The sequence below is a fragment of the Salvia miltiorrhiza genome, chromosome 3 (assembly GCF_028751815.1).
Source record: "Salvia miltiorrhiza cultivar Shanhuang (shh) chromosome 3, IMPLAD_Smil_shh, whole genome shotgun sequence".
Lineage (NCBI taxonomy): Eukaryota > Viridiplantae > Streptophyta > Magnoliopsida > Lamiales > Lamiaceae > Salvia > Salvia miltiorrhiza.
Genome location: NC_080389.1, coordinates 59,145,767 through 59,215,851, shown reverse-complemented (window position 1 = coordinate 59,215,851; position 70,085 = coordinate 59,145,767). Strand labels below are relative to the sequence as shown.

Here is a 70,085-nt window from a genome sequence, read left to right as displayed (position 1 = left end):
GCCAGCCAATTCTCATTAACGAGAAAGCGATCAATCTTACTCTTGCACTTTCCATTTGGTTTGTACCAAGTAAACTTCCGGCCATGAGTTTTAATTTCCTCCAAATCGTTCTCCCGGATAAATTCTTCAAAACTTCTTGCATCAGTTGCTCCAAACGCCTCCCCACTGCCCACACGTTCATCCCTCCTCCTAACTGAGTTAAAGTCTCCCAAGATACAGACACTCCTATCCGTATTTTGTTCCACAATTGAGCTTAAGGCATCCCACAAGATCCGCTTATCCCCTGAGCCGACTGGTGCGTACACGTTGATGATGCAACATAAGATATCACCCTCCTTGTACCTACCATTCACCACCACCGCCCCCGGTAAATCCCACGTACTAGAGGCTTCGAAAACCTCCCTATTCCACAAGCAAACAATTCCTCCAGCCCTTCCCTCCGAATTCCTAATCGCTCTGTCTGTATAATTAGACCCCCACCAAGATTTACAGAACAAATCCCTGAACACCTCCATCTTTGTCTCCTGTAAGCAACAAAAATCGATCTTCTGCCCTTTCACCAAATCAGTAACATCTCTCTGCTTCGCAACACTCCCCAAGCCCCGAATGTTATAAGATAACAAATTCATTAAACATTCCTCAAAATACTCCCAGCATTTTCGCAAGAAAGAAAATTACCTTGCACCTCAATCTGTCGAGCAACATCTTCGTCTGGAATTCGACTTGAAAGCCCGATCTTCTTTCCAAAATCCCATATCTGCTGACCTGAAATTTGCTCTCCACCTGTCGTCTCCTGGCCTTCTTCGTTCTCCCCCTCTCTTTCCTGCTCTGCCACTTCCTCCCCCCTTCCATCAATTGGCTCTAAATCTGAAATGAAGTGTTTCCATTTCTCTTTCTCCCTGGCTCTATTCTTTTTCTTTTCTCTCACTTTTTTTCCTTTTGAATTTCGGTCCTCAAACCTTTTGCTTTGCTTTGAACGACTTCCTTCGTCGGAGCTGAAAATCGGAAGCTCGTTCTCTTCGATCCTTTGCCCTTCCTCTTTCCACTCCTTGTCCTCGACAATATTTTTGGCACCTTGACATTCGCTGTACACAACTGAATCAGCTTCTTCCCTTTCCGGAATATCGCTTATATTCTCTCCTTGCGCTTGGTTCGACATTAAGGTATGACCTCCCTCACAAACGCTTCTTCGTAGCCCATCAAGAGAAACACCAGTAAAGCCACCAGTTGGGCTTTTTTCCTGTACATTCTGAAAGTCGGCACAATTCTGTTTCTCAAAGATCTGATGTGGGCTTTGAAAAGCGTGGCAGTCCATCTGCCCATCCTTAACGAATGACTGAGTCTCACCTTCGGCCCCAACCAAATTCAAAAGCATTTTCGAGCCTCCCTCCACCGCCCCCTCATAATTAGTTTCCTCAACAAACGTGTCTGCAACGGTTTGGATCGAAGGTGACGAAACGTTGATTTCTTGTAGAACCGAAACGTCACCATCCCTTTCACCGCTCTCGTTCCGATCTCCGATGGTTGCAGCTGCCGGATCCATGGACTCCTCCCCGCTCGTCCATCCCGAATCCGACCCCGAATCCTCGAGCTCCGACTCACCGATCATAGAAGAGAAAGGGTTCTCGTGAATTTCCTCAATGCGGAACGTGAACCTTGCTCCATTAATACAACACTCCGTCACTTGATTAATGGATCTAAGGCCCGTGGAGATTTGAATCAAAACAACATCCAATTTTTCTTTTTCTTTCGTCTTCTCATGCATCTTCAACACCCGACCGAACTTTGCAGTTACCAACTCAAAGAAACGAGGATTCCATGCATGTAGTGGAATACCGGCCCACCTCGTCCACACAACTCGTTGTTGAAACACATCCACAACGTTCCATTTCCTCTTCCATTGAAACCAGAAGTCACTCCATTCATCCATCTCCGTTAAAACTTTTTCTGTTGGCGCGTCGCAGACACTCCGAATCAACACCAAATTTCCTCCCATCGTCGTCACTTTCAGTTTCCCAACACTTTCACTATTGATTTCTTCATTAATCTCTTCCCATAGGAACTCATCTTTGATGAAACCCGTGAAGGCTCCCTCTAGCCATCGTGTTTCCTCATCCGAAGATTTGAACTGAATCAAATCTGAAGGTCCTGACTCCCCTTCTTTGGATCCAGTGAGTACCTCCTTAAAAGAAACCCCCATCATCCTTTTTGCGGCATGCACAAGCTTTGTCTTTTCCGGCTTTCTACCAACGTCTGATTTGATTCCCTTCCCTTTACTTCCTTGGCCCTTCACTTCTCTCTCGAATCTCGGTTTGAACACCCTAATTTTATAGCTCCCAATCCACAACTTATTCAGCTGCTCCAGCAAACCGTTCCTATCTTCAACGTCTTCGAAGCGAACAATATAAAGGCTACAATAATAGGCAAACTGAGTTAAAGCATAATCATTTTCGATAGCGACATATGACCACATAAAACAATGTTTAAGAAGAATTTTTTTAAAAAATTAACAATTTTTTTCGATTTTTTAGAAACAATGTTAATGAAAATTAGGGCGTTTAATTGCACCGTTGTACAACGGCGTTGATACTAAAATAGTACAACAAAAAACTGAATATTTTAAAAGATATTTATTTAATTAGTCAATTTTTTTATCAATAAATAAAATTTATTCTAATTGATGCAAAATAATAATAATAATAATAATAATAATAATAATAATAATAATAATAATAATAATAATAATAATAATAATAATAATATTGTGCTAAAATAGCGCAACATTATATATAGCAATCTCTATTTTACCGTCTAGATTTAGCGCAGGCCAGGTTGGAGAACTTTTAATCTTTAAAGAAGCACTGAGCACAACAACAAATCTCTCATTAGAGATGGTGTAATATATATGTAATCATATATATGGAATTTACATAAAATTCTCTTTCACGTTTGTAATACCCTTCCAAACATACTCTTTACCCTCGTATTTGTCTATTAAATAATTAAAAGATCGATTGATATGAAATTAAAAGATCGATTGATATGAACTTTGCAATAGATAAATTGAAACGATCTCGTTTCCTATTAATTGAGGACGACGTCGTTTTGATGTTTTGGCCGGCGAATCCACGTGGACGTTCCGGCATCAACGTCATTTCTTAATTTGAGGAGTATTATTAATAGGACATTAATTATTAATGTACTTCATATCAAAATGATCTTTTGTATATATGCTTTAACTAACATATTAAATTAAAATTTGAAACTTCATTATTCATTTTAGGCTCATAAAAATATGCTGAAAATGAAATGTTATTGGGATCATTAAAAATAATTGGGGAATGTGAAAGTTAAAAAAAATTAATTACAGAAAAAAAGAGGAGAAGGAAAAGAAAAAGACAATCCATCATAGAAGTAGGTATGACAAGAAAGGGGACAAGGGCATCTCAGTCCCAACATGAAAGTCACAGACACATCAGTCAAACATTGGGATTCTTAATTTGCAAAAATCATCCTCTTTAACAAACTTTGCTAACTACTGCTACTATTCATTATTTAACTTTTATTGTGAAAACAATAAATTTATGAAATGGTAACGGGGCCATTCATAAATTAGATTAATAGAAAAAAATTAATTTATGTTTTAATAAAAAAATAAATTTAATTAATTTACTATATTATCTATATTGTATCCATTTTCTAAAAATTGAACAAAATTCGTCTAATTGTATTATTAATACATTTTACAAGAATAGTTTTATTAAGTTAAAGTATTTGAATTCTATACCAAGATTTCAAATTGACTGCTTCATCTGTTCACAATATCGTTGTCACTTTGTGGACGACACAAATTTAAAGAAAATAGTAATTAAATAGTTGATAATAGTGTGTATTGTTATGAGCGAAGTTTAGGTTTCACTATTGTTGTGAGTGGAGTTTGTGGATCCTACTACAATAAATATAAGTGACAAGGATATATATTATGGACTAACCAAAATAGCAAAATCGATACTGATAACGATATTGTGGACGAATGAAATATTATATATCTACAAAATTCATCTAATTGTATTATTTATAAATGTTACAAGAATTTTTTTTATGAAGTAAAGAATGAACATTTGCCATTTAAATTTCAATAATACTATTCTCTAGAAAAAATAAAAATCTATAATACTATTTGGACAAAATATGCCCGACAAAAAATAGTTACATACTTTTAAAATTGATTTATCTAAAAATTTGCGTTCAAAATAAAAAAGATTTAGTTAATTTTATTTTTTTCTCCGCATTTTGTATATTTTTTAATATTTTAATAATATTTTAAATTTCTACAAGTTACAATTAAATAATAAAAAATACAAAAACTTATTAAAAATACAATATAGAGAAAATAATAAAATTAAATAATTTTTTTTAAAAAATTCAACAAAAATTTTAAATAAATAATATTTTAAAAAATTTAATAATTTTTCATCCGTACATATTATGTTCAAATATCATTATTTTTAAAATATTTGAAAAATGCGGTGAATAAAGCAGCACGACAACTTAAAAGTAAGGAGTTGAAGACAAGGGCTTAAGATGATTTGACATCATGATGGAAAAGCGGTGCATGTCATTTGCTAATTAAGATAAAAAAAAATGAAAAACTTTAAATGTACAAACATTTTAATTCCTTTTTTTAACACCAAACATTTTAATTCCTGATTCAATTAATTCATGTGAGTTTGTTTTTTTTTTTTTTTTTTTTGATAAGAAAAGTAAATAAAATAAAACGAAAGAGGCACCAGAAGTGCCAAAACGATTACAATCACCTTAGAAGTCATTTAATAAAAATAACACTAGCTCCAATATTTCATTGGTTAATTCATTGGAAACTCCAATATCTATTAGTAATGTATGTTCCTACCACGTGGATAATTAAACTTATAAATTGATACTCATTCAGTCATTCTGATTATTAATTGTTTAATAATAACAAAAACGATTATACTCCAATCCAGTGTGATGTGAAGCATATGGAGTACGTAGTAGTTATGTACTATGCCAATATTTCTTTTTTTTGATCAGGACTATACCAATATTTCTTGATAAATTAGAGCATACCCCCTCTTTTATTTATTAATTAAGTGTCATATTTTAATACTCCATCTGTCTCACAAAAATATGAATATTTTGTCATTTTAGGGCGTCTCACAAAAATATGAATATTTATATTTTGGTACACTAACTCACCACAATCCATTTACTTTTCATCTCTATTTTTTCATAAAGTATGATCCATTTTCCACTCACAATAAACTTTTATTTAATATTTCTTCAAACTCGTGCCACTTACAAATGTTCATGTTTTTGTGAGATGGAAGGAGTATATTTTTTTATTTTCTAATAGTATTTTATTTCAAAATTTAAGAGTAGATCTAATTATTAGCTATAGTACGTGTTTTTCTATTTTATCCTTATCATTATTCAATGTTTGTTAGAATATAGTAATTAGTTGTACATATGCATTTATTATGATAATGAATAAGATTACAAATGTAAATTTCTTATTTTATTTATATATGTAATTTGATTAAAATTTTGTTTATTTGGAATCATCGTCACATTCAAAATTAACTTCATTAGTTATTCAGCTAAACTAGTATTCAACAATAATAATTAATTGTGAAACGCTAAGTTACGAAATTCAAACCAAACTTTAAAAGGAAACATGCGTACTATACACAAGCAAAATATCGCAAAATCGGTTTTTACCCTAAAAAATTCGAGCTCGAGCTCGAGCTCGGCTCATTAGATGTTCGTATACAGGATGTTCAAGCTCGAATTCTTCAAAAATTTAGAAAAAACTTCTTAATTAATATATTACTCGAGCTCGAGCTCGAACTCGTCTTATTTAAGGCTCGTGTACTAACTCACTTGAAAGTTCGTGAATAGGCTCACAAACCACTGGCCACCGGGTCCTCACTTAAGTGAAGTGACCCGGGTTCGATCCCTCTTGGGAGCGAATTGGAGATTGGAGATATAAGGTGGATTTTGGTGAATGGAGAGATAAGGTGGTTCTTGGAGTGGATGGGGGGAACTAATTACTAACATCTAACATGACTTTGCCGCTCACAAACAATGTTCGTGAACAATCGAATCCGAACATGTTTGCGTGCTTAACGAGTCGAGTGCTGTCATGCTTGAACTCGACTCGATAAAATTATTGAGCTCAAAATCAGACTCGAGCTCGGCTCATTTACTATCAAATTAAGCTCCAGATGAGCTTTTTTTTAGCCGAATCTCGAATAGCTTTGAGTAGCTTTGTTAATTTACAGCCCTAACTAAAATATCATTTGCAAAAATAAAAATAAAAAAATAACTGAACTTTTTAATATGTTAATTAAAACTTAAATTATCATAACTTGCTCATTTTAAATTCATTTTTCACATATCATATAGTATCAAATTAGAGGTTATTTTATGATCTCTTATTTAAGCTATATATAAGATATGTTATCCAAAACATAATTACATGAAAGTAGGTAATTTCTATTTATAAAATAAGAAAAAAGAAGAAATTTAAAATAACTAAATAATACTTTCGTAACAATTTCTACCATTTTGTATTTGGAATTGTGGCAGTTTTTCCTTTTTCTTTGAAATGTTGTCGATGGTGTTGCACATGTTTGTTGTATTTTTTAAATTTCAATTTTACCCTTCAAATTAAATTTATTTCCACACACTTCTTTGTTTAAATATATAAAGATAAATCAAATAACAATCATGTTATTACAAACTAGATTAAATTCCAAACAAAATACAATCAAACATTAAAATAAAATACAACCCACACGTCATTAGTGATATCTGAACCAATTACCTCTTAAAAAAGAGAGTTTTTGTTGCTTCAACTTAGCCGCTTCGACTAGGCCTCCTCAACCCTTTCAACGGTTCTAATTTGTTGGACTCGCTCGCTCCATTGGACACTCGCTCAATTCTTTTTCGATTCCATCACATTACGATCCAACAAACATAATCCATTGAAATGACAAATTCTAATGGATTCTGGTCCTATTCCAATGGATATATCTATTGTTGTATAAATATAATATAAGTGAGCGTTTACTTTTCATGATTCATATGATGCGTGTACTTTCAATCTCGCCGGCCATTTCAAAATTATATGAATCAATCGAAATTGGCTTAAATAGAAATTTCAAAGTTCCAATCAATCTGATTAAATACTAATAGATTAGCCTTATTATATTTATCCATCTAAATAATGTTCAAAAGTAAAATTCCCTAATGATTTTGACTAAAGACAAGTTCAAAATGACTTCGTTTTCAACTGATGATTCTGTCCACCACGTTTGACGACTAAACACTGCAAGTTCAAATGGACTTCTTTTATAAAACAACATCAACCCTGGTTAAATTTATAAACCACACATAAAAAGGAAAATAAAATAAAATTAAAACACAGGGCTGTGAGCATTGAGAATGTCCAGATAGAGGAAAGAAACACTCTAATAACATACTTATTTTGCACATAAGGCCACCACAAAAGTTAAAATTCTCCAGGGGATATATTGATGATCGCTACATGACATTTGAGAAACTATTACAAAGAAAAGACACCCCCATCCCCACCCCCACCCCCACCCCTACCCCTACCCCCACCCCCAAACCATTGATAAAAATTAGTAGTATGTTATTACATTCACAATAAAGTGAGGAAACAACACTTCTGTCCTACTCTGATGCACCCCATTACGATGCAGTATATTATCAGCTAAAAAGAACTATTTGCTCACATGGAAACCATCATAGTTTTCTGCATTCTCTAATTATACACATATATATACATACCTATGATTTAATTTTTTTCTTCCTGGGGTGGGTGGCCGGGGACTTTGAGTTACTCCTATAATTAACTGTCACTCATCTATATTTAAGTAATTTATTTAATGAGTTTAGAGTTGGAAACATCTGTTAACATCATTTTGTTTTAATAAGATGCATGTGTACCCTAGTTAGCTAGCTAGTACTAGCTAGCTCTCTCTCTGTCTCTCTCGTACACACATACACACACCAGCTAGAATAAAGTTTTGATTTAGGGAATTTCAAGAATATATTGTTTGGGTTATTTTTAAAGAATTGTTTAGGAATTTATCAAAAGAGGAAGAGCTACTACCCGCCCCCGCCCTCACTCAAATATGAGCCACGCTAATTTCTGAATCTCTGTCTTCTATTTTGTTTGACCAATAATCCACTATCAAATTATGCCTTAAGTTATGAATTAATATTCGTATATATCAAAATTGTTGGTTTAAACAGACATGTGCTTATATATTTACTTGGTCCTTTTTTTTTTAATTATAATAACAACATTTTTCGTTGTACACACGATTGAAAATAGACCCGTCTTTACTATTTCTCTCATTTTATAGTTTATACATAAATCTCTCGCTCTTAAATCTCGTAATTTCAAAATCTCTTAATTTATTTTATTTGTAATTATTTTTCATTTTATAATTTTCTAAGTATAAATTATAGTGATAAAAATACGAATGTCACTATTATATAGTGACCTCATAAATTTGTGACAACATAATTTGTCATGACTACATTATATTGTCACGATATACAATATTGTCACTATATATAGTGACAATACTAAGAATTATCACTATATATATAGCGATGAGTTATACTAAAAATGTTATCTTTCATAAAAAATAAGAATACTGCATAAATTAGTATACGGTGTTACATAAATTGCTTATAATGACTGCATAACGAAATTCAATTAATTGATAAATTTTTGCTTCCTCCAGTTCGACCAGGATTCGAATCCAAGTAAAAATTCGCCCCCACTAGATAAATATAAGCCATAGGATTTAAAAATCAAATGTTATTCTCATTTTTCATCATATTTCTCCATTCTCATTTGATCGTCTCCCAATATATATAGATACACTCTAATGAGATTGCTATTTTCGTGAGATCATGAGTACAATGAATAAGGCAGTATATTGATGAATAACAACATTAAAAAAATCCGCTCCCTCCAAAATTCGAACCCTGGTAAAAATGAATGCAAATCCTAGGTTCGAATCCTGAATGGAGCAATTTTTTATTTTATTTTTTGAGTGCATTAATTTTAACAGCGAATGCATTAATTTTTATGGTGGATGCATTAGATTTGATGGTTCTCACGTTCTCACAAATAATGTAGTTCTCTCTAGAACCACACCCTATATATATATATATATATATATATATATATATATATATATATATATATATATATATATATATAGATATAAGGTTTGGTTATGGTGAGATTGTTATTTTTTGTGAGATGTGAGACTAATGAATAAGCTAGTATATAGTGATGAATAAAGAATATATAGTGTTGAATAACGATATTTAAAAAATTAGTAAAATTTTCTCTCATTTCAGGATTCGAACTCAGGTAAAAAAAAAAAATTCTCCTCCAAGTAAATATCAGTCATATGATACATTAAATCAACACTTACAAATCAATCTAAGATCTCACCATATATGAGGGATCTCATTAGAACCATTCTCTATATACATTAAATTAATTTGTAGGTGTTAATTTAATGTATCATATGATTGATATTTATCTGAAGGGGTAAATTTTTTACCTGATCTCGAATCCTAGAGGGAGCGAAAATTTTACTAATTTTTAAATATCGTTATTCAACACTATATATTGTCTTATTCATCAATATATACTGACTTATTCATTAGTCTCATATATATCTCATAAAAAATAACAATTTCACTAAAACCTAACCACGCACACAACATATTATATATCCTATCAATATTATATATATAATATTAGTGATAAAAATAAGATCATCATTTAGTGACAATAAATTTTGACAACAATAAAATATGTTATGTCATTGTTACATTATTTTGTAATGATATATCCTATCAATACTATATGCATATTTAGAGTGACAAAACTAAGATATTCATTGATATATAATAACAAAAATTGTTGACAATAATAAAATTTATTACCAATGCATTATTTTGTGACCAATGTTTAAATTGTCATTAAACACCTATATTGACATAAATACAATCATTATTTATATTGTGACCACTAAAACCTGTTATTTTTTGTAGTGTTACGACTTTCTTTGTATTTTATATACCACATGGTATTTTGTTTGGAAGCAATATATATCATACTATATTCTATATAATTCCAGTTATATTTTGTACTTTGAAAATTCCCACATGTCGGTAATTTATCACATTGTTGAGTAGCAGAAAACCATAAATCTGATCACGCGACTGATACAGTTTTTCATTCTTTATGATGTAAATATGGCACAGTATAAGTACAACTACTTATTTCAATTTTGACTGTTTGATGGGACATAATTAATTCTTACTGTCTTCATCTATAAACATACCTGTGATTCCAGATGAATCGCGTGCATTTCATCTCGAATTTAAGAACTTCTTGTTTTAGAATTAGGTAAAATTAAATTAAAAAAATTGGGAATATGTCAATTTCATTCATATTTTTATTCCAAGGAATGGAGTAAAGAACATATATATATATGATTTAATTTTATGATTCAAACTCCACCATTTCCCTCTTCCATGTTAAAAGAAAATGTCTTAACAAAATCATTAACTATATCTTGACGTTTATAATTGTTATTTAATGCTGACACACAAACAAAAGCCCTTAATTATTTTGTATAAATTTTTTAATTCCTTTAATTATGAGTTTGTACTAGGCCATTCGCAATTACTATTCAGATTTGAATTTATAACTTCACAACCATGCATAAAATAATCTAATATTAATTCTACTTTTTTTTTGATCGGACAAAGTCATGTTAGATGTTAGTAATTAGTTCCCCATCCACTCCAAGAACCACCTTATCTCTCCATTCACCAAAATTCACCTTATATCTCCAATCTCCAATTCGCTCCCAAGAGGGATCGAACCCGGGTCACTTAACTTAAGTGAGGACCCGGTGGCCAGTGGGCTAAGCCCCCTGGTTCTAATATTAATTCTACTAATAAATAGGTCACCCGGAATGAGAAATTTCTCGGTGAGGATAAATTAATGTGGTTGTTCAAAGGAATGTCTAAAATCTTGGACATGAAAAAACACATCCCATCACTTTCATTATTTTAAGTCATGTAACTTTGTATTATTAGAGACGAAAATATAACATTCAACATGTAATTAAATTGAACTAGGTGCCTAAAATACAACAAAAGAAACGAGTTTATAGCTATATATGCCATCTTTTTATCAAATTAAATTACCAAAATTAAAAGGTACTATAAATTATTTATTTAGTAAATTGTTTTTTTTTTTTTGGTGACAAAGGTAACCCGACATCCAAATGAAATAGAAGCAAAAACGACAGAAAGAAAAGGGTTGCGAATTCTTGAATGTCTGGAATTGGGCATGGACGCATATATAGAAAAAGGGCTGCTTAAAAAAATAAAAAGGTAAAATAAAAATGCATAAAAGTGGAAAATGGTAAGCAAAGAGGCAGAAAGAGAAGGAAGACATTATTTTAAGTCATGTAACTTTGTATTATTAGAGACGAAAATATAACATTCAACATGTAATTAAATTGAACTAGGTGCCTAAAATACAACAAAAGAAACGAGTTTATAGCTATATATGCCATCTTTTTATCAAATTAAATTACCAAAATTTAAAAGGTACTATAAATTATTTATTTAGTAAATTGTTTGTTTTGGTGACAAAGGTAAACCGACATCCAAATGAAATAGAAGCAAAAACGACAGAAAGAAAAGGGTTGCGAATTCTTGAATGTCTGGAATTGGGCATGGACGCATATATAGAAAAAGGGCTGCTTAAAAAAATAAAAAGGTAAAATAAAAATGCATAAAAGTGGAAAATGGTAAGCAAAGAGGCAGAAAGAGAAGGAAGACATTATTAAAAATGGAAACAGTTGTTTTATCGTGTAGAGTGTTGGAAGCAACAAGTGTGGGAATCCTTCTGTCAGGTGGTGAGAGAGAGAGAGAGAGATTCATATACAATATGGTGGGTTTTTTTATCCCTCTAATTACACTCTATAATGGGTGTGTTGTGTGTGATTATAAATGTATCGTATTATGAATTACTGTATATACCATGTTATAAATTAATTAAATAATTACATTGGTATAAATTAGATCAAATATATACAATTTACACAATGTTTAAGTCAATAACTTATTACTCCATATTAGGTGAGAATTATGGGAAAGTGAGTTAATTTTCATGCTTCTTTTCACGATTTCAATTGCTTCTATGCGCCTCGAACTACACACATGAAAATGCTTTCACGCACGTAGATGACAAGCATGAATGATGCTCTCTCTCTCTGGATGTGTATGATTTGGCATATGATGTGTGATATTTGAAATATAATTATTAAATGTTACAACGCCTCGAATTTATAATCAGAAGATGAAGCGTGAGAATATATATATATATATATGTGTGTGTGTGTGTGTGGTGAATATTAAGTAAGCATGCTTTGATTAATTAGGTTGGTTAATTTGTCTTGATTCAACAATATTGTTGGTGTCTAATCATAATTAAACTAGTATATTTAATTAGTAGCTCTCATAGTCAGGTTTTTTTGCTTTGTCCTGGAGTGCATCGAGTAATCGATCAATTTATTTTTAGTTTCATTTTTATTTTTTTAATGGAGGAACTCTAATTTTTTTTTTTTTGGTAAGATAATATGCTATATTTAATATTTTAATATATGAGTGTGTGTTATATGTTTACTGTGGAGACTGGTGAGACCATCATTATTGATACGCATGTGTATGAATGTATGAATATGATTATAAGCGTATAGTACTGAAATTTGAATGAAGAAATTCAGAGGTGAAGTTAAATAGAATTAAATATCTACAAAAAATAAAATATTAAGTTTACATATATAGTTAATGTGAAAAATCAAAATATTTTCGTATCCGAAATTTGAAACACACAAGGAAAAATAAAAGGGGAAATATGAAGCTTGAAGTAGGTATATATATATAATTGGTACAGATCTAAATCTTTGATCTTGATCTTATTCTTTTTTATTGGTGAAGTCACGAACAAAAACACATATTTCGGTTTCACAAGTGATGTATACATACGTAAAGTGCATGGTATATACACTATCAATAGCTCCAAATATTATTTTATTTTTTTGACTTGGGGCCTTGGGAGAGTTGGGGAGAGACTCGAGAGAGAGCAGTGGAGTTTGAATTCGGGACCTCACTGTTCACACACAAGAGGTCGCACCGCTTAATCCCCTTGGGGAGAAATATTATTTTATCAGTACAATTAAAATGCTACTCATAATTTAATGTATAAGTACTTTTTATACAACCTCTGTGTTAAATAAGTTACAATTTTTTTTTTCCAAATTAATTCTACTATATTGATTACATATAAAGATCCAAGGGCATGCTTTTGTTTATTGATTTATTAAAAGGCCTCTTGATATTTTTAGGTGATAAGGGAAGAAAAAGTTGTAGGTGCCTAGCTTGCGAGTTGGAACAACCACAAATTAAGTAATTGATGGACACTTTGATACAAAATATATCTATCATTATTGCCTTCTTTGTTTCAAACAATTTAATAAAAAAAGTGATCGATATATTCCCAAAATACTTGACATTCCCCTAAAAGTTTGAAACAATTAGTGAAAGGGCATTTTTTTTTTTCTTTTTACCTTATTCGACTAGAATTATATGTTGTAACGAATTATTAACTAGCATGTGCTTAGTATATAGGATAACATTTTGCTAGCTAGCTATAGCAAAATGTGAAATTATGAATTCAAATTTCACAACCGACTTCCCATATTTTTGGGATGTGGAGTATATCTTCTGGCAATTGAAAAAATAAATTTAATATTTATATAACGATAAATTCGAATTTAAGACTTTTAGTTTCATATACTATTAATTATTTTGTCATTAGATCAATAGACAAATATGGACTATATATATCTTACCTATAGGTCTACTCACAGCGCCAGGTATGAATAATAATTTTTTAGGTAATTTTTCTTTCGCATCAAAAAATATTTTTATCCTAATTATCAAAATTCTTGCATACAAAATGATCATATTAGAGAGATTAAGCCCAATATAAAATCATGACTGACCCAATGGATGAAATGTGAGGTTTGTTTATTGGGCTTATCATTTGAGATTTAAGCAAATTTTAGACATAAATTTTCTTCCCAATTTTGTCACTTCGCCCTTTTTAGTTTGGGACACTAACATTTATGCATCATGATATCTACGTTGCAAAGATGTCGATTGAGCCATAACCCGATATAACGGTAAAAATAAACAAGTAGATAAATAAATAGTCAATAATATTAACTCATAAATTAACGGGGTTAGGCTATTAGCCTGTTTAGCACATAAGACATAGTTAGGGCTCTAAATTATAATTATTTGTCTTCAAATATTTCGTGACCGTGGGTGACATAGGAATAAGACATGAAACACAATTTAATTAAAATAAAATATCTCGTGTGTGAATGAACGAGTACTTTTGAACCTCACAAGAAGTTAGAAGCCCAACTAGAAACGCTGTTGGATGTGGACTCTCAATTGGCGAAGGATGCTTCTTGACAGGGAGGTCGAGCAAACTCAATCTCTTCTTGGTCAGTTATCTGGTTTCTCTCCTTGTGTAGGTTTAGTGGATAAATGGTTTTGGAGAGCCCAAAAGAATGGAGTTTACACTGCAAACTCGGCCTATCAAGCAATTAGAGACCAATTTGAGGAAAGAAGAGTTGAGCCGGAAGAGATGAAACCTTTCAGTGATCTGTGGAATACAACAGCCCCACAGAAAGTTCGTGTGACAACTTGGCGTGTCTTGAGAAACCGACTTCCAACTTGTGACAATCTTATTAGAAGAAATGTTCAAGTGGGAGAGGTGGAAAAGAGCTGCGTTGCTTGTTTTTTCCCGCTGGAGTCGGCGATTCATCTGTTCCTCGACTGCCCGAAATCGGCAATGATTTGGGATCAGATTCTTAATTGGACGGGTTACAGCTGGGCTCGACCGCGGGGTATTCCCGAACATTTCTCTTCTTTTGTGTATTTGGCAAATGGCAAGAAGAGTACTCAGTTTCTTAAGGCATTGTGGATGTGCACTATTTGGGTGATCTGGAGAAAGAGGAATAAAAGCAGAAGCAGATTCGAAGACAAGGTGTGGGAGCTTAAGAGCATTATCATGGAGATTAAAACTAGAATGTGGAGTTGGAACAAGATTTTTGGTTTTTTTACGTGGGAGCCACCCATCCTGGAATGGTGTTCTTCACAGCTTTATAGCTTTATGTTGTAAGCTGTATTTGGTACCTCTGGTACCTTCTTCCTTCTTAATAAATTGTCTTTTTCTGATCAAAAAAAAAAAAAAAGAAACGCTGTAAACCCATTTCAACTTGGTTAATGGTAGTAAGCCCAAATAAAAATATATCAATTATAAAAAAAATGTATAAAATGTACCCATTTTAAGATTGAAATGACTAAACTACTCTTAACACAAAAAGAAAATACCAAACAAATCCCCTTCCTTGCTCACCATGCTCGACAGTTCAATGCTCGACGCTCGACGCCTTCGCCTTGCTCGACAGTTCTTAGTTGCTCGATGCTCGAGGTGTAGAGAAATAGTTCAATTTGAACTATTGCTCGCCTTGCTCGACAGTTCAACGCTTGACGCCTTCGCCTCGCTCGACAATTCTTAGTTGCTCGACGCTCGATGCTTCAGTGTCGAGCAATGTGCGAATTAAACATAAGAGTAAAAATATCCTAAATGGACATATTTTATTATTTTGAAAAAAGTGGGTATATTTTATGTTTCATCTTTCAAAAATAGTACTCCTATATCCCATTTTGCATCTTTCAACTTTTCTTAAACTCTAGTCATGCTCATTCATCCTAAAACCAAAACAACCCACATTCATATTATCAAGAAATTAAATGTCAAGTGTGCTTGTGTTGGCCTAGGAGTAAATGATTAATGTCCAAGGCTTGAGGTCCTGAGTTCGAATTCATTGTCGTACTATCTTAAAATTTCTTGTAATTTATCAAAAAAAAAAAAAAAAAAACTCAAACGCTATAAATTAAATTTTCTCCTAAAACCCACCCACCAAGCGCCCACGTACAAAAATTTTGTGACCATATCGGCTTCACAAGAAAATTAGATTTTCCTATAAAACTTTGAATCCTTAGATCATCCAAAACCCAGTTAACATCTCCACGTAGCAATTCCTGATAAATTCGGTTTGAAGCAAAGAAGAGAAGAAATGATGAAATTGAGAAAGTGTTGGTGGTGATGATAAGATAGATGTGTTCAAATTTGTACACAAATGAGCATAGTGAAACAAGATTCGACATTTTAGGAAAGAGGAATGAGAACGTCGCCGATGTTGTTGTGCCACGGGTCAGCCAAATGCTTCGCCAAATTCTCCAACGGCCCTGTTCCCGGGTATGCTGATTGCTGCACGCAGAATCCCACAAACGCCAACATCGCAAGACGACCTTCACACAACACCAACACACTTAATTAATCAAATTCAACAACATTCTCTATCTACTTAATTTCATTTTCACAAAATCAATTAATATGTATTTACATATTCATACCATTCTTGATCTCCTTGACCTTGTACTCTTCAAACTTTTTCGGGTCCTTGGAGTAGCCGAGCGGGTCGAATGCCCCGCCCGGGTACTTCTTCTTTTCCGGGTCCTTCTCCATGCTCCTTTGGTGCTCTACAAAGGCTATGGCTAAGAACTCGATCACCAAGATGGTGGGTAGGGTGCCCCACGGAACCGGGTTGCCCAAATAAGTCGCCTGCCCGCCCGGGATCGCGGCCCATTCCTGGGCCTTGACCCAGTTGCCCAAGCCCAGAGCCTCGGGCACCAGGATTCCGGGCTGTGTTATAAACTATTAGTATTGTAACAATTGGTCTATCTACTAATAATTGAAATGAAATTGTGACATAGTATAACTTACGACAGCTAGCATAGCCCATCTGCAGTGGTAGATCTCCGACTCCTTAAATCTCTCTAGGTTTTCCGGGACTGCCCCTAGCCCAAGTGGGTCGAATCCGAAATCTCTGCACCCCAAACAATTATATCTCAATTGTTCAGTTTTAAATAATTTGATAAAATACGAAATTGAAATAATAATACTCCATCCGTCCCTCAATTATACGACTCTTTTACTATTTTAGTCTGTACTCCAATTTCATACTTCAAACAACCTCATAAAATATTAAACATTTACTCAATTTTCATAAAGGTGAGACCTTTATTTCGCTCATAACATACTCAGCTATTTTATTAAAATTCATATCATTCTTAAAGGAGCATGAAATTATGGATGGAGGAAATACTAAAAGAGAGAGATGTAATTACCCTGGAGCGGAGCCATCGAGGTAGGGTGGGCGGGGCTCGCCCGGCATCCACTCGGCGGACATGGTGAACCTGGAGGTGGTGGCATTAGTGCCGAAGGTGACGGAGGAGGCGAATTTCGACTTGGAGGAGGAGAGGACGGAGGGGCAGACGGCAGCGGCTGCGACACCGCAGCTCATGATGGTGTTGGCTGCCATTCTTGATGGGGGGATGAGAAGTGAGATTGGCTCGGCAATGGAGAGAATTGTTGGAGGAAGCTCACTAAGTAGATGGTGATGGAGGATATAGGCAAATCCAAATGCTGATTGTTATTGGCTGAGGGTTCTGCTACCTCTCATGCTATTGGTCCACGTGTATCATCCAATCACATGTTGATGTGGATATTGTGAATGTCTTTCCATGGTCGAGGTTTAACACGGAGTCTCAAAAATCAGACAATATCTTCAATGGATTTATTCATTATTATCTACTTTCCAAATATTCACATTTTGGGCTTGGAATATAACTGCTTCTATTTATTTAAAAAAGAAAAGATGATTTTTTATTTTTGAAAAGTAGAAAATATGATTTTTGATAAGTGAATTCTGGCATCATCAATCTACACAACACAAACATTTTAGATGCAGGAACAAGATATTGATGGTCACAAAAAATATGATTCCACGCTAGAATACCCATTTCCTTCTGTCTAAAACAGAGAAATAAATTTATTTACGTCATATAGATATTTGTTAAATTAGTCAAAACTTATTACTATGCTCATCACAACTGATTCCAGACTCCCAGAATTTTGAATAACCAATTAGGTTTGTGATGATAGATCTCTCTCTCTCTCTCTCTCTCTTACACACACACACAACATGATGACAATAAACTTGTAGATTGGCTCCAAAAGGAATGAAACAGAATATTCAATCAACATATCTGACTATGTTATGATCAAGAACACCAAACCCGAGTGAGAAGGAAGTGTAGAGAAATCCAGCAAATGTGAGGTCTTCAATCTAAAGCAGCAAAGAGCAGCGACGAATTCGTTCCACCAAAGCCAAAAGAGTTTGACATGGCCGCTCTGATGCGCATCATCTTTGAAGCACTCAAAGGCATAAAATCACCATTAAAAATGGGATCTGGTTTAGTGAGGTTAAGGGTTAAGGGTGCAATCCCCTGCAACGAAAGCACGTATTAGCAAATCAAACTCGTAAACTATAAATTACGTACACTGTCAGTTTGCGTAATCTGTTGCAGCGTGGTGTATAACCGTAAAACTCAACAACCTAGACATCTCATATTAACAATTTTCACGCGTATAACTCAATCACCAGCAGTGTTGTAGACCTTATTATACACGACATGCATTCTCATACACGCAACACGTAAATACTTCTAAACATTCTCCAGTTATGAAAATCTTACATCGTATGCTAAAACTCATTCACCTTCCTCTTCAGCAAGTTTCAGGACTAGATTATATATATAGTTAAAGACATTATAAAGTTGCAAGATTAACATAGATTTTCTTACATGGTGAATGGATAATATGGAGAATATTGCTTCAACAGCTCCTGCTGCTCCAAGGAGGTGACCCGTGGCACCCTGACATCCAATCACGCGTAAAATAGAGATTCAGTTTCATCAATACCTAAAATGTATTCAGAATTGAATGGTTTCTTTTGCTGCAAAGTCGAGATCCTGACGAAACATTAAAGTCATGCCACTCCAAAATTATTCACAAATATGTATCCATAGACAAACTGAAGCTCAAAATTTAGTGGCAGATGTCCACTTAATCTTGCTTGCAATGCAACCAAGACAAGCCATTGAGTCATGAACTGGGTTACCTTTGTGGAGGAAAAAGCCAAATTCCCTGATGCTGCATGACTGCAAAATAATGACTGAATCGCCTTGGCTTCCACCGCATCACCTGCACATTTCAATAAGTTAGCCTGAGTTTATCTCACCATCAAGAAGTCATATACTGATTTACGTACCCAGAGGAGTCGATGTTGCGTGTGCATTGATGTAATCCACCTGGTTAGGGTACAGACCAGACTGCCAACCACAGAAAGGACAAGGAACATATATCAATGACCTAATAATGATTGTAACTTGGTTTGCTTTCTTGATTCATAAGTATGAACAAGAACATAATTTAAACAGAGAGTTACATTTGTGGCTAAGTCGAATTAATATGTAATGATACTTGCCTTTTGCATTACATTATTTTACTAGAAGGTGATGAATACTGAACTGAACAATCAAGTTATCTAAAAAATGACACTTCAAAAGTGTTATGACGAAAGGAGAGAAAATTCAGAAAAGACATTGTAGATGTTTTTATAATGATCAGGAAATATGAATCTAATACCTGCTTTAAAGCACGTGACATGGCCAAAACTGCTCCTCTTCCATCACCGTGTGGTTGGGTGATATGATATGCGTCACCTTAAGAGGGGGAAATATCAAATTGTCCATGAAATGCCTAATGCAGAGTAGAATGTCAAGAAAATCTGAAAGTTGAAGAAATCACCTGACATCCCATAACCACGGACTTCCGCATACACTTTTGCTCCTCGTTTCCTAGCATGCTCGAGTTCCTTTTACAAATAAAGGATGCGATAAAAGGTTTCAAATCTCTCCTTAAGAAAGAAATAGAAATTTTGCTTGGCGTACTAGAAATACCACTCACCTCAAGAACGAGGATGCCAGAACCTTCACCTATTCTGTTATAAGCAGTTAATTAGATGCTAGATGTGAAGCAACTCCAAAAAATAAAAAATACGCATCAGAACAATTAACAATAGAAGCCGTTACTTACACAAATCCATCACGGCCACAATCAAAAGGTCTTGAGGCTTCTTTAGGTTCATAGTTATACTTGGTTGTCAGTGCCCTTGACCTGTCATATAGCAAAATTTGTTGGTTCCATTACTAACTTAATTTTAAACTCTCCCCAAAATTTCACCATGGGACTAGAGAACTTCAGTGGACTTTCTTTTACATTTGTTTATGCAAAAGGTAGTTTTATTTTTCTGCACCCAAAGAAAATTCATGAAGTTCATCTACGTTTCTGTATAGCATCTACATGCAACTAGCACATTTAAGCATCGAAAACAATGACAAAAAAGTATTAAAATGTTGAACATATTAGCATCGAGTTCCCAAGATTTTAAAGTAAAGGCCCTATTAGCCTCAACTTTTAAAAAAGCTACATATGCACTCTTCTAAACATGACGCCACTAAATAGGAAAACAGCTTTTGATTCTTAATTTTTTAAAGCAAGTTACCTAGCCTTGTATTAAGCCTCAGTGAGATGCAAGACAACTTTGAGGATGAATGGCGTAAAACACTGGTAAATTGTTACCTACAGAATCCTGCTATAGACAAAGCATCAATGCTTGCCTCAGTCCCTCCAGCAACCATAACATCAGCATCACCAAATTGAATCATTCTGGTAGCATCTCCAATAGAATGTGCCCCAGTAGCACAAGCTGTCACTGCAGCATGGTTTGGTCCCTAGATTCAAGATCAAAACTAGGATATACAAAACTAGATCTTGTATCATGAAAAATGGTTCAACCACAAAGTCATTGTGTGTAACTAGCAGCCAGGAATTATATAACAATTTCATTTTTATTGCTCAACATTTATTTGACGAACAAGCAACTTAGTTTTACTATCAAAACATAATACTAACTTTTTGTTCCCTTTAATTCATCTATACATGCTGTTTTGCAAGGTCTATCTTCAGTTATTACAGCTTTTGTAGCAACAAGTTTGCTTCTTTGAACGACAAAGTTGGGGTAAATGATTCAAACATAAATATGCAGCAGTGTGAAATGACCCATTACACAGTCATCTCTATGGCAACCACATATATTTATATAAACATATATATCCCATATGAAAATGACTCCTCCCAAAATTATCATGTTACTAGGTAAACAGGAATGCAGCATACCTGAAATCCATACTTCATGCTCACGTGGCCAGAAGCCATGTTTATTAGTATCCTTGGGATGAAAAATGGACTAAGTCGGCGCAGTTTCTGCACTCAGAAAAAGAAATTCGAAAAAAACCAATTATTTTAATATATATAAGTACCGGAAATCTGTTTAAAAATCCAAAACAGAATGACAAAATGCTGGATGATCATGCATGATTCCATTTCATGGTTCCTAACGGGGATACTTTTGAACTTTCAACAATTGGAAGAATTTTACCACAAATCAGCAAACAAAAATAGCATACAGAGCAAGCAGCCAAATAACCTTCTCACAAATCATTCTTGAAGCATCCAATATGTCACTAATGCTACCAGTTCCTGCACCTATGGAGACTCCCTGACAATCTTAAAGTTAGAAATGGGAAGTCACAAGTAGAACTCAAACACACAATCCTACATAAATAAAGGAGCATAGTACCGTGCTTTCCTTCTCATCTTGCTGAGTGGGGATATAATTTGCATCTCTTAGAGCCTCATCGGCAGCACATAATGCGTAGCCAATAAATCTGGCAATCGACCTATGATCCTGGGGTGATTAAAAAATAAAATTTCATAACTTGTCATGCTAGCTCATGAAACAAATGCAATGTGAAGGCAGCCCAAACGTGATTGCTATTTCTCATCACACACAACTATTTTCTCTAAAATAAACTAAAAACGTATGTCTTGATAGTTCATAATTGATGCTTATATGGAGGATTGATAAGTTTTAAAAATGACAAAATAAACCAACAAGTTTTACCTTAGAGTTAAGCCATAACTCCTCATTAAATTCACCTGGGTTGGACCCACAGCGTACAACTCCAGCAACTTTTGATGTCAAATGATCAAAGGTTTGCTGCTGTGTCTCCGTATCAAATCCATTCATCTTCAGATCTTCAATAGTTACTGCCCTAATTCCGCAATCCCCATCCATTAAACGCTTCCAGGTGGTTTCCACACCACAGCCCAAAGGAGTTACCATACCTAAACCTATTTACAGTATGACCACAAAAATAAGTGATAGTGTACTTTAGCATTATTGTGGCATCAGAAAATTCAACAAGAACCCAGCTATCAACCAAAAAAATACTATCAAGGAGAGCACTAACAGTCATCTCATATACTCAAGTACATGAAGAAATCAGCATCAAATACAGATTCAAGCTCACATGATTTCATGAGTGTGCAAACAAGTATTCACAAAACAATTATGTTGTGTGCATGCACATAGTAGGACTAACCAAAATGGCACAAAGAACACCATCCATGGCAAACCATTCCCCACCATTTAAGTAATCGAAAGCACTACATCTAATTCCAAGCAAAAACTCCTCCCAATGCTGCCTAGCTCGCACACTATTCCCCTCCAAGATACAATTTTCAGTTCTAATTCCAGAATAGAAACTTGACAGATTTTGCTAGATAGCTAATTTATGGGAATTACCTGTCACAACAACTCGATGGGGCGCTGAAAGGGGTGGAGGGTCAAAGGGAACAGTAGAGAACAAACGGCTGACGTGAATGATTGATGTCAAGATTCTCTTATTGCGCTTAGCCATTGCCATTGCTGCTTCCAAATATTTTCTCGAAATCCAACTTATTCAACTTGCAGTGACGCCTTCATGGAAGAAAAAAAGTTATCAATGACAAACACATTGCGAATTACGTCGCAAAATCGTCTAATATCCCAGAATTGTATGCTTCATCTCTTTGGGAAATTCTATCAAACAGGTAATATGCTAACTTAAATTCACCGCATCTTTCTCCTTCCGAAAAAGAGACATTTTTATACTCGAAATTAGTAATATGTTTTATAATGTGAAAAATGCATTGAATTAAGAAGAGTGAGATTGTTACCTATTCTTTTATATGCAAATGGAGATTTTTTCTTATTTTTTTTTTATTTAAGAGTGAGATTGTTACCTATTCAGCCATAGCCCGCCTCAAGTTTTTATATAACTTTGATTATTTTCATACATAACCTTTTAAAATTTGGAATTGCATAATCACCCCAGCAAACTTCACGTTTGTTCTTTTTTTATATATTACTATTACTATATTACTACTATTATTTAAAAAATTGAGATAGACGTGACAGAAATTCATGTGAACACAATGAGGTGAAATAGGAATTCCGAAATCTAAATTCGGAAAACCACTTCTCCTTCCTTTCTCAGCATGGTTCATCGATTTCTTGCTTCAGAATTAAGAATTCCACACTAATAGAAAACATTCCAAATTCAGATCACTAATTCATAGCATCAAAAAATATACCTAAAATATATCATCAATAGACCTTCAAAAAATTTCTTTCACATCGAACCACAATTCGAAAATCAACCAGTTTTGAAACCCAAATTGAGCGCTTCACAGCTCTCAGGAGTAAGCAATCATTTCCAAATTTTTCTGAGTAAACGTAGATATATACATGCATTATACATATATATGCACGCGTTCATATCTCCATGATTAGCAAATGCATGCACCGTTAGATTTGAATTCGGTTTTGATTAAATTTATCTTTTTCCTGAATTAAAAATATTGATTTTTTTTTTGGTGAGCTTAAATAGGGGGAATGAACATGAACGCAGGATTCACGAAGCTGTGCAAGGGGCTGGCAGTGGTATTAATAGGCGGCCACTTTGTTGTGCAGATTCCCACTGCTGTTTCTTATCTTACTCTCATCCCTGCCAAGTACTCTAATTTTGCTCTTTGATCTTGCATATTTGTGATTATTGTTGATTTAATCTTTTGGGGCTGTATACATATGGTTTTGTGGTTGAGTAATGGTGTTTTTCTTGAATTTCTTTGAGCTTTTGTGGTGTGATTGGGTTTGCTTGGTTGCTTTTGTTTATGTTAATTTGAAAGTAGTTGCTTCAGCTTCAGCCACTCTCTATTATATTTCTCATCAAATAAATGGCAACTTTTTCTGGATATCCTAACTTTTCTTGGCATGAGATAGGGAAACATCATTGCTATTACTCAAGACAAGCATGAAACATATGTTTGCATATTTGTCCATAGGCCAAATCGCATATGTGATATGTAGCAATTGTTGGAGATGGGGGTTGATTTTCTTGGGGTGCCAATTAGGATGGACAGTAAATTGCACTAGATGGATATTTGGGGGATGATCGTATAAGGTCTGGTAGAAATATGGATTTTGATGGGATAGTTTCTCTAAAGGACTGGAATGATCGTGTCAATTCTACATTGGTTATGGTTACAGGAGAAGTATGCTGCATTGGGGTAAATCTTGAGCAATATTTTGATAATTTCAGGACAATTCAGTTGAATAATTTCCGAGAATGAAATCTCAATGTAGTGAATTTCAAACAATATAGATTGCTCCTGCTGTTTAAATCTTGTTATCGGGGAAAGGTTAAATTGTTAAGTATTGTTGTTTCCTGCAAGCTTCTTTAGTTGAATATGAAACACATTAATAAATGAAAAGCTCTCTTCTAAAAAAAAAAGCTCCGACACACTTGCTGCCCTTTTGATTTAATGTAGGACAATTCCTTTTGGTTGGAATCTCATTACAGCTGGATTTGTTGAACAAACAATCTACGGGGTATTTTAATTTATTATTTTTGCTCCTTTTTTTTGTATATATATTTACCTTCTTGTGGTTCCTTTTCTTCTCTTTTTTTTGCTCTAGTTTACTGCAAGATTGTTACTATTTTGCAGGTGGTGATCAGTATAGTTGGTCTTCTTTTTGTTGGGAGGATGCTTGAACCCATATGGGGGTCTAGGGAATTTTTGAAGTTCATCTTTGTAGTTGACCTCCTAACATCATTTTGCATTTTCACTGCTGCTATTTCCATGTACTACTTTACGAGGGAGGAAATATACCTGTAAGTGATGCATGAGCAACATTTCTCTAGAATGTATCATGGTCCATCTTTCATGATACTTCTTTTGCAGTTACAAACCTATTTCAGGATTCCAAGGGATCCTATCGGGGCTTTTAGTTGGCATCAAACAAATAATACCTGATCAAGAGTTGTCTTTCTTAAAGATAAAAGCAAAAGTATGAACTTTCCTCTTCAGTAGTTTTCTTTTGGCCGAATATTCGACTCCTGTGCATGTTTGAGTCTGTGTAATGTTCAAAGTCTAACGGGCCAAGCAGTACACATGTACTCTTTCTCATGGTTCATTAACTCTCCGCTCTTGCAGTGGCTTCCGACCTTGGTAATCTTGGTCTCTGTTGCTGTAAGCTTTTTAGTCACAGAAACAGCAGCATACCTTCCTATCTTGATATGTGGAACATACATGGGTTGGATTTACCTTAGATACTGGCAAAGAAAACCGGAGACGAACTTGAAAGGTGATCCGAGTGATGAATTTGCTTTCTCCACATTCTTCCCTGAAATTTTAAGGTAGTACTGAACTTCCCTTTGTATTTGTTAGTTTACAATTGGTTTCTGCATTTCAAACCTAATTGGATTTTCATGCAGATCGTTGATTGATCCTATTGCCACAATTTTTGAACGGATGCTTTGTGGAAGACGACCAGAACCCCCTCAAGTCACAAAGGACTATAATTTCGTAGACACCTCATTGCCTAGTCCAGAGTCTCTTGAAGCTTCTAGGAGAAGGTAATCCCACTCCTTGCTTGTTAGAAAATATACTCAATATTGACTTTGGGTGAGGAAGGTTATATATATTATTGGTGAACTGATGATCCCATTGTCATTTATAAGCATATTTGATGGGGTGACTGAGAACATTTATAAAATATATACTTGAGTTTCAAGAGGATGGATGCATTGTGTATTCTTTGCTTGTTTTTCACAATAGTCTCCTCTTACAAAGTGAGTGAGTTGCACTATGATTTGGTAGCTCAAAATCTTAATGTCGTGTTGTAGGCTTCCATGTCATAGTAGATTACCTTCATATAGGTCAATGACTGATTAGAGAAGGCGGTATGTTGAACTCGTTGTAGAATGTAGATATTAGGCTGCCTACAGAGATTCGTTTATAGGTTGTTACAGATTCTGTTTGATGTTGTTCTTGTCAAATTGCCTTGTGTTTTTTATGCTGTTCTTATCAAATTTCTAGGGAACGAGGCGCTCGGGCGCTTGAAGAAAGGTTGGCTGCTGAGAGACTGAAGGCAGAACAGACTAAAAGGGAGTTAGGAAATGTGTAGGAACTCATTTTCCAGTTTTTAATCTTGTTACAAGCTTCTTGTTAAATCATGCAAGGCAAATTTTTGCATTTGTTGATTATGATCCTCAAAATTTTGCATTTTATTAATTCATTTATACTCGTATCTTTTCTTCTGTGTTTGGAGATGGGTTTAAACCTCAATTATTAGAATAGTATTAAATCCATATTTTCATCACTCACTCGAGGTGGCACATTACAATAAGTTATTTGTCGGCAAGAATCTTTGTCGGAAAAGAGAAATCAGTAGAACTAGTGTCAACTTGTTGTTGGCTTTTGTAGCCCACCTGAGCCAGCTCCGGAGAAGGAGGGTTTTCCACATCCCTTTCTATCTCAGTAACCGAAGTTGAAGTTTCCGGCAATCGATCTTTGTTGTTTAAATCACGAACGTCGTGGCGGCTGGGGGAGGCCGATGCCCCCTCACCACCCCACCCCTCGTTGTCCATGCCGGATGACCTTTTGCGGCCATGCCGCAGATAGGCCGGCGACGTGCTACCGTGTGGCGTGGGGGGTTTGCTGGAGAATGTGGTGGTGATGGCGGACGGCCGCCCTTCACTCGCGTGCTTCTTGGCCGTCGCTTGCCAGCCGCGCAGCGCCAATGCCACGTCATCGCTGAAAATGACTGGCTTCATGTTTGATCCCATCTGAGTAACCAAGGCATAGAGAGGGAGTGTCACATAACTGCACAGAACCTGTATCACAATGCTGCCAAAACAAAACAGCATCGTTAGAAAATTTGTTTTTTTTTATTTATTTTTTCAAGTAGTTTCACACATTTTGCAGTGAGAAATTCATACAAACATATACCCCATCACGATTCTTATGATCATATCTTCAAGATTCTCATGGTAGCAAGATGGATATCCAAATTTAAGCTGCAAAAAAGAATAACCATGAGCACAACATTTTGTTGTGAATAAAATGTTGGAAGGTTAACATGATCATACCCAACTCCAAGCAAAGAAAGCAAGCTGAAAAGCATTCTGCAAAAGAACAAATGAAGAGATACATATGAAATGATAAGGTTGTGTGAATGATGAAGAAATGAAGAAGAGCAACATATATACCTCAAAGAGAACAAAGTGAATGAGGAAGAGGATGAAGGGAGGACGACGAAACCAGAAAAGATCGTCGTTGGGCTGGACTAGAGGACTACCCCTCACCACATCTCCTCTATCAAGAACCCTTATTCCCATTTTTGTGATGATCACTTGCAATTTTGCTCCTACTAAAAGTATTATCTGACAATTATAATCAACTTTGTATGTTAGATCAACTGTTTGAGGTGTCTTGATTTGGAATAGAATGTGATCATCTGTTTTTACTCACAATTAGAGGGATGAATGGCAGCCAAAAATCCGAGTACCACCCTGTTTGAGAATACATGAATAGCTCAATTAGTCTTAAAGTAGTCGAGCTTCGGATGAGATCCTCTGGTCCACAATTCTACGTCCCGTTTCATGGCCCACTGCCAAGATGTGTAAAAAGGGATAAAAGAAACTCACCATTGGTGTTGGTTAGGAGAAACAGAACAGCACAGAACCATAATGCAGGGCTGCATATCAAGAATCAGAGTGAGTTGCAAATTTGCAATGTCGCAAATATACCCAAAAAAAAAAAAGAAAGAGTAAAGAAAAATAAAAGGGAAGGGAGAGAGAGAATCATTAAAGGGTTTTTATTTTTTTATTTTGAGGTCAGAATTATTATAGTTATTATTTACCTTATTCCAACAATGACTTTGAAATCTTCTTCGAGTGCTTTATTTATATATACTTGGAAATCGAATGTTGCCCGGATTTGAGGTGGTAAATGTTCCTAAAATTTAGAAAATGAAACATTTATAAAATGCTGCTATTATAATTATAAGTCAGAAAAGAAAAAATCATGGAAAAATTTAATAGGCGCAATTACTTACTGTTACAAAGCCATGTCTGAGTGTTAAGTAATCCACTTTTGCAACTGATGGGAAGAACTGCCTGAAGAAACACACCTGCATATGTACCCCAAGAAACCTCAAACTGTTTGGTTTCTCTATTCCGTTTTCATTTGATATCTATGATATTATCTAATTAAATGTGACGTACACTGATTATTATAAAATACGAAACAAAAATGTAGCAGAAATTCTCAGGCCAAAATTATGCATGTTGAACATTTCCCTCCAATTAATAATTGATCATGTGCTTATTATAAAAAATAATGTGAACATTTAAATAAATAAATTGTAAACATTTAATCATCCCTACGTACAGCTCCTCTAAAAATTAAAATAATCGGTACAATTATAGTGTATATGAAGATTATATATTTTTCTAAGAAGTTAAGGGAAATTGGAAGCCAGAAATATATTACTATTGGATTGTGAACATTTAGTTGTCCATACAAAATGTTGGTTACAAGTGGTAATAATAAACAACAATATATATAGAGAGAGTAATAAAAAGGAAAATAGAAAGTCTTACAATCCATAGAAGAAGAGATGAGCGGTTCCAAAAACGCAAATGTCTTCGTCCAAATGAAGTCTCCCTCGCAAATCTGAATCTCTCTGGATCTACACCATCGTTGACCAAGAAAAAAATAGTCAAAATACGTACAATATAAAAGTTTATATTATTAATAATATAAACCTTTTTATATTGTTATTATTAAAATGGGCTTTCCAAATTAAACTTATTTTAAGAAAAACATAAGCTTGAGTTATATATATATGGCAGCAAATCTAACTTTTATTGACATATGTACATACAAGTCAAACGCTTAAGTAATGAATTTTTAAATACATATATATAAATGCTAGATATTGTAGGAATTTCAACATGAATTTGATACTGACCATGATAATATTGGTATTCACTTGTCTGCGTTTCATCCTCCCATGCTTTCCATTTCCTCATCTGGTACAAAATAAAAAAATAAAATAAAAATGGTATCTATAGAATAATTAAGATCTTTTTTATAGTTTTTTCTTTGAAACCAAGATCTTTTTTATAATTGTGTGCAAGCTTCACTATTTAAAGAATGTAAAATTAATTGAATTTTTTAAATTAATCTCATACATAAAAATCAAATAACTCATGTTAATTAATTACCTTTAGTTTTCCCAAGGCGTAAGTGACAACACAATAGATTATATGAAAAAGTGCCAAAACAAAAATGAAGATATGCAGCTGGTGTATCCCGTATGCTGAAACAAGTTGCACCGTGCCCTGCAAAAGTTGTACGTAACCACATTTAGAAACGATATATGCACACACAAAAATATGTTTCAGAATACATATTTAAATCATTAATGAATCCAAACCGAATGTAATGACTAATGTGTCATTAGTGGAGGACCAAATGTAGGCTGTTTGACTCATCATATCGTCTTAATTCGGAAACGAGACTACCCAATTACACAAATACACATATCTTTTGCATCCACAAATAATTTAAAAATTGTAAAATATATATAATTAACAATTTATTATTACCTTTTCAAGACATGGATCATAATATTTCTTTTTACTGTATATGTCTTCCTTACAAGGGTGCCAAGAATCTCCAACATTTTTCGGTACACAAATATTAGAAAGAGTCTCCTGCGTCACTGTCAGCAGTAACGATATGAACCCTAGTAGCATAAGCTCTATTCCCACAAATCAAAAAACAAAAAAGAAAAATTAATTAATATATAATTTCTCAATGAATTAACAAGAATTAATTATCGAAATTGTTGATACACATATTTACCTGCTTTAATCTTCCCTAGAGCTTCAAATAGCGCTACCTTCCTTTTTTTCTTCAACCACTGCAATCAAATGGAGAATTGATATACTTCTCAATAGTCGAACCTATCAAACATGACTTGTTTAGTGCATTTTACAGATAAATGGAAAGTAAAGTACATACTGTGGTGCAGATGGTACCTACCAATTCAGCATGATGAATTATTTGTTCGATGACGATGGAGATAGCAACCATCGCGAAGAAAAAGGCGGCCACCGCCCACGTTGGCGTCGCCGCCAAAGTCTTCTCCTTAGGCAACTCTGCCATTTATGGATAAAAAGAAATTAGGGTTTTTAGATGATCACAAAATATACTCTATGGATTCAAGATGCACAGCAAAAAAAATTGGAGTAATTGCATGACTTTGTTTGTGCAATATATATATATATATATAGGTGTGTGTGGAACTACTTCACTTTCTTAATTATTGTTAGGTGGGTCAATTGTTAGCTGAGCAATATGCAGATCATGAAATCTACGTTATGTATTTATATAGAGTGAAACAAATAATATTCAATCAGTACTAATCTATATGCCCGAGAGAGAGAGAGAGAGAGAGAGAGATGAACTTCGTAAAAGTTTTTGAAAAATGATACAACTAGCTAGCTAGCTTGTTAAAATATAGGATGAATTTGGATATGAAATTTTGAATTGAAAACATATATATACTTATAAAAATAAAAATCAAGTTTCTTTTTTAAAATGTTTTGCGGAAGGACCTCAATGATTTGGACAGGATAAAGTTTTATTTAATATATATTCAATGGTTTTACTATGTTATGTTGTATGCTGCTTGATTATATTAATATTAATTATTAATTACTAGTCAATCACGGAAGTGTTTTCAATTAATTTAACTATCCTAGTTACATATAAGAGAGCGTGACTGATTGCAAAAAAAATAAGAGAGCGTGACTAATCGGTATTAAAAGTTTTTTTTTTATTGCGTGTTCTTTTTTCATCTGACCTAATTTGGTGAGTAGTTTATTTCTCTTCAGGATTTGGCAAGTCCTTAAATATACAATAACTTAAATCTTGATTTATTTCTCCGTTCAAAAAAAAAAATCTTGATCGATTTATTTCTAATAAATATCTATATCGAACTATTTCATTTAAGATTATACTATTTCTAAATATGAGTATTTCAATGTTTGCGCTAAACAAAATCTAATATATCTCATAAATTATAAGAATAGTTTATAAGTAATTAAGACAAGAATGACGTGTAAATTGATAGTACTATAAAAAATGACGTAGTATTAATTATGAATGAATGTATTTAACGTCACAATCTTACCAACTATATATTGATAAGAAGCTTTATACAGTTGACTGAGTCTAGTAAGACCATGAAAGTCCCCTCAATAATAAATTTTTTAATTGATTATTTGGTAGAGTAATTATCTCATAACAAATATATTATGAGCTCGGATCATGTTAATGTTTTTTAATTTTGGGGCAATAGTTCTAAGACCTACAAATACCTTGTCTGTCTATTTTTGGGTAGGACCACATTTGATGTACATGATTAATAAAATTAGTTAAAATGTACTCCCTCAAAGAAAAAGAAAAAAAAAGTTAAAATGTTCAGGCTGGACCCACAAATTAATTAAACTTTTGGCCCATGAGCCATCGGGCTTAAGATCGACTTGACCTAACCCAAAAAAAATAGTGTAACTAGACCCGGCCCAGAAAATCATAATGGCCCGACAGGTTCTACTATAATTCTAGTAGTCTACTTGATAAAATAATTAATTTGACATATAGGACAATGAAGCGTAATTCAATTGGTAAAACACTTCTCTCTAAAATTGGGAATTCTAAAAAAATGACATGTAAATTTTATGAAAGATTATATATTAAAATATCATTGCATAAAAGTGCTAAAATTTTTAATCATTAAAATCCATACGAACACTCATTTTAAGTTTTGAATTTCTTACAACCTACTTGTTTATATATACATATATATCTGGAAGTGTTTTTTGCATATGTTGATTAGGATATTCCATAACTCAATGATCTCTCTTGAAAAAGAATTAGAATTGCTTATAGTTATATATTATTCCAAGAATTGAGGAATTGGCAAGTGATTAATGTTGTTGGGAGTATCATAGATTACACTAAAAAAACGATGGAGTTTTACATTAATACAGTATATGTTGAAAAAAAATGGTAATTTATTTTCAACAAATTAAACTAACAAAAGATAGAAAAAAAATATGCATGATTACTCTACTTGGGAGATTTGGAAGAATCATTTTTCACAAAGGAGAAATCACTAGAAATAAAGCCAACTTCTTGTGAGGAAGGATTTCCAATATCCGTGTCTATCTCAATAACTGAAGTTTCTGATCGTCGATCTTTTTTGTCACGATAACCGTGGTGGTTGGGAGAGGCATACGCCCTCTCCCTGCCACCACCCGACTCCTCAGTCGACTTTCTGCGGCCATTCCGCAGATAGGCAGGCGACGTGCCACCGCGCAACGGAGAGGTGGGCCAACTGGACAATGGGGTGACGCTGACTGAAGGCCGCCCTTCTTTTGCCTGTTTCTTGGCCGCCTCCTGCCAGCTGCGCAGCCCCGATGCCACGTCATCCCCGAAAATGACTGGCTTCATGTTTGATCCCATCTGAGTAACTAAGGCGTAGAGAGGAAGCGTGACATAGCTGCACAGAACCTGTATCACAACACTGCCAAAACAAAAACAAAAACAAGAAAAGCATTAGTATATATGTTTCGATGAAATTAAGGTAGTTTCCACACATTTGGCAATGGGAAATTCACAAAGAAACAGAAGAAACATATTACCCCATCACGATTCGTATGAGCAAATCCTGAAGATTTTCATGGTAGCAAGATGGATATCCAAATTTAAGCTGCAAAAAAAACAAAAGCATGAACACAATCATAAATGTTGGAAATCAATGAACATGACCACAAATATTTTTTGTTTGAACAGTTTGCAGCAAACTAACAACTCACCCAACTCCAAGCAAAGAGAGCAATCTGAAATGCATTCTGCAAAAGGATCAATCAAGAAACATAAACATAAGTACATCAAAAGATAAGGTTTGTTTGAATGAAAAGAGTTGAGTATGAAGAAGAAATATAAACCTCAAAAAGAACAAAGTGGATGAGGGAGAGGAGGAATTGAGGGCGACGAAACCAGAAAAGATCGTCGCTGGGATGAACTAAAGGACTGCCCTTCACCACATCTCCTCTCTCAAGAATCCTTGTTCCCATTTTTGTGATGATCACTTGTAGTTTTGCTCCTACTAAGAGTATTATCTGAGAATTTTAATCACTTGTTCATGTTAGAGATAAGCTATTTTAGGTTTAATTCTTGATCTGTAGTAAAATACAGAGATGAGTATTGTTCACTCACAATTAGAGGGATAAATGGTAGCCAAAAGTGAGAGTACCACCCTGTTCAAGGAAACATAAACACCTGAATTAATCTCTAAATAGAATAATATCAATAATAAATAAATAAATAAAAACATGCTACAAACAACAGAAATATTAATTCTGAAGTTGTTGGATTTCTTGATGTTGTGTGAAGAAAAATTTACAAAAAAATAAGAAGTGAAAAATATGGACTGACCATTGGTGTTGGTGAGGAGTAACAGGACAGCACAGAACCATAATGCAGGGCTGCATATTAAGAATCAGTTAACAATGTTGCAACAACTTTTTTCTTATTGATGCAAGAATGAATTCTTTTTTGTCTTTTTTTCTTCTTCTAACCTTATTCCCACAATGACTTTGAAATCTTCTTCAAGTGCTCTGTTTATGTATTTCTGGAAATCGAATGATTCCTGGATTTGCGGTGGTAGATGTTCCTGAATTTCAGACAGTTTAATGTTAATGTTGTAGAAATACATACATATGTATTTACCCTTTCTTTTATGAGATGTAGAAAACATTTTGGAACATATATGAAAATAACTTACTGTTACAAAGCCATGTCTAAGTGTTAAGTAGTCCACTTTTGCAACTGATGGGAAGAACTGCCTGAAGAAACACACCTGCCCAAAAAAGGAGAAATTAATCACAAAAGGCTTAGTACCAAATTCTTATCGATGCCTTATAGCTTTAATTATTTAGAGCGTATTCATGAGCAATAACCACAAAATTAGCTAAAATAGAACGCAAAATTAAGATTTCCCTCCAAATGATTAAATGAACATCAATCATTAATCATACATACACTTCTAAATTCTAATCTATTATGTAGATTCTATATTTGGCTAATCAAGTTTAAATGGAAATAAAAAAAGGTAGTCTTACAATCCAGAGAAGAAAAGTGGAGTGGCTCCAGAAATGCAAATGTCTTTGTCCAAACGAAGTCTCCCTCGCAAATCTGAATCTCTCTGGATCTACACCATAATTCATCAAGAAAAAATCAATCAAAAAATATATACAAATTTAGTGTACATATATTGAAGTAGTCACCAACTAAATGCGATTACGATTAATTTCAGCATAAATTTAATTTTTTAAATAATAGTACTGACCATTATGGTATTGGTACTCAACCGTCTTTGTTTCATCCTCCCAAGCTTTCCACTGCCTCATCTGATACACAATAATTTTTCAACAAATTAAAAAATAATGCGTGTATATATAATTTGTTCGAATTGTACAATTATATATGTAAACATATTTACATATATACATGAACCATAGAAGGTAAGTCATTCACTATCTAATATTCACATATAATAAGCACAATAACACATACAAACACATGTAATTAAGATGCTGTTTATATAAATATGAAAATATAATTACTATCCAAGGATGGAAAATTAATTGAAAATCTCAATCACTCTCCTAATTATAAACTAAATTTCGATAAATGTTAACTACCTTTAATTTCCCTAAGGCGTAAGTGACAACACAGTAGATTACGTGAGCAAGTGCCAATACAAAAATGAAGATATGGAGCTGGTGTATCCCGTATGCTGAAACAAGTTGTACCTCGCCCTGCAATAGTTGTATGCAACCAAATATATATTTTACATCTATAAATAATTAGATGCAAACAATTTTGAAAAAAATGAATATAAATTTACAAATACTCACGTGCAACCGGTTGCATCGTGCAACTGGTTTTCAGAACGACGCTACTTCATTCGGAAAATGACACATGAACATTTCCGAATGACACTACTTTAACATACAAATGACACTTGAAGTCATTTGTATGTTGAAATAATGTCGTTCAGAAACGAGTTGCACAGTGCAATCGGTTGCACGGGAGAGTGCCTCATATAGATTAACCGATTATACCTTTGCCAAACATGGATCGTAATATTTGCTTTGATTGTATGTGTTCTTACACGGATGCCAAGAACGCGCAACATTTTTCGGGACACAAATATCAGAAAGACTCTCTTGTGTCACTGTCAGCAGTAACGATATGAACCCGAGTAGCATAAGCTCTAAAACAAGTAAAAAAAATAATGATCAATTAAAATTTTCAAATGGTGAATTTGAATTAATTCTAAAATTGAACAAGAACTGTATATATATTGACATTATTGATAGACATTTACCTGCTTTAATCTTCTCTAGAGCTTCATATAAAGGTAACTTTCTCTTTCTCTTTAACCACTGCAATTAAATTAATAGAGCATGCCTAATAAGTCCATACTCATGCAATAACAAATTTAAAATATCACCGTCTCGTGTTTGACTACGTTTGTATAAACTCTTTAAAACAGCTTATTGCACAGAATTAAGTATACCGTATACCATTTCAGTACGATGAATGAGTTGTTCGATGACGAGGGAGATCGCAACCAACACAAAGCAAACGACGGCCACCGCCCATGTCGCCGTGAACTCCAACGACTTCTCCTTAAGCAGCGCCATTATATATATATGCTCGGTGCAACAACGAAAAAACAGAAAATTTGGAGTAAATTGTGTAGTTTACAACTATTTCACTAAATTTCTCTAGTATTATGTGTTTTTTAATTAGCTAAGATATATATTGTGTAGAAGATCTTCCTTTATATAGAGAGAGGTGAGAGAGAAGGAAGATGAGTCGTCAATCAGTTGAGAGAAAAGTGTCGATACTCAATAGGTTTGAATTTTCCAACGTCAATTAATGTGAGTCAGGAGAGTTCTTAATTTTCAAATATGAACTTCGTAAAAGATGTTTTTTTTTTAGATGTTTTTTTTCTTTCTAAAGGGACAATGAAGTTAACTATAAATGTACGTTGTTGCTTATAAATTAAAGTTTACATTGTTTAGATGTTCTCAAAGATGATTGATTGATAATAAGACATGCATGTTATAATTTAACATGTGTTTGGACTTGACTTTTAAATGTTCAAATTTGTTTTTTGAAAAGTCAACATATGTATAGTTTCTTGCCACAAATGTAATCTGGAGTTTGGAGCTCAATGTTTTGGATAAGAATTAAGATAACACGTATGTGATGATTATTTTTTGTCTATTTAATGCGGTGTTTTTTATCTTTCATGTTGTTCAGTTAATAACTAGCTTTTACCCACTCGTGCGACGCACGATAGACATTGAAATTAAATGATAAATTTAAATAAATATAAATAATAAAAAAGTCAAATACTTACAAAATATTCCTTTCGCCCCTCAAAATTATTCATACTTTTCATTTTTGGTACGTTCCCCAAAATTATGCATATCCTATTTTTGGACACTACCCCACATATAATTTTAACAATTTTACTCTTTTAACTTACACTATTTACTCATAATATAGTACTTAACAATACCCTTGATGTGGGACCCTATCTCCACTATCATTACTACAAACAAATTTTTATTAAAACTCATGTCGGGTTCAACCATGCATAATTTTGGGGGACAAAGACAGTATATTTTAAAAATAAAATATAATAATTCACATCAATTAATCATTAAAATTCTGAAATTAAAAATATAAATTTTTAATTTATACAAAGTGTAATAATAATTATAATTATTAAATAAAATTAATAATTATTAGATGAAAATTTGCATTATGCATATTACAATATTATTCATCATAATAAATATTTTCATACACAAACATAAATAAAAAGTACTATTTTTTTTTTCAAATTTATTCATTTTAAATTCGTCTTTGATGATTTTCGTACTATATTAAATTTAAGATACATATTTATTATATTTTCATGAATCAAATTTGATGGTGTTTATAAAATAATTAAAATAAAAAAATAAAAAGTAGTGAAAAAATTGGTGGAGGAAGACAGAGAAAAAGAGAAAAAAAATGGAGGGCAAAAAAACTCTTCTTTTATATATTATATAGATTTTAATAATAGTTGATGAATTATCGCGTACGTGTCATATAGTAGTAATTCATGCTGTCGATTTTTCGGCCGCAAAAAATTAATTTTCGGGGTATCTCGCAATTGCTAAACTTAACACGTGGAGTCATCATAAAAACACTGATAAGATTACGAGTTGAACAATTATGGTGATTTAAATAATAGTACTAATTATTTTTCTTTTTTCAACCATGCCAAGTCAAGTCTAGCAAATTAATTATTTAAATAAAAGTGACACCATTAATAATACATATACATAAAACAGAGTAGTTCAAATGAGTCTACATATGTATGGAATAAAATAAGAATTATTTTAACTTCTTAATTAGTTGTGAAGATATATAGTACTCCCTCCGTCCACGAAATGAGTACCCATATTTCCTTTTTTGTCCGTCCACGAAATGAGTACCCATTTCCCTTTTTGGCAAGTGTACCCCACACATCTCTTTAATTAATACACTCAAAAAGTGGAACCCTTAAACTATTCACACTACACTCCATACATTTCTTAAAACTCGTGCCGTCCACAAATGGGTACTCATTTCGTGGACGGAGGGAGTATATTTTTTTGATCAGAAAGGGTAATCCATTAAAGGAACAGGTACCAGAAGTACCAAGAAAAAAGATACAGGAAACCAAAACAAAAGAAAAGAAAAGTGAACCAACAACAGACACTCTCAAAGATTGACTGCCTCGAACCAACTCCTAAAATCCGAGGAAGGGGTCGGCGTATTGTATATCATCTTCCAGCCCCACAACCTCGATTTGATCTCGGCAAAGAGTCTTTCAATGTTCCACTTACCTTGGTTGAACTTGTATTCATTTCTTTTTTTCCAGAGGCACCAGTTTGTGCAGATCCAAACTCTAAGCAAAAACTGCTCGTACTTTTTGTTCCCCAAATTAATGAAGGAATTGAGGTGATCTTTGGCCTTTCGGTGTAAAGCCGTCTGCTTACCAAGCCAAGAGATAACTTTTTTCCACAATTCATCAGTAACTTGACAAGTAAAGAAGCTGTGCTCAATCGATTCCTCCTTCGACTTACACCACACACACAAAGCCTCAGAGATTTGGATGTTCACCTGTCTTTTTAAAAGATTGTCGCACGTTGGCAGCCTTCCTCTAAGTAGTTTCCAAGCTGTAGTAACGGCCTTGGCGGGTGCAGGGGCTTTCCAAATAATTGACATCTCCTTCTCCCTTCTGCCATTGTAGGAGGGGTTTGCCACCAAACAGATGGCTTTATAGGCTGACTTAACTGAGAAAGAATTATCTGTTGATAATTTCCACTTCCATCCGTCCGCGTTCCCGGCAGTAAGTCGAGGTTTGTTGATGAGATCGGTAAGCCGTTGCACCTGTTCATTCTCTCTATCCCTTAGTTCGCGATTCCATCCAAGCTTCCACACCCACTCTCCCTCGACCCATTCCCCCATGCTATTGATTGAGCCTTCCTGGTTAGAACTGAGACGGAAAATTCTGGGGAAGAGGTCCGAGAGCAGTGACGGAGGGAGGGGGGGTCCAGTGGGGGCACTGGGCCCCACTGGAAATTTCAAAATAATTACTAATATATATATAGTAATATTTATATTTTTAGTTAAATATATGTACTTTTAATTCTAAAAAAAAATCTCTTTTTTTCCTTAAAACAATCATAAATTCACAATATTTTTTAATTTAGGTGGATGTTATTTTATATTGTTTGTTATTATTTTTAATTGAAAGAGTAAATTTTAATTTTCAATTATCTATAATGAACGATCATAAAGAAAACAGTAAATTTTGAATTTTAAATGTAACTTTTTTTATAATCACCTTGCAATTTATTTTTCAAGTTTATTTTACTTTTTAAATTATGTTATAGATTGTTTGTTTTAGTTTCTTTATTAATAATATTTTTTAATTATAACTTGATTTTATTATGTATTACATATTATAGTTTTCCTTAATAAAATTCCCATTTAATATTAGATATTATAGTTAATATATTTAAGTAATTAATCTTAGTTCATATCAGTTATTAGCTCAAACCATATGCTAGTGAATTAGTTTTCATTTCTTTTTTGTATATATGTTATTCGTATTTACATTATTAATGAGGATTTAGTATTTCTTTAGTTATGCGAAGTAGTGCGTTAGTGAATGAATCCAATTATTACTTTTATTTTCAGATATCAAGTTATTAATTATTATTAATAATCCTAAATTTTGTTATGTAAGTTATTAGAACATATTTTGATTAATCTTAGTACCTCAAATTGAAAGAGATTTTTTTGATTTCATTTATTTTAAATATTACAATGAAGTTTTTATATTATAATTTTAGAATACTAAATCTAAAAAAATACTATATGTTATAATATAGCAATGCCTAGCTATTAATTTTAAACGATGCATTGTACATAAAATAAATTGATAAAAAAATAATTTTATTTTTAATTTATATATATATATATATATATATATATATAATTTTAAAATTATTACAAATTGGGCCCCCCTGAAACAAAATCCTGGCTACGTCACTGTCCGAGAGAATCCCATTTCCCACCCAGTTATGGTGCCAGAAAAGAACAGAATCCCCCTCCCCTAGCATAATTTCCATGTTCTCTCGTAACCACTGACCCTTCTCACCCCAGCTCAAGCTCAGAATATTTTTCCACCAGCCTGTACTCAATCTCCGATTCCCTTCTACTCTAAATCCCCCCTCATCCCAGCTGAGATTCCCATGACGTTCCTTAATAACCCGGCTAGGGCAGCAAAGTTGTGAAGATATATAGTGGATTGATGATTGTAATTTACTATAAAATATTATGAATTTGTGGTAAAAAAAAATTATGAATTCAAAAAATGATTAATATATAGTACATAATCATTATCTAAGGGTGAAAAATGATTCATATACATCTGGATGATCCATTTGAACCATACAAAGTACGTGTGTAATAAAAAAAAACATACGAAAGAAAAGGCAATTTATTCACTAGTAAAAACAATAAAGGAAAAAATCAGCTTTCATTCTCCTTGTTTCGAAAAGAGAAATCATTCAAACTGCTATGGATTTGATGTTTGGTTGTGCTGCTTCTTCCACTTGGAGAAGGGGGATTTTCAATATCATTCTCTATCTCAATAACTGAAGTTTCCGAAAATGGATATTTTCCATAATTAAAATCATCGACATCGTGAGGGATGCCGTGGTCCGACTCCTCATTGCTCAAGTTTGCTGCCCTAGCCGGAGATCCTTCCTCATAAGATCTTTTGTAGCCCTGAAGCAGATACAGCGGCGACGTGCTACCGTGCAACGGGGACGCCGCCCTACTCGAGAACGGTGTGCTGCTGCCCGACGGCCGCCCGTGCTTCACGTGCTCCTTCGCTGTCCGATGCCATCCGCGCAGCGCCGACGCTACGTGATCGCTGAATATCACTGGCCTCATTTTCGATCCCATCTGATTTTTGTTTATTTCAAAGTAGTTGAAAAAAAGGGGGCTAAGTTAATTTATTCGAATCGAGTATCATAAAATTGAGGATCGAGGTCTCTCGTGCATATGTCTGCACGATGCAGACTACTCACGTGTAAGTGTCCTATTAAATACTCCCTCCGTCCCAAACGAAATGTCTCATTTCTTTTCGGCACGGAGATTAAGAAATGTGTATAAAGTAGATAAAGTGGGTTTGTGGAAATTATTTAAATATTAAGTATAGAGAGAGAGTGTATTGCCAAAAAAGGAAACAAGACATTTCGTTTGGGACAGCCCAAAAAGGAAAACAGGACATTTCGTTTGGACGGAGGGAGTATTTTAATAGGACACCCATAATAATATATGAGTGAATTTGTGCATAAAGTTTGAGCTTGGCTCGTTTATTTATTTACCTGATTGACCAAGGCGTAGAGAGGGAGAGTGACGTAGCTGCATAGAAACTGAATTATGACACTGGAAAACACAAAATAGACACGAATTAGGCTTTGAATAATGTTTTCCTAAAAAAATAAAATTTGATAATAATTTACCCATAATAGAAAGATTAATTAGATCTATACCCCATTGCAATTCGTATGATTATATCTTCAATATTTTCATGGTAGCACGACGGGTACCCGAACTCATACTGGAGGGAAAAAAAATCTTGTTATATGAATATGTTAAAATATTGAAATAGAATTGTAACCTTTTAATTGTTGCACATTTTTGCAACGGATGAAGACTTACCCAACTCCAAGCAAAGAAAGCAATTTGAAACGCATTCTGCAAATTAAAACACAAGCACAACAAATAGTTAAGGTTGTCTGAACTCTGTGAATTTTCTTTTGATTTGTTAATTTAATGGGGAAAAAGTTACCAAAAAAAGAACAAAATGGATGAGGAAAAGCATGAAACGGGGGCGACCAAACCAGAAAAGGTCGTCGCTGGGATGAACAACAGGGCTGCCTTTGATCACATCTCCTCTGTCTAGAACTCTCATTCCCATTTTTGTGATGATCACTTGCAATTTTGCTCCCACCAATAGTATTATCTAAGAATGTTTATATAAATTAATAAAACTCAGATATACCATTTTAGGCAGTAATGAAACACGAGATTAATTGGAAAGCAATCACTCACGATTAAAGGGATAAACGGTAGCCAGTAGTACGAATACCACCCTGTTTAAAGAAACATAGATAATTAATTGCATTAGTCTTAATTAAGTTGTTCGATTAATTTCACAATGATTAGTGGAAATCTGACAAAAAAAAAGAAGGTAAAATTGGTTGATGGACTCACCATTGGTGTTGGTGAGTAGGAATAGAACGGCACAAAACCATATTACCGGGCTGCATTGCAAAAATTAGTTTGATTAATATGAAATGTGGCATAAAAGTAGTATTTTGAGAATTTGTATTAATAATGAAGAAAATCAAAGATTTGATTTAAACCTTATTCCCACAATGACATTGAAATCTTTTTCAAGTGATCTGTTTATATATTTCTGGAAATCGAATGACGCTTGGCTTTGAGGCGTTAGATGTTCCTGAAAATTTGTGACAGTTTTATTTTGTGGGGTTAATTATATGCATATATTGGAAGTGGAATACTAAAATTGATGCAATGACTTACTGTTATAAAACCATGTCTAAGTGTGAAGTAATCAACTTTAGCGACGGATGTGAGGAATTGCCGGAAGAAACACACCTAATTAAGTAGAAGATGCATACAAATCAAAATTTAGAATTTTATAACATATATATATATATATATATATTTATTTTTATTGATTTAAAGAAGAAGCATAATATCTATATAAAATAAATGATACTAATAAGTTAATTAAGAAGTCTTACAATCCAGAGAAGAAGAGACCAACGGCTCCAGAAATTCAAATGTCTACGCCCAAACGATGTTTCCCTAGCTAATCTGAATCTTTCTGGATCTGCATCAACACACAATAAACACTCAACAAAAATATTTCATTCTTTTTTAAAATGAACATACAAATTTAGTATATCAATCTAAATAAACACACACACACACCGACACACGCACTTATTTAGTGGTTGTGATTTCTCCTTACAAAAAATAAATAAAGATAAAGTTACTAATAATGAAAGGAGTAGGTCTCTATCATCAAAGTCTCCAAACGAGACGTGTATTGCTGAGATGAGATCCAGTGTCCCACGATTTTATGTGTGCCACTGTGTCTCATGCTTATATCTATTATTTAAAAAAATATTTTTATAAAAATAAAATGTATTATATTGAAGTTTTATTTCAAAAAATTAAAATTTTTAAAAATTATAAACCATAACTTTGAATTTATCAACCTATTATTAGCTAATAAAAGTGAAATTAAATGATAAAAAATAATTATATACCCTAAATTGATGGAATAAAACCTAGTTAATAATCACAAAATTAAACTAAAGCATATAAAATTGAAATTGAAGAAAATATACATAAGAAATTAAACAAATTTGAAAATGGGACACAAAGTGGAACATAAAGTGTGGTACATTGAATCTCATTCCTGTATTGCTAGGAAATATGTTAAAAATTAATGTTGTCTTGCTAGGATTTTTTCAGAAAAATATTGTTTCATGTATTATATATTCATATATAATAGAGGATAAATAGAGCCAAAATTAACAGGAAATTGATCACAATCCAATATTCAATTTTATTGCCAGTTTGCTTTGACCTAGCTCTTATTACTTAACAAATCAAAATATGCCGCTAATAATCGTGGCGAATTTGAGTTGTTATTATTATTAATTGTATCGTGTTTTGTTACATGGCGCTTTCCCATTTCTCCATCATAAATCTAGATATACAGAAAAATGATAATGAGGTTTCATTCGATACTCACCATTGTAGTACTGGTACTCATCCGTCTTTGTCTCATCCTCCCATGATTTCCATTTCCTCATCTAATTAGGGGGGAAAATCATTAATTTAACTATATATATAGACCACTTAAATATATATATATCGGGATATCTTGAATTTTGTGACATATATACATAGACGTCTTCAATTAATGACTTTGAAGATAATTTAAATATTTTAGGGGGGCAAATTTATATTCCAATTAATCCTTTACGTACCTTAAGTTTTCCCAGGCCATAAGTGACAATACAATAAATTATGTGGCAAATTGCCAATACAAAGATGAAGATATGGAGTTGGTGTATCCCATAAGCTGATACGAGCTGAATTTTCCCCTGCAATTTTTGTAAAATAAACCAAATTCATCAGAAACGATTAAGTATTCATAAATAATTAACGGATAAATTAAATATACTAAATAATTACCTTTTTTATACATGGATCATAATATTTGCCACTGTCCGTGTACTGGCAAGGATGCCAAGAATGTCCAACTTTTTTTGGAACACAAATATTAGAAAGAGGTTCTTGCAATACTGTCAGCAGCAATGATATGAACCCTAGCAGCATAAGCTCTATTTCACCCCAAAAAAAAGTGTTAAAAAGGATTCATAATAATTAAACAAAAGTATGTATACTTAAACTAGCTTAGCTAGTGATCAATTTTAACATTGATTTACCTGCTTTAACTTTCTCAAGTGATTCACGTAGAGGTGCCTTTCTTCGTTTCTTTAACCACTGCAACATAAAAATTAAGCCTAATTATAAGAGGCCGGCAGGCATAAATTTATTTATTAGTACATCATATAATACTCCCTCCGTCCCAACTTTTAGTATCCAACTTTCCTTTTTTGACCGTCCCACATTTTGGTATCCACTTCTATTTTTAGTAAATTAAAGTAGGTGTGGCCCTTACTCCACTTTAATTATTTTAACTCTCACATAAAATATGAGACCCTTATTCCACTCACAACACATCAATCATTTTATTAAAACTCATGCCGTTCTCAACTGGATACCAAAAGCCGGGACGACGGAGGGAGTACTAATTAATGAGTATAGAGAGCAGAGATAAGTTAAAATAATGGATCGACAAAATGCGAATAGCATACCGACTCAGTATGATGAATGATTTGTTCAATGAGGATGGAGATTGCAACCAACACGAAGCAAACGACGGCCACCGCCCACGTCGGCGTCGCCTCCAACGTCTTCTCCTTAGGCAACTCGTCCATTTTTATTTAGACGAATATGCTCGATCGATTCAACTAATAAACAAACACAAGATTTGGAGCAATACATGTAATGTAGTTGTGTAGAACCACTTCACTTAATAATATGAGCTTAGTAGTTTATTGGATAAGAAATGAGCAGATGACAATATTGATCTGTGTATATATATACATGTAGAGGGAGAGAGAGTTGAATATTCTAACCGCATTTAGCGAGTACAGAAAAATGCTAAGAGAGCGATTGAGAGAGAGAGAGAATGAAGTCGTTGATATGTGATTGAGAAATGATTAAGACTAATTCATACTCGTGATTGAATAATTAAGTATTAAGACTAATTCATAGTCGTGATAGAGTTTGAATTATATATATATATATATATAGAGAAAAGTTAAACAGAGAATGCTAAATATTTAGAGAATAGAGAATTCGTGATATAAAAACGAACAGATCTACAATTTTTACGAACAGATCAATGTACCGCATGAACAACAATTTGCCCCGGGTTCGAATCCTGTTGGTGGCGAGTTTTTCTCTTTTTTTTACTAAATACGTATGTTCGTTAGTTATGTTAATCTGTTCGTAAAATGTATAGACTTGTTCAAAATGAAATATATAATAATTCTCTGTTTAACTTGACCCTATATATATATATATATATATATATATATATATATCAATGAGACCCTCCTATTTTTAGTGAGACCTGAGACACGATCTCGTGCGTTTATTTCATCAATCATATGGCTGATATTGTATCTAAAGGGAGAAATTTTTTTCTCAGGGTTCGAATTCTGGAGGGAGCAAAATATTTTAAATTTTGTTATTCATCAGTATATATTACATTGTTCATCGGTAAATATTGCCTTGTTCATCAATTTATATTTCTTATTCATTATCAATTTTTTAAATTTCGTTATTCATCAGTATATATTGTCTTGTTCATAGTATATATGTCATGATTGAAAAATAAGGATTTTAGTGTCTCACGAAAAATAAGAGTCTCGTTGAAACGCACTCTTGTGTATATATATATAGTATTCACGGATGTTAGTATAGGAATATTTTGGGTAAAGAAAACATTTTTTTTACCTATAAGACTGTTCACTCCACTAATTACGTTACGTTCTTTCTTCTTTTGTCAATCTTATGGAATTATTAACTCAATGAATACGATGTCATAGCAATTTACACGTAGTACGGGTTGATTTATCTAGTTTGGTCAAACTACATAATTTGATACTACTATTTAAATAATTAATAAAATCAACTATATATTCATACCATCATACACGTATGATAACATTCATATAGTATTCCATCCGTCCTAACAATTATGAGACGTTTTTTTAGCACAAATCTTAAGGAGTAGTATTTAGTGAAAAAATGAATGAAAAGTAAAAAAATGAAAGAGAGAGTGAATGGAAATGTAACTTTAATTTATTCCTTAAAAAAAATGACTCAATTTCGTTGGGACGGACCAAAAAGGAATTTCTGATAAATTCACAACAAAACTAAAATTTGGAGTTTACATTTCTCCACTATATATATAGTAGGTCGTGTTCTTTCTTCACCACTTATTATTATTTCATTTGGTAAAGTATAGTACATAATCATAAGTTAATTACTAAAATTAGGCAAACAATTGCATATCGAGAATATGATAGCAGCATTTTTAAATAGTTCCTACTAATTAATATATATACGGAGAGAACGAGTCAAATAAAGAATTATTTATTCTAGTAATTATAAATTAATTATTTTGCATCAATGATCTTTATTTATATAATATACAGTTAATGTGAAGAAATATTATATTAGTTAATGTAAAGAAATATTATTCTAATATATAACGTCGACGTATTATTAATTTTGTATTGAAATTAATGATGATCAACTATTTAATCAAGAAATGTGGACCAGATTGATTCATAAATCCTACAATAGAGATGATTTCTACCGAATACGAGAGAGAAGTCAAAGTAATGGCAGTATACCAATGTTCAATAATTCAAACATCCTAATTTTTTGGGAAAGACGTTTTATTTATAATGTCTTGACTCAAAAAAAAAAGGTTATATACTATTTATATATCTTTTCTTATTTATTTTATTCATAGTTTTTTAATTTACCTACCTTATTTTTGGGGTAAATATCACTTTAAACCTCAAACTATTTTCTCACTATCAATTATATCCTGAACTATCGAAAATAATTTTTTAAACCTTGAACTATCAATTTTGTATCAATTGTATCATTCGCTCACTTTTTAGTTTCAAAAATTTGACGTGCCTCACCGGATACTACAATATATTTAGAATCATTCTTTTTTGACCTATACTATATAAAACGACGTGATTATATGCATTACTCATTAAAAATTTAAAGGATGAAAAATGGATAAAGGGTACAATTGATACAAAATTGATAGTTGAAGATTTAAAAAATTGTTTTTAATAATTCAAGATATAATTGATAGTACGAAAATTGTTCGGGGTTTAAAGTGATATTTATCATTATTTTTTTGGAAAGCAGTAAACCAGATGCGACGGAGGGGGTATTATATGAAGTCTTATAAAATATAGATAATGATGAGAATGGCGGTCAAAGATTACAACATAACAATTACATTTAAAACCCCAATAGCCGACCGCCACGTCAGTTGATAAAAAAATGCTTGTGCATTGCCGCCTACAATCGGCAATTTTTTTACCCCCAATACTCGACCGCCACGTCATTTAATTGAGAAAAATTTGCTTTGTGCATAGACGCCATGGCCGCCCACACACCTTGCTCAATCACAACGTTGGCCTCTAATTTTTGTGCCCTTTTCGCTTTACGATTGCTTCATTTTGATATTATCCTAATTAAATACTTAATATCTTTTGTATATTATGTATTAAAAATTAAATTAAAGTAGTACAAATTTTATGTTACCATTCTCTAAAAATATACACATATTGACATAGTTATTATACACGAGTTACATCAAGATTGAATTTTTATTAATTTGTCATTTGTTGAGTTCTTACAGTTTTTGTTACTACTTCAATTTATTTTTAACATAATTGAAAATAATTATATACCCCCTCCGTCATGTATATAGGCTGATTAGAATTTACACAAATATTAAGAAAAATCATTAAAAATATAAATATATAAGTAAACTTCCTAATATGCCTATATTTATTATATAATAATTAATTAAAGTTTAAGTAAATTAAAAAATTAAATATGAATATAATATTAAATGAGTAAAAAAAATATTACTACTTTTTATGTAAATAAGCTAAGACATCCGAAACAGAAAAACAAGCCTATATATACAAGACGGAGGGACTATCATATTGTGGTTGATTGAGTTGGAAAGAATATATGATATGAAAAAGCGTGAAATTAATTAAATATTGAAAAATTTGAATGGTTGGAAGATTATGTCGATCACTATTGTGAACTACAGAATATTCTCTCTGTCCACAGAAATTGTAGTGTAATTTTGGGAACACGAGTTTTAATAAATGGTTAATATATATATGTGTATAAAATGAAAAAAAATAAATAAATAAAAAGAAAGAAATTCATCAAAATTGAGTGGAAAAATAAATCCACTAAAATTAATGTGTTAAATAGTTAAGAGTTTTTGTAAAAATATTAAATGTAGTTTAAAATATAAGACAGTTTTTTAAAAAATAAAACTATAATTTTTATAAATGATCAAAAATAATAATAAGATTATAATTTTTATGGATAAATGGAGTTATACTTTATTGGTGTGATTCTCATGTCGAAAGGTTTTTTTTTTCTTTTTCTTGACACGAGGAATCAGAAATTCTCATGTTGAAAGTTAGTTATTGTGAATTTCATAACAACTCAAAAAATCCTCAAAAACTAAATCAATAAAAAGGTCAAAGAGAGGGTTGATGATTGAAAGAGTCAAGAAGAACTAATCAACGCGCGTGTAATAATGTAAATTAAGAGTTAGTTAGTATATAGTTGCATTGCTTGACCATTTGAATCCTTGGCATTTAAGGTGATCCTCGCCCTCTTTTCAATTCCATTAAAGGACATATTTAAATTTTCTAGATTAACTGGAATTCTCGATTTCTTATCTTTCTCGTTAAAGTTTATCCCTTCCAAAAAATAGAATTAGGTAATTTTGGATAGTCGTTGGACAAGTTTGTGGTTGCATATTTAAGATTAAATATTATTATTATTATTATTATAATTATTATTATTATTATTATTATTATTATTATTATTATTATTATTATTATTTGCAATCTTACTCTTTCAATAGAATATGAATAAAGTAAAATGAGTTCAAATAATACTATAAATTATCAAGAGTTTTGGGATATCTCACATTTTCAATTCATCTTAATATATAAAGAAGAGATTAATTTTTCTATTTTTGTCTATTAGGTTAATCCTACAAAGTAAATGCTCTTTAAAAAGTATGATTTTTTTTTTATCAGAAAAAAGATTTATTTAAAAAAAAAAATGGTACCAGTGGTACCAAGAAGATTACATAATGATACTAGAAATATCATTTGAGAACCAATCCTGAAAACTAATATCCGAATCAGTCAATTCAAAAATCTTGCTCCAACTCTATATCCTAGCTTTTATTCCTCCAATCATCTTGTTAACCTCCCAGTTCTTACACTCGAATCTGCTCTCCAGATGAGCCATGTGGTGCATGCCGAGAGTGCCGATAAAAACCTCCTACTGTTCTTCATTTTGCTAAGATTTGTGAAAGCTTCAAAGTGTGCTTCGATGTTGTTCGGTTGAGCAGTAGCTACTCCCACCCATTTTTGAATTTCGTTTCATACCATTTCTGTCTTTGGACAGCGGAGGAAAAGATGGTGAGTTGACTCCTCCTTCTGGCAACTTGCGTTGCACATAACTTCCTTCTCTCCAAGCGGAATCCTCCGTTTAATCAAGTTGTCGCAGGTAGGTAATCGATTTCTCAATATTTTCAAGCGGTATGGATTTAGTCCTCGAACTATAATGACTTAATTTGTTGCAAAAAAGAAGAAAAAATAGATTTATTAAAAAAATGGTACAAGAATTCAATCTTTTTTTTAATTTTTCTAAATCAGTGAAATGAATATTAAAGTTAATTGACTGTAGATACACAAGTATACCCAAGTTTTAAAACAAAAAACATGTACTATATATTATATATATATATACACATACATGTATAAATTATTAAGTATTTTTTTTAAATGAGAATCTTCTTTTTTTTTTGATCAAGAAAAATAAATATAAGTAAAATAGAGGTACCAGATGTACCCACAGAAGTCTACATCAGTTTGAGAAGGAGATCATGAAAATTGCAATAATTTATACTTTTAGCAGGCGTTTGGTTTGAGATAAGATATGATTAATAAAATAATTCAACTTAATCAAATATTTAGTTTGCATTATTCGGCTTATGATGGATAAGTCGACCTATATTCTAATCTTTTAATCGAAAACTAGGTGAATTAATTAATTATTCTGCAATCGTGTGAACAGTACCTATCACATCCACTAAATTAAATCAAATCAAACGGCAGCTACATGCACAAAATTAATTTATTACACAAACGCAACATGTATCATTTACTATACTTAACACGTATATTATTATCACAATAAAAAAATCATTTAAAACATTTTCGATATATAAAGATCATTCTTTCCTTGTTTAGTATCCGGATAAAATTTTAAAACTTTTAAAAATTTTAATGTAGAAATCAAACTGGAGGTTAGAACATACTATCTCATTTATAGTAGTAGGGTGCAAACAATTTAATTCACATTTAAATTAAGATTCTTCAACTTTAATTGTACATATTTTGTTAAAATCCGTATCATTCTGAATTGATTTTATGTGGTCTTTCTCCGCAAATATTGGGCGAAAAAGTCATAGGGGCTTTCTTGAAGGAATGAAATACTGTCTATGAGATTGGAATAATTTTGAAATCTGACTAGTACGTAACATTACGTAGTATTGAATCATGTGCTAAAATAATCCTCCCTAAAAAATAATGATAAATAACGTCAATTTGGTGTATTTTATTTTTTCAAAGGCATTTACCTACTATGATAGTATGATACATGTAAGGTAAACGACGAGAAATGCAAAAATAACACAAGAACTCGAAGGTTTACGTGGTTCGGTTTATTCAACCTACATCCACGGGCCAAGAAACTAGAATCACTTTATTGATTGATCAAACTTCGAATACAAGAGATACAACTCTCGATTTACAGAAATCACTCGTCTCACACAAACTTTGAACAACAAGTGTTTTTCTCTCTGTTTTTCTTCACTCTGCGTGTTCTGCAAAAACAGCTCTCTCAACGAAGAAGATGAGCTGTGCAAGTTAGTTATAACTAACGTTGAAACCTTCCTCAATCTCAGCCGCTCGATCAAATCCAACGGATGCGATATAACAGATTAATTACACAACTAAACCCCTCCGCCTTTAGATAATTGCAAAACAGTCCTCGGTGAATTAAAACACGAGCTCAGCCTTTGAAAAAACGCTTTTACACGAATTAAAATAACAATCCTCCACCTAATTCGTGCAAAAGTATTTTAACCCAAAACCAGCAGCAAACTAGCTTCAAACTCCGATTCCCAAACTCCAAAAAAAAAAAACTGAGCTGAGCTTAACAAAGCTCCTTAGATTCTTGGTAACAAATTCACCAAATCCCAGCAATGCTCAAACTTTTCAGTAGGCAATGCCTTTGTTAGAGCATCAGCTGCATTCTCTTTAGTGTGCACTTTCTGCATGCTTACAGTCCCCCTTTCAATGATGTCACGAATAAAATGCATCCTTACTTCAATGTGCTTTGAGCGCTCATGAAAAGTTTGATGTTTCATGAGGTACAAAGCACTTTGACTATCACATAGCAAACATACAGATTTTTGTTTAACACCAAATTCTGATACTATACCTCGCAACCAAATGGCTTCCTTTACTGCTTCGGTTGCTGCCATATATTCAGCCTCTGTAGTGGAGAGTGCAACCACAGACTGAAGAGAAGATTTCCAGCTAATGGCTGCACCAAACAAAGTAAATATATAGCCTGATTGTGACCTTCTGTTATCAACATTTGCTGCATAGTCTGAATCAGTGTATCCCATCAACTCTGATCCCTCTGATGTGGATTCCCTTCTGAATAGAATACCCTTACTAGAGCTGCCTCTCAAGTATCTAAGTATCTTTTTCAGTGCCTCCCAATGTGCATTTCCTGGATCCACCATATACCTACTTGCCACACTAATTGCATGAGCAATGTCTGGCCTTGTACAAACCATAGTGTACATCAGAGAGCCTACAAGATTTGAGTATGGAACATTCCTCATTTGCATCCTTTCTCTTTCTGATTGTGGTTTATCATCATCAGATAATTTCACATCCACAGCTAGAGGTACTGTCAAAGCCTTTGACTCATGCATGTTAAATTTCCTTAACACCTTGTATATATAATCCTGTTGGTGTAACCAGAGCTCCCCAGATTTTCTATTTCTAACAATATCCATCCCAAGAATTCTCTTGGCTTCACCAAGATCCTTCATTTCAAAAGCTTTACTCAAACCTTCTTTCACAATCCTTATTTCAGCTTTCTCTTTGCTAGCTATTAGCATATCATCAACATATAGGAGTAAATAGGCAACTGCAGAACCCCTCTTTCTTTTTATAAACACACAACTATCATATTCTGATTTAGTGAAGCCCAATACTTTCATATGCTCATCAAACCGTTTATACCATTGCCTAGAACTTTGTTTTAAACCATATAAGCTTCTTTGCAGTAGACATACCTTATTCTCTGACCCAGGTTGAACAAAACCTTCTGGTTGAGTCATGTGAATCTTCTCCTCCAGTTCTCCATGTAGGAAGGCCGTTTTAACATCCATTTGCTCAAGCTCCAGATCAAATTTAGCCACTATTGCCAACAGAATCCTTATGGAAGTATGCTTTACAACTGGAGAGAATATTTCATTATAATCTATTCCCTCTTTTTTGTGTAAATCCCCTTGCCACAAGTCTGGCTTTGTATTTGATCTGTTCCTTCCCAATGTGTTCAATTTTCCTCTTGAAAATCCATTTACAACTCACTAGCTTCTTGTTCAATGGCTTTGTAACTAAGATCCATGTACCATTTCTTTCAAGAGAGTTCATCTCTTCTTTCATTGCTAGCAGCCATTGCTCCCTTTCTGCACTTTTCATAGCTTCATGATAGTTTCTAGGTTCCTGGTATTCCAATTCTTCTGCCACACTGAGAGCATAATAGACCATCTCTGCATGCCCAAATCTGTGAGGTGGTGTGATGTTCCTCCTGGTCCTATCTCTTGCCAACTGATAGTCTTTCAAATTATCATTGGAGTCAGCAGGAGATTCCTCTTCTTCAGACAATTGTTGGTGTTCAGTGCCTCCACCTGAATCAGTAGATTCTGGCCAATGCCTTCCCAAATGATCCAGCTGAACTGTTTCAATCTCATTCTGTGAATTTTGATTTGAGTTTGAACTTTCTGCATTTACCAGATATGGCATTTGTGTTTCATCAAACACAACATCCCTACTGATTATAACCTTCCCAGATCCTGCCTCAGTGCACCACAGCTTGTATCCTTTCACTCCCTTTGGATAACCAAGCATGATACATTTTATGGCTCTTGGCTCCAACTTGTCTTGTTTGATGTGAGCATATGCTCTACATCCAAACACTTTCAAATGTGAGTATGTTTGATTTGAGCCATACCACATTTCATCTGGGCATTTGAACTGAATAGCAGCAGATGGTGATTTGTTTATCAAGTAAGCTGCAGTGACAGCTGCCTCTGCCCAAAACCTTTTAGGTAATCCAGCTTCAAACAGCATGCACCTCACTATTTCAAGTATTGTGCGGTTCATTCTTTCTATAACCCCATTTTGCTGTGGGTTTCCTGGTACAGTTTTTGTGCCTCTTTATACCCCTTTCAGAGCAGAATTCATCAAAATCTTTGGATACAAATTCCAGCCCGTTGTCTGTCCTTAAACACTTTACTTTCACACCCTTCTCCACTTCAACTTCCTTGCACCATATTCTGAATTTGTCTAGAGCTTCTGTCTTATCTTTCAGAATGATTACCCATAATTTTCTTGAGTAATCATCCATAATAGACATGAAGTACCTCCCCTTGCTCAGACTTTCAGATTTTGTTGGCCCCCATAAATCTGAGTAGATGTATTCCAGGACTCCTTTTGATGTATGTTTCCCAGTTTCAAAACTGAGCTTCTTACTTTTCCCCAATACACACTGCTCACATTTATCCAGCTTGAAGTTTGAAGGATTACTGATCTTTCCTTGTTTGAGTAGGTGGTTGAGACCTTTTTCTCCCAGGTGCCCCAGCCTTTTGTGCCATAAGATTGTCAAGTCCTGCTTTGCCAAATTGTTGCTTCCAACCACAGTATTTGCCAACAAGTAGTATAATCCATTTCTTCTTTCTCCCTTTAGGACAACCTTATTATCTTTGATGACTTCAAGCCCTCCATTTATGGATCTCCACTGATATCCCTTTCTCTCAAGAATCCCAAGTGAAATCAAATTTCTCTTTAGGTTAGGAACATACCTAACTTCTTGCAATGTTCTGACAGTGCCATTGTGTAGCTTGAGTTTTATACATCCAACTCCTTCTACAGAACAAGATTGATCATTGCCCAATAAGACTGAACCAGCTTCCTGATGGTTGAGTTCAGAAAACCATTGCTCATTTGGACACATGTGAAATGAACAGCCTGAGTCTAGTACCCATTGATGATCTATGTGATCATCCATTATGTTCAGGGCCTCTGCAGCATCACAAATATCATCTTCCTTGGGTTCCTTCTTCTCACTGCAATTCGATTGCTTTTGGTTTCTTTTCCATATCAAGCAATCTCTCTTCCAATGTCCAGGCTTTTTGCAGTGATAGCAATTTTGAGTATCATCATCTGAAGGTTTCTTCTCCTTATCAGACTTTCCTTTCTTGGGATCCTTCTTGGCCTTTTTGAACTTTCCACCTTTCTGTTTTACTGATAAGCCTTCACCTACGGCCTCTTTTCCCTTCGATGATGATGAAACAGATGCTTTCTGGAGTTCTTTCGCTTTCAAAGCTGCCTGCACTTCTTCCACAGATATGTCATTCTCCCTACCGAACAACATGGCATCCTTGAGATGATCATATGAAGGAGGTAAAGCGTTCAACAGTATGATCGCTTGATCCTCATCCACAATCTTTACATCCACATTCTCAAGATCATCTATGATCTTATTAAAGACTTCAAGCTGATCTTCTAAGGGTTTATTATCAAGAACCTTGAAAGAATATAACCTTTGTTTCAGGTAGAGTCGATTTGCCAAAGATTTCGTCATGTAAATTGACTCTAACTTCGCCCAAACAGCTGCTGCAGATTGCTCCCTTGCCACCTCTCGTAGCACTTTATCTCCAAGGCATAATATGATTAGGCTATGTGCCTTCTCACGAATTTCTGCCCATTTCAGATCTGCATCAGCTGCTGCTGCTATCCTTTCCTTTGAATCAGTATCTTTTAAAAGTGATGAAGGCTTTACATCATTTTCCTTCAAGGCCGATGCCAAACCCTGCTGCGTGAGAAGTGCGCTCATCTTTATCCGCCATAATCCGAAATCGTTCTTCCCCGTGAATTTCTCCGACTCGATTCTTGGCATTGACATCTTCTCGCCGATCGTGGTTTCCCCTTCCCACAGACGGCGCCACTTGTAAGGTAAACGACGAGAAATGCAAAAAATAACACAAGAACTCGAAGGTTTACGTGGTTCGGTTTATTCAACCTACATCCACGGGCCAAGAAACTAGAATCACTTTATTGATTGATCAAACTTCGAATACAAGAGATACAACTCTCGATTTACAGAAATCACTCGTCTCACACAAACTTTGAACAACAAGTGTTTTTCTCTCTGTTTTTCTTCACTCTGCGTGTTCTGCAAAAACAGCTCTCTCAACGAAGAAGATGAGCTGTGCAAGTTAGTTATAACTAACGTTGAAACCTTCCTCAATCTCAGCCGCTCGATCAAATCCAACGGATGCGATATAACAGATTAATTACACAACTAAACCCCTCCGCCTTTAGATAATTGCAAAACAGTCCTCGGTGAATTAAAACACGAGCTCAGCCTTTGAAAAAACGCTTTTACACGAATTAAAATAACAATACACATATGTGCAATTCGTCAAATTTGGAAATATACTTTGCTACAAGGTTCGTCCAATCACAACAACAGATACGATGGGAATGGGCTCAAGTAAATCTCGTTACGAGTCGATGAATAGAATCCAATTTGTTCTATTCATTTTGACTAATTGATAGCGCTAGATTTTCACACAAAATGGAGCAATTATTATTTACATAGATAATGTATATTATAAAAAAAAAATTTAAATGTTGATTATTAAGTCCGTAAAAATTTATTAAACTGTATATTTAATTAATTAAAGTGACTCCGTAAACCTGTTGGTATATATGAGATTCAAAATGAAGTAGCCTTTCGCTAGGACCGTAAAGGAAATCAAATGCGCGCGTGCACATACTTCGTATACCCGTATATGAATAGTTAATTAATTGTGTTAATATCTCTAAATAATCAATTTACTTAATAAAAGGTTAATATTAGCCACAAAAATAGAAATATATTACTTCCTCCTTCCCATGAAGCATGACTCAGTTCTTTTCGGCACGAAAATTAAGAAATTGATATTTTGTGTGTTAAATGTGGTAGGTGAAAAAGTGAAAATGTGAATAAATGGTAAATTTTTTGCTATTTTTAGAAACAGATCAAGTTTCGTGGGACAACCCAAAAAAGAAACTGGGTCATGCATCGTGGGACGGAGGGAGTATTTCTAGTCATTTTTATGCAAATATACTACTTTACCCTTAATGAATATATATAAATAAATAGAATTAAAAATATAACTGAAAATTTTGGAAAAAGAACCTAACAACTAGATAAAAATAACTCAAACCTACCCTTGTTATTATATACTACTTTACCATGTATTGATTTTAAATTCAGCATAAGTTATGACATTGGTTTCACCTTAATTTACAAAACTATCATTAAAATTGATTTGAAATCAATTTTAAAATGATTTTAAATTGAAGATTCCCTTGTTATTATAGTAGAGATTAAAACGCATGATTAACCTTAAATAATCTATACTATATTAAAAATTGTGTGTCCTCACTTTTCAACCTTTTTCTAAGTACGTATGTCCTCAATTTTCATTTTCTTCAAAAGTCCCCAACTTTAGCTAGCCTTTTTCAAAACTTGTCCAGTTATACAAAATTCGACGATAAAATAATGTTGTTTCACCTAAGAAATTATTGGAGATGTGACTCATCGTCCAATTTTTTATTTTTATTTATTTATTTATTTAGTGGGACGTCTTCTAAAAGACGCTGCAAGAGTTTCGAATAAAAAATAAAAGTTTGAAATATTTTTTGAAAAATGCTAAAATTTGGAATCACTAAATATGATTAACCCTATTATATGATATAATTGTATGATAGTAGTAGATACCTATAATATATATTTGTAATATTTGAATACGAGACGTAGTAAAATAAAATAAAAGGTTTCATATGTTTCATGTGCGTGACCGTGTCATATGGGTTAAAACATAGTCATTTCACATAAGACTAATCATTTATGATAAATACTAATTAGAATATTCACATAGCTTATAATTAAGGTATGCTCAACGATGTTGGATATATATAGATATGCATTTCTACGTAGCAATATAAATAAATATGTATTTAAATATATACATACGTACATTGTAGGCGAAAAATTGTTTAGTAGAGAAAATGAATATTTTATGCATGTGTTGATACATAAAGTACTCAATTTGAAAACTTGGATTTGATACAGAAATGGAGCTAGCTAGCCAGCATTCGTCTTTAGCTAATAAAGCTGGTGCCTCCTGTCATCCAACCATCTCCACCTATATATATAAAATAAAATAAAAAAACTCATTCTTTTGCATATATACATACATATACAGTGATTTAAAGATAAGAAAAGCCCATCATTAATTTTTTTTATTGAAATACTGGTCCCAGTACTTTTATTTGTAAACCGTAGAACTTTGTAGTTTCACTTCTTTTTACTTGGGTGGTCCATGAACTTTCTTTTGTAAAAGGTTAAATTGATAAATTATTGTTCCGTATAGTTTCAACTTTACTAAAATTAATCAAATCCTTACTCATTACCTAAACTCAACCCATGAGCAGCAATACTATGACACATATTTTATTTGAGCATCATTCTCGTTTAGTCTACATTAATATTTTTTATGCATTTATTTCAATTCCGATACCTCAAAAATTATTATTAACGTTATTAATTTTATACATTATATAAAAAATCATAATTTATTTTATTATGTTATTTATTTATTTCAAGTTAGAACATCATCGGTGTTAAAATTAACGGCATTGTTTCATCTACTATACGATGTCATTTTAGCGAGACAAACTTCACCGGAAAAAAAAAATATTGGGACATTATAATTGGGAAAAAAAAACCCGACTATCTCTTAAAAAATCATATACTAAGAACTACAAATTTGAGTAAAATTAATGACTTTGGACAAGTAAATAACTCTTTGGTTTTCCTCCACAACATTTGAAGCAGAGAGAGAGGTGATTACCAGTGGAAGTCCCAGCGAGGGCGGACTTTGGACATGCGGTTATGGCCGTAGGGGTAATCGGTGTGGGCGCGCTTGGCGTTCTGGAAGGCGCAGCAGCCGATGGAGTAGATTCCGATGAGCACCACCACCATCACGATGTTCAGCACCGACAGCTTGTGCCAGCTCCGCCGCACGTCCTCCAGCACCCCCGCCTTGCACGACTCGCACTCATAGCACAGCACCGCCGCCGCATTGTTCCACCGGTAGCAGTCCGGATCCTGCGCCACCATCGTCGCCGCGTAGTTGCACGCCGTCGGAGGCTTGCAACATCCCGACTGCACCACCCAATTTTTTTTTCATTATTTATGTCCACACTCAGCATATATGCTGTTGCCAGTCTCAGTTTTATCTTTCATTTTTGGTCACTAATAAGAAGTTGGGAAAAAAGATGCTTCGAAATTGCAGCGGGAATCATCTATCTTACATCATACTTATTTGAATTCGAGATTTGATCATGTTAGCACCGTTGTGTTTTGTGTATAAAATAGATACGAATAAAATAAAATATGATATGGTAAAAGGCGGATGTGGCTGGGTCGTGGAAAGTTATTCTAATCACCACTAAACTAAAGGTTTGTGCTTTTCCACGTATATTCATGCCATTAATCAAGATCGAATATAATAATATTGGGGAATGAAGTACTTTAAATAAGCACTCAAGAACTCAACAAAAAAGCAGCTAATTCCATCTTCTCCAGGGTACATTCTTTACCAATTTTTTAATTCACAAATTAACACGCACACCAGATCAGAGAGAGAGAGATGAGGCTTCTTCTTCGGTGAACTCCCAATAGGGGAGTTCTGCAATTTATTCTAATTTAATTCTTAACAGCTATATTCAATTCGACTTTAAAAACAGGTTCAATTTAATCAAAGAATGACTTGTTAGAATACAGCCGTGTGATGCACACGAACGGGGATACCTTTTTTTTTTTTTAGTAAAAGTTTTTGTATATTTGAAATGCTTTGGACTTTGCATCTCCATTTTTTATTTCTGAAGGGCTTGAATGAATGAGTTTGTTTCTCATCCAATTGATGACATAGAAGTATAAACTTTTTCACGCTGTATCCATAGCTAGTATTTCTTGAGTTTCACCAAAGTCTAAACAATATTCCTCCAATAAAAGTAATCTTCTTATCTTCCTATAATTATACCTTATAATTAACATGACAAATCAAATAAAATTTTAATAAATTTGGAGAAATTAATTAAAAGAAGTATACCTGAATTGGAGTCAAATCTTTGGTCAAATAATCAAAGGGCGTCCACAACACAATCTTGTCACAAGTCTTGGAACCCAAAATACAACTCCTAATAGTCATCCAATAATGAGTGTCCAAAACCCTCTTCTTCAGCCATGAGGAGTAGCTATCCAAATGATACTCCCTATAAGTCCTCCCGGCCACCGCGGTCCCTCCACCGGGGCTCGTCACCACGAACCCGAAGATGGTGAGCCCCATGAGCGCGCCGATGAGCAGCAGCATGATGACCAGGTAAACCCACAGCGCCCATGCAACGTGGAAACACGCGCCTATGAAACCGGCCAGAGATATTATCAGGACTATGAACCCTACCACCAAAAGGGGTGTTTGGAGGAAGCTCTCGCACGTCGTGCTACTCCTCGCCATCCACAGCCCCGCCCCGATTATCGGGATCGAGGCCAGGAGGGTGAAGAGGTTCAAGAAACCTATAACTGAGTTGCTGAATCGATACATGCTTAGGCTTAGCTAGCTAGTGTGTGTGTATGGAGAGTGCTTCTAGTTTAATTTTTGGGGTAGTGTTGATGTTTTATCACGATCATCATCAGCTTTATCTTTTGTTGTGTGTGTGTGAATTGTTTGGTGGAAAAGAAAATACTCCTATAAGAGTAGCTAAAGTGAGTTGCTTTAGTTCCTTGGAATTAATAAGGTATGGAAATGGGAGAGTGCTTTTAATATGGTGATCAAGATCCATATATATGCTTCATGTATTGACCAAATTGCACTTCTTAGGCGCTAAGGAATCACTTTAATTTTTTCTTCGAAATCTTGAAGTTACCAAAAGTGCTAGCTTTTGGTGAATTGTGTTAATTAGGTCTTAAGAAAGAAAAGAAAAACATTCGATTTTCGAGAATAATAAGTTGTTAAATTATTGTGCTTTACGAATAAATTTTGCATTTTGGCTTTCTGCTAGCTAGTAAAATGCGGTGTACGTGTTATATAACTTACGTCTAGTAATAAGATATTAAATAAAGTGTTCTATGCATGTTGATATGTGTCACTTAATGTTTTTAAAAAGTTTAATATAGCATGCATTAGTAATAGTAAAAAGTATAATATGTAAAATCTACTGTAACGACATATATAGAATTGTAAAAGAAGGTGTTGAAGTTTTTTTAAAAATTTAATCACCCAATAGTTTTTTAATTTAAACTATGTTTCTAATTAATGAAATGTGTTTAATAAATAAATATGATTCAAATATGGAAATTTACTCATTCTTATGAGTGTACTTATACTTCTTTGTCAGCTACTACGAGGAAGAGGGAAAGAAGGTTTTGAGATCTTTTGTCTACTAAATTTGTCTCGCCTCTAATTAATTTGAATTCTCAAATTTTCTTTTTCACGAATTTATACCCCCCACATAAAAATTGCAAAACAAGGTAATATTAATTTCATTGCTTATTGTACGTATTATTACTATTTTTAAATTACACACCATGAACTTTTTTTCTTTTCATCAGTACTAGAGTAATTACTATATTGTTACTATTTTTAACTTACAACTCTTCTCTAGCTACTTCTAAATACTTTCACATCAATTATAATGTCAAATTGCAAAAGGAATTTTCTCCAAATCGAATTGAAAGAGATATATACTTGTTGCCGGTAGATTGGGTAGAATAAAGGTATCGAGTTCTCAGTTTAGAGGTCCAAGGCAAGTAAAGAACAGAGGATAATTCTGTCAATTCACTCTCATCTGTGGACCCCATTTTTGCTTCTTTACAAAGCATCACCCCAACATGAATTAGGTCACTCATTTTTATAAATGTTTACTAATTATCAAATCTTATCTTTTTTTAGGATTATTATTTTGATTCTTGTCAATTTGAATGATCAATATTCATAAAGTTCTTCGGGCTTTATCTTCCTTTAATTTAGAGTGCCTTTAGTTGTATAATTTATTCATTAAATTAAATAGTGCACACCCAACAAGCCTTTTGCTTCCTTAAACTTGGTTTTATTTAAGTCATGATCATGTCCATAGTTGAAGTATAAACTATTCCATTGAAAAGTAATTTCTTTAAATTCCCATTTGCATTCAATTTAAAGTATAAACATTATTTTTAATTTCGACACGATTAAAGTAAATTCGATAAATATTCAACACAACTAATTAATTTTGTTCATTCAGTTCTAGTAAGAATAATGAAATAAAGTAAATTCAGAGTTCTAGAACTTGAATAGCCGTACTAGAAATCTAGAATTCACTCTGATTTCCCACACTCTCGACTATAAGGAAAGAAATAATAAATAAATAAATAAATCAAGTGATCTTTCTTTTTCTTTTCTTTTGTCTTTTTTTATTGTGGGGGGGGGGGGTGGTGAAGTGAGCTGTGGAATTGAACCCTAAATCTCTCTACTAATAGAAAAAACCTTCACAACTTGGATATTATACATCTTGAATAGAATAAATTAAAAGACTATATAACTGATCAAGATATATAATACTCGTATATAGAAGAGATTAGCAAGCCCAGAACTAAAATTCATAACTTGATAAAATTCTTTTTTTTTCAACAAGTACTCCCGAAAAAATGAACACGAATTATCCAATAAATAAAATTTTAAAGATTTATGGGTTTGAAACATTCCACGCCAAAGCTTGATCCATTCATTGGTTCCGAATTCTTGGCGAACAAAGAAGGTAGTCTAATCTATGTAGCTAAGTCAAATTGTCGTAAAATGAAAAATAATCATTAATTCCAACAAACTGCTCTGTGAAATACGAAATCGACAACAAAGAATAATACAATCTGTATTATTGAGGTGTCATAGGCAACATTTGATTGGCTAAGAAATGCCTAAATAGAGTTAAAGCAAGCTTAGGCTGAGTTAATGGAACTTCGTGTCCTGCCCCTCTTACTGTCAGATACGTCAGCCCTTTGTATGTTTCGCTCCATCCTCCAACCTGCTCAAAATAATTCAATAATTTGATAATCAAGTTCTTAATTAGAATCCCACAACAATATTTCATTTAAAACGAAATAAGCTATCGAAATTTACCTGATGTTTGTCATACCAAGCATACCATGTGGTGTTGACTTGTAGATTTAGAGCTTTGAGGGAATAACGTGTTGCAGTTAGTGGCAATACAGCATCAGTGTCACCACTGTCGATGATCACAATAAATATACACATCGTAATTATCAAACACTATGAGATTATTAAATGTGAAGGAGGGTACTTGTGAAATTACCTAAATACCCATATTCTGAGGCCAGCAGCTATAAGCTGTTGAAAAATTGGAAGCATTGATCTGGGTGAATCAGTCCAACCCCCTCTTATGACGTCGCTGTAATAATATCAGATTACTGTTAATAATTTGATAATCGAATTCAAAATGCGGTTGAATTGAAATGGAAAAAAATAAATAAAAATGATACTAGTACCTGCAGGTGACCCAAGGATGAGGGATTCCTGTAATGTTGGCGTGAAGAGCCCTTTGCACATCTGCTCTGTTCATATACAATTTCGTGTACTTCACAACGCACTGATCGTTCCCTCTAAACTTCCAAGGCTAAAATGGTCCAAATATTAATAACTAGAAATAATTAACCATCAAGCACTATTAGATCCTACACATGTATTCAACTTGATTAATAAAGTACTCATTCTAAAATTGTTTAACATAAAAACTCGCCATTACATAAAAAAGTAAAAAATACTCACTTACTATTTTAGCCCTTAATTAACTATCATGAATAAGTTTAATTGTGAATTTCTCTTTAAATAGTGTAATTCACCATCAAGAATAAATTTAATCGTTAATTGTCCTAGTTAAAGGCAATTCATGACTAAATCATAAATAATTTTGATTGTAAATTTAATCTTCAAGTCTATATTTTGGGGCAAAACAGTACTTAACTGTCCATAACAGTGCAGAGTACTTAACTTATAAATAAGAGGGTGTTTGACTAAGCTTATAAGCTCTTTAAAACAACTTATAAGTAAGCTCATTCAAAGTATTTGTCAAAATAAGCTCCTAAACATCAAATCTACGATACAAACTTCACTGCTCTCCCTTTTTCCGGGTAAAAAAAATGAAAGTAAGTAGTATGATATATTATCTCGATCTATCTATTCAAAAACATACTCATGTATAATAAAAAGAAATAATTAATAGACTATATTTGAGTTGATGAATACACATACTGACCAAGGGGGCTTTGCCGAGAGTGGCGAGCTGGTCGCAGGGGCTTTGGTAGATGGCGTAGGGATTGATGTTTCCGAACTCGGCGTAGGCAGCGGAGAGTGCTGTGTAGCAATCGTCTGAAGGGAAGAGGAACGAGTCGCGCGGGCACGACTCGTTGAGTTGAGAGTAGGTCGAGTCACCGACCAAGCCGTGGTTCCACCAGAACTCGAACGTGCCGATGTTGTCGTAAAAGTCGTCGATCAGCGGATTGCCAAGCTGCCCGCCAAAATTATCATTTTATTTATTTATTGAAAAATTCGTTGACTACCTTTTTCTGTATTTTAAATTTGACAGTAGAATTTTTTCAAGAGTCGCTCACCAAGAAACCTTTGAAGTTGATGATGGGATTGTTGCGATCGACGATGATTTTGGATAGCTCGGGAATATAATGACCTTAAGTAGGTATTTTAAATATTAATTCATGTGGTATATATACATGCTTAAGTCACTGTGTGTAGTGTGTGTGTATAGAGATTTAATTTTGGTGTGATTATTACCTGCATAGCTTTCACCAGCAATGTAGAATGTTCTATACTTAAACTGAGGGAACCTTTCAAACCATCTTCTCAAAAATTGGTAGGCATCATTGCCTGTACATTTTGAAAAGTAAATAAACTCAAATTTCGTTAAATGATGAACTAAAGCAGCAATACATAAGATTTCTACATATATAAATAGTGGAATTGAACCTGTTCTTTTGTCACCAGTTCTTTGATCAGATGAAGAATTTGAGTATGAAAAACCAACACCAGCTGGTGAATCAAGAAACAGCAAATTGGCCTCTGCATCAACAAATTTCATGACAATTTATATATGATTAAGTTTGAGAATTTTTAATTAAATTTATGCAGCTCGAAATTATGTAACATACCTCTATTCCAAGCATGACGGCTCAAGGAAAGTGTCTGGCCGTCGGGCCGGACACGAAACGGGCCGACTTCCTCTGATGCTCCATAAGCAATGGAAGAGCAGCCCGGCCCGCCATTGAGCCACAAGACTAGCGGCTTTGATTCGGGCTTCTTGCTCGCCTCCACCAGCCAATAGAAAAGGGCCCGGCCCGCCTTCGCGTCCACGGTGACGTAGCCCGAGTATTGTGAGAAACTCACATTCGATGGTTGCCCGGGAAGTTTGATGATCCTATCTCTCTCTTGTTGTTTAGGGTATCTTAGGTTTGTTGACGTGGCAAGAGGAGATACCAACAAACACAGTAGTATTGAGACGAAGATAGGCTTGAAAACACATCGGAGAGAGTGGAGGGAAAGCTCTCTCATTGTGATGCTACATTAGGTTATGTCATGTGCATGTTTATTACACAAATTTAAAGAAAATTAAACGTGATAGGTTGTAATTTTTAGAGTAGAATTTAAGGTAAGTATGAATGTGGAAATATAATACCGTGAAATGGGCTCATGCATGTGATCAGCATTGATGGTAAGTTAGCAAGCAAATCTTGATCCCTTGCCAGCCTAATTTTGTGATCCAAAATAGATCTTTGGAAATATAAAAATGTGACCAAATTAATATCAAAGTGTGAATATTGACCTAAGTAACCAAAGGTTTTGGTAATGCTCCAACATGTATAATATACATTGATTATTTATTTACAAACGCTGCATTATGTCAAAGGTTGGTGGTACCGTTGGGGTGGTAAGTAGCAAGAAGTATATTATCATAAGACCATCTCCAACGGTGACTTCTCTTTTCAAGGTTTTTGCGAACATCATCGTGGACATATCATCATATTCCCCTCCTTTTTACTTTCACCTACAACATTAATACCTCCTCAAACTAATATTTTTAATGACATCATTGTAGATCTATTTTTTACCCACTTTCAATTCACTTAATATTTATTTACATTTCATTTAATTTTCACATTTATTCTTTATAATTTAATATAAATTAATGTAATAGATATTTTTAATTAATATAAAAATAAATCAATATAAATTAGTATAATATAAATTTTATATACTATCATTCATTAGCAAATAGTAATAAAAGATTTTTTATTTAAAACAAAAAAATACAACACAAAAATAAATTTAAATTTAAAAAATAAATATAATAAATTGACAAAAAAAAAAAGAATTCATGAAAAAAAAAACTAGAAAAAAGAAAAAATAGAATGACAAAAAAAGAACAAAAAAATAAATGCAAACCACACCTCAAGTAAGTAAACAGTAAAAGAAGAAAATGAGAAAGAAAAAATTAATATAAGTTACCTCCTCCAGTGTCAGAGTTGCAACAACACCCACCCTCTCTCATCTCCTCTGATTGCCTTCATTTTGGAGGTTGCATCTAGGGATGTCAATGCAGCCCGAAATTCGTGGGCCGACCCGAATAACCCGACAAAATTAGAGGGTTAGGGTTGAAAAATCGTAACCCGAAAAAACCTCCAGCCCGATTAGCCCGCACCCGACTAACCCGGAACCCGATAGGGCTAGCCCGAAAACCCGATGGGCTGACGGAATTGTGACTGATACATCCAGTTACAACTTCTGCTATGTTTAGATCTATGGTATTTGCTTAAATATATATATGTAGCCTCATTGAAAAAAGTGAAATTAATTAGTTAGAATATATATGTGTGTGAGTGTGTGCAATCTCATTAAAAAAAGTGAAATTAATTACGGATTTTTTGTAGAAATTGATTATTAGTATCTCATTTTAAAGTGATACCATTTTTTTTTCTGTCAATGAGACGTGCATGGCAAATCCACTAATTATTCAGTAATAATCCAGATTGATTCTAGTGCATTGATACATGTTAAATTTTACTATCTCATTTTAATACAATTTTGTTTATGTAATTTTGAATATCTTATATTTTTGCATTTCATGCTTTGCTATATAATTTATATTTTTAATATCTATGTATATTTTATACATTATACATTAGATCATTAGGAATAATAAAATACAAATGATAATTTTATTTTTACGCCTTTGTTCGCTATTATTTTCACCACGCCGCAAGTATACGGGTAGTTGTAATATATGGAAGCAAGGTCGTATCCCACAAGGATTAGTAGTTCAATCTAGTGATTATCCTAATTCATTATGCTAGAGCTATTTAGACTAAACAATGGAGTGATTGGTTTGATTATCTAACTAAATAACAAGTTCAAAGACAAAGTAAATCAAGCAAACAAAGTGGATTAATTAAGTGATGAAGGTGGTCTAGGGATTAGGCATGATGAATTAGCAACGGACTTCAATTTAGCTCAATATTAGTCTTGATATTCCTATTTATCTAGAGTGATCTCCCAACTAGTTCTAGCCCCCTCCCGGACGACTAAAACGGTAGATTACGGGTCATAGTTGCCGTCCCCGGTCAACTTCTAACCTATAACTCCCAAAAGCACACTAAGATCGATAAACTCTCACCCAACTCTCAACCTCCCGGTTTATTGAGTCGATATGTTTCAAACACCTAATCTATTGTAATTATCCTCTCCCGATTCAAATTACAAATTAGAAATGCATAAAGAGTGGCCAACACTTCATACAAGGAATAAAACTAGGGCTTGAAAAGATAATGACAAGGAAGTAATCAAGACATATATTAAGCATAATAATCAATCCATTACATCATCTATGAGCCTAATCCCCAAACCAATGGGGGATTTTATCCAAACATGTTCACAAACAACAAACCAAAATCAAAGAAATACATAAATGAAAGAGAGAGTAAGAAGTGACAAATCCTATTAATGAGCTTTCTTCAATCTTCTCTCCTCTTCAATGCCTTCAATCTTGGTAAAAAGATGTGGTAATGGAGGCTAGGGTTTGGTGTGGAGGAATTGGGGAAGATGGAAAAATGGGTGTGTTGAATGTTGGGGATGATGAATAATGTGAGGAAAAGGGGGAGAAAGGGGTTTAAGGGGTGAAAAACCCGACTGGGGCCCACTTGGGGAGGCTCCGCCCTTTTCCCGCGGTCCTGGCCCGCGCCCGCGGCCGTCAAACGTGGGGGAGAGTCAGGGGACCCGCGGTCCCGCCCCGCGGCCGCGGGTGGTGACCGCGGGTGTCTACTGGAGTCGGGGCAGCTGACCCGCGGTCCCACCCCGCGGCCGCGGGTGGTGACCGCGGGGTACTGGGCGTATTGCGCAGACCGCTCGTTTTGCTCCGTTCTCCCTCGTCCGGACTCGGATTTGGTTGCCGTTTGCGCTCACGGATTCCTCTCGAGACGTACTTCAATCTCATATCTTCAAAATCCTCCAATTAATCATTGATGGTTCCTGAAATTACTCCAAAACTACACCAAGATATCAAATCTTCATAAAACTAAATATTCGGGCACAAACAAGCATTCACAAGCAAAACATGAAGGGAAATGACAACAAAACATGTGGAATTGAGGTACGAAAACCATGTTTGTCAGCCTTTAACCTGATTAGCCCGATGGGCTAGCCCGAAACCCGAAAGTTTAGGGTTAGGGTTGAAGATTTACAACCCGAAAAAATCTCCAACCCGATTAGCCCGCACCCGACTAACCCGGAACCCGATAGGGCTAGCCCGAAAACCCGGTGGGCTGGCCCGATTGACATCCCTAGTTGCATCCCCAATACAACCTCCCATTATGACGCTCGAAAAAATGAATATAATTTTTTTTTAGTTTTTTAATGTGAAACATTCACATACGCTAATAAAATATTGTATTATACAGACTATTCATATGTTTGAATAGAACACTTATAGATATTCTATTATTAGAATATGTGAGTAATCTGCAACATGGAGATAGTTGCACAGAAGAATTAATATTTTTCTTTTTAAAAGAACTTGGATAAAGAAATACTTAATTACTTCACCTTTGAACCTTCTACGACCTCTCTCTCTCTCTCTCAAGCTATATATATATATGTGTGTGTATTACTCAATTCAATGTCTATTGCACATCTCTCTCTCTCTCTCTCTCAAGCTATATATATATGTGTGTGTGTATTACTGAATTCAATGTCTATTGCACATCTGGTAAAAAAAATTCACCAAAAAAAGAAATAGGTAAAATTTTGGTGATATTTGTTTAACAATTAAAAATTAAAGCTCACTTTAAAATCTAAATTGAACGGTTGAATCGAAGGAGCTCGGTTGTACCTGCAAGCGTGCACGTTGGGATGATGGATATGAAGCAACGATAAAAAAGTCGCTGGCAAAAGAGACGTTGCGTCAACGACAGATAAAAATAGATCAAAGAGAGAAATTATTGCAGAGAGGTTTTGCGATTGAACTAGAATTTCTACATGATATGGGTGGCCAGCGCGGATGAATCGTAATTTTAATATTTAATTTATTATTTTTAATTATTAATTACATGTAAAATTAGTATCTCAGAAAAATTTGTAACATTACTAAAATACCCTTAAATTTTTCTTAAAGTCCAATGGGGCCCAATGCCTCCACTGGCCCCTTGGATCCCTTGAATCTCCTACTGTAAAATGGTTAGGGGTTTTTGCAAATAAAATCACGAATAATTTTAAATTTGTAATTTTAATGTGACTTTTGAAGTGTGGCGAATTAAATCATAACCTTTTCAATTTTTTCCGGCCACCGGAGTGATGAGTTGGAGCTTATGTGGATTA

The 70,085-nt window shown here is 33.7% G+C and overlaps 9 protein-coding genes across 13 annotated transcripts; 2 read left to right on the top strand and 7 right to left on the bottom strand.

The window, feature by feature from the left end:
- The first annotated feature begins 14,638 nt into the window (after positions 1-14,638).
- Positions 14,639-15,385, top strand: LOC131019076 (uncharacterized). Its single transcript, XM_057947757.1, has one exon. It carries the CDS (start codon positions 14,639-14,641, stop codon positions 15,383-15,385), a length of 747 nt encoding a protein of 248 aa, XP_057803740.1.
- A 970-nt stretch (positions 15,386-16,355) lies between these two features.
- On the bottom strand, positions 16,356-18,124 carry LOC131014940 (chlorophyll a-b binding protein 6, chloroplastic). The gene is made up of 4 exons (XM_057943122.1): positions 17,461-18,124; positions 17,057-17,159; positions 16,687-16,975; positions 16,356-16,581 (listed from the first exon to the last, which is right to left on the bottom strand). The coding sequence occupies exons 1-4, from the start codon at positions 17,652-17,654 to the stop codon at positions 16,439-16,441; spliced, it is 729 nt and encodes a 242-aa protein (XP_057799105.1). The 5' UTR covers positions 17,655-18,124; the 3' UTR covers positions 16,356-16,438.
- Positions 18,125-18,225: 101 nt separating this feature from the next.
- On the bottom strand, positions 18,226-23,391 carry LOC131014913 (3-oxoacyl-[acyl-carrier-protein] synthase, mitochondrial-like). 2 transcript variants are annotated; one of them, XM_057943074.1, is made up of 15 exons: positions 23,300-23,391; positions 22,887-23,060; positions 22,203-22,432; positions 21,879-21,986; positions 21,726-21,797; positions 21,416-21,502; positions 20,819-20,970; positions 20,273-20,353; positions 20,144-20,177; positions 19,985-20,051; positions 19,823-19,899; positions 19,446-19,506; positions 19,296-19,378; positions 18,979-19,050; positions 18,226-18,621 (listed from the first exon to the last, which is right to left on the bottom strand). In XM_057943074.1, exons 2-15 carry the CDS (start codon positions 23,005-23,007, stop codon positions 18,457-18,459), a joined length of 1,410 nt encoding a protein of 469 aa, XP_057799057.1. In that variant the 5' UTR covers positions 23,008-23,060; positions 23,300-23,391; the 3' UTR covers positions 18,226-18,456. The 2 variants fall into 2 exon arrangements, with proteins under 2 accessions (XP_057799057.1, XP_057799058.1); XM_057943075.1 differs by lacking the exon at positions 23,300-23,391 and having other exon boundaries at positions 22,887-23,274.
- A 148-nt stretch (positions 23,392-23,539) lies between these two features.
- On the top strand, positions 23,540-26,717 carry LOC131014933 (rhomboid-like protein 19). Of its 2 annotated transcripts, none has more exons than XM_057943113.1 (8): positions 23,540-23,825; positions 24,013-24,136; positions 24,953-25,013; positions 25,130-25,296; positions 25,367-25,472; positions 25,619-25,821; positions 25,900-26,040; positions 26,504-26,717. In XM_057943113.1, exons 2-8 carry the CDS (start codon positions 24,018-24,020, stop codon positions 26,589-26,591), a joined length of 885 nt encoding a protein of 294 aa, XP_057799096.1. In that variant the 5' UTR covers positions 23,540-23,825; positions 24,013-24,017; the 3' UTR covers positions 26,592-26,717. The 2 variants fall into 2 exon arrangements, with proteins under 2 accessions (XP_057799096.1, XP_057799097.1); XM_057943114.1 differs by having other exon boundaries at positions 23,544-23,824; positions 24,034-24,136.
- A 35-nt stretch (positions 26,718-26,752) lies between these two features.
- LOC131014904 (MLO-like protein 6) lies at positions 26,753-31,009 on the bottom strand. Of its 2 annotated transcripts, none has more exons than XM_057943055.1 (14): positions 30,521-31,009; positions 30,341-30,398; positions 30,082-30,236; positions 29,698-29,814; positions 29,442-29,502; positions 29,071-29,159; positions 28,524-28,598; positions 28,329-28,423; positions 28,114-28,163; positions 27,938-27,978; positions 27,676-27,849; positions 27,556-27,591; positions 27,416-27,483; positions 26,753-27,313 (listed from the first exon to the last, which is right to left on the bottom strand). In XM_057943055.1, the coding sequence occupies exons 1-14, from the start codon at positions 30,641-30,643 to the stop codon at positions 26,815-26,817; spliced, it is 1,641 nt and encodes a 546-aa protein (XP_057799038.1). In that variant the 5' UTR covers positions 30,644-31,009; the 3' UTR covers positions 26,753-26,814. The 2 variants fall into 2 exon arrangements, with proteins under 2 accessions (XP_057799038.1, XP_057799039.1); XM_057943056.1 differs by having other exon boundaries at positions 30,341-30,441; positions 30,521-30,659.
- A 1,457-nt stretch (positions 31,010-32,466) lies between these two features.
- Positions 32,467-36,388, bottom strand: LOC131014907 (MLO-like protein 6). Its single transcript, XM_057943059.1, has 14 exons — positions 36,139-36,388; positions 35,940-35,997; positions 35,674-35,825; positions 35,251-35,367; positions 34,896-34,956; positions 34,669-34,757; positions 34,332-34,406; positions 34,126-34,220; positions 33,983-34,032; positions 33,764-33,804; positions 33,493-33,666; positions 33,361-33,396; positions 33,187-33,254; positions 32,467-33,068 (listed from the first exon to the last, which is right to left on the bottom strand). Exons 1-14 carry the CDS (start codon positions 36,256-36,258, stop codon positions 32,612-32,614), a joined length of 1,593 nt encoding a protein of 530 aa, XP_057799042.1. The 5' UTR covers positions 36,259-36,388; the 3' UTR covers positions 32,467-32,611.
- A 4,126-nt stretch (positions 36,389-40,514) lies between these two features.
- Positions 40,515-45,423, bottom strand: LOC131014905 (MLO-like protein 6). Its single transcript, XM_057943057.1, has 15 exons — positions 45,169-45,423; positions 44,737-44,794; positions 44,483-44,631; positions 44,275-44,391; positions 44,037-44,097; positions 43,015-43,103; positions 42,791-42,865; positions 42,610-42,704; positions 42,458-42,507; positions 42,296-42,336; positions 42,033-42,206; positions 41,903-41,938; positions 41,734-41,801; positions 41,566-41,626; positions 40,515-41,140 (listed from the first exon to the last, which is right to left on the bottom strand). Exons 1-15 carry the CDS (start codon positions 45,289-45,291, stop codon positions 40,703-40,705), a joined length of 1,635 nt encoding a protein of 544 aa, XP_057799040.1. The 5' UTR covers positions 45,292-45,423; the 3' UTR covers positions 40,515-40,702.
- Positions 45,424-58,079: 12,656 nt separating this feature from the next.
- Positions 58,080-61,021, bottom strand: LOC131014935 (tetraspanin-6). Its single transcript, XM_057943117.1, has 3 exons — positions 60,270-61,021; positions 59,007-59,320; positions 58,080-58,298 (listed from the first exon to the last, which is right to left on the bottom strand). The coding sequence occupies exons 1-3, from the start codon at positions 60,759-60,761 to the stop codon at positions 58,259-58,261; spliced, it is 846 nt and encodes a 281-aa protein (XP_057799100.1). The 5' UTR covers positions 60,762-61,021; the 3' UTR covers positions 58,080-58,258.
- A 1,959-nt stretch (positions 61,022-62,980) lies between these two features.
- Positions 62,981-66,068, bottom strand: LOC131014908 (serine carboxypeptidase-like 27). Of its 2 annotated transcripts, XM_057943061.1 has the most exons (9): positions 65,372-66,068; positions 65,190-65,282; positions 64,998-65,090; positions 64,820-64,893; positions 64,465-64,716; positions 63,698-63,825; positions 63,505-63,600; positions 63,312-63,417; positions 62,981-63,216 (listed from the first exon to the last, which is right to left on the bottom strand). In XM_057943061.1, the coding sequence occupies exons 1-9, from the start codon at positions 65,769-65,771 to the stop codon at positions 63,067-63,069; spliced, it is 1,392 nt and encodes a 463-aa protein (XP_057799044.1). In that variant the 5' UTR covers positions 65,772-66,068; the 3' UTR covers positions 62,981-63,066. The 2 variants fall into 2 exon arrangements, with proteins under 2 accessions (XP_057799044.1, XP_057799043.1); XM_057943060.1 differs by having other exon boundaries at positions 64,998-65,282; positions 65,372-66,055.
- Positions 66,069-70,085: the final 4,017 nt, after the last annotated feature.

Coding starts and splice junctions, on each gene's coding strand:
- LOC131014904 (XM_057943055.1), bottom strand. CDS start 30,643: ATGGCAGAGTTGCCTAAGGAGAAGACTTTGGCGGCGACGCCAACGTGG. Junction 28,599..29,070: donor CATCTCTTCTTCTATGGATT/GTAAGACTTTCT, acceptor GTACATATGCAG/GTGTGTTTCTTCAGGCAGTT. Junction 28,424..28,523: donor TCAGACATGGCTTTGTAACA/GTAAGTAATTGC, acceptor TCTAAATTTTAG/GAACATTTACCACCTCAAAT.
- LOC131014913 (XM_057943074.1), bottom strand. CDS start 23,007: ATGGCAATGGCTAAGCGCAATAAGAGAATCTTGACATCAATCATTCAC. Junction 20,354..20,818: donor TCTATAGCAGGATTCTGTAG/GTAACAATTTAC, acceptor GCTATATGACAG/GTCAAGGGCACTGACAACCA. Junction 20,178..20,272: donor TGTGGCCGTGATGGATTTGT/GTAAGTAACGGC, acceptor TGCTTATAACAG/AATAGGTGAAGGTTCTGGCA.
- LOC131014905 (XM_057943057.1), bottom strand. CDS start 45,291: ATGGACGAGTTGCCTAAGGAGAAGACGTTGGAGGCGACGCCGACGTGG. Junction 42,705..42,790: donor TTAGACATGGTTTTATAACA/GTAAGTCATTGC, acceptor ACAAATTTTCAG/GAACATCTAACGCCTCAAAG. Junction 41,141..41,565: donor TCTACGCCTTGGTCAATCAG/GTAAATAAATAA, acceptor AACAAAAATCAG/ATGGGATCGAAAATGAGGCC.
- LOC131014935 (XM_057943117.1), bottom strand. CDS start 60,761: ATGTATCGATTCAGCAACTCAGTTATAGGTTTCTTGAACCTCTTCACC. Junction 59,321..60,269: donor AAGATTTGACTCCAATTCAG/GTATACTTCTTT, acceptor TGGGTGGTGCAG/TCGGGATGTTGCAAGCCTCC. Junction 58,299..59,006: donor CCTCGCTGGGACTTCCACTG/GTAATCACCTCT, acceptor TTATATATATAG/GTGGAGATGGTTGGATGACA.
- LOC131014940 (XM_057943122.1), bottom strand. CDS start 17,654: ATGGCAGCCAACACCATCATGAGCTGCGGTGTCGCAGCCGCTGCCGTC. Junction 16,976..17,056: donor GATGGGCTATGCTAGCTGTC/GTAAGTTATACT, acceptor TTTATAACACAG/CCCGGAATCCTGGTGCCCGA. Junction 16,582..16,686: donor GGTCAAGGAGATCAAGAATG/GTATGAATATGT, acceptor TGTTGTGTGAAG/GTCGTCTTGCGATGTTGGCG.
- LOC131019076 (XM_057947757.1), top strand. CDS start 14,639: ATGTGGACTCTCAATTGGCGAAGGATGCTTCTTGACAGGGAGGTCGAG.
- LOC131014933 (XM_057943113.1), top strand. CDS start 24,018: ATGAACATGAACGCAGGATTCACGAAGCTGTGCAAGGGGCTGGCAGTG. Junction 25,473..25,618: donor TCTTAAAGATAAAAGCAAAA/GTATGAACTTTC, acceptor CCGCTCTTGCAG/TGGCTTCCGACCTTGGTAAT. Junction 26,041..26,503: donor CTTGAAGCTTCTAGGAGAAG/GTAATCCCACTC, acceptor TCAAATTTCTAG/GGAACGAGGCGCTCGGGCGC.
- LOC131014907 (XM_057943059.1), bottom strand. CDS start 36,258: ATGGCGCTGCTTAAGGAGAAGTCGTTGGAGTTCACGGCGACATGGGCG. Junction 34,221..34,331: donor TTAGACATGGCTTTGTAACA/GTAAGTTATTTT, acceptor TCTGAAATTCAG/GAACATCTACCACCGCAAAT. Junction 33,667..33,763: donor TACCATTTATCCCTCTAATT/GTGAGTGAACAA, acceptor TAAAATTCTCAG/ATAATACTCTTAGTAGGAGC.
- LOC131014908 (XM_057943060.1), bottom strand. CDS start 65,771: ATGAGAGAGCTTTCCCTCCACTCTCTCCGATGTGTTTTCAAGCCTATC. Junction 65,283..65,371: donor CCGTCATGCTTGGAATAGAG/GTATGTTACATA, acceptor TTGTTGATGCAG/AGGCCAATTTGCTGTTTCTT. Junction 64,894..64,997: donor TGCTGGTGAAAGCTATGCAG/GTAATAATCACA, acceptor TACCTACTTAAG/GTCATTATATTCCCGAGCTA.